Raw genomic sequence first — 60,948 nt, 5'->3', positions numbered from 1 at the left:
ACCATCATCCTACATTTATTGATCTGGAAGGAACCACGGAGGCCGTCAAGGTGAACATCCTGCTAAATTCAGGACTCCAAATGAAGACATTCTCCAAAGATGTTTATTCAACCTTTTCATGAACATATAACACCAGAGCCCACTGCTTCTGATCAATTGGTTCCACTGTTAAACTGCCTTTATCATTTAGATGTCTTCTTCTTCTAAAAATAAGAGATTTGTTCCAGCTACATCACAAGGCCAGTTGATTCCTACACAGTAGAAATGTGCCTCATTCCAAGATTTTTTTTGCATCCTGATTTGATGATTTGGAAGACTGCCAAATTCAAGTTTAATTTTGCTCCTGAGATAGAAATTAATGGCAATAATTTTCCCATGAAACAAAATTACTTGGTCTTTGATCGGTTAATCTTCAGATCCATGTTGCATTAAATTATCCAAGAACTGATGCAAATCATTCTGGTTTTCAGCCAAAACCCTAAGTTTTGTCTACATAGAAAACTGCACATCACCATAAGCCTTCTTGAGTTTTGCCATTCAGAACCCAATTAAGAGTGGTTGCTGATTGACCTAATTTTCCTACCAGTGCAATGCAAGGACCTTATTTGGTACATGGTGTTCTCTATGTACCAAGCTTAACAAAGGCGAAGGTCAGAGGAACATTTTGGACTACTTGAGTGGAATTGCTGCATAAGTCACTTAGGAGTACTCTTCTCAAATGATCAAAGTCCCATGACTCGCTGTAACAGCATTGCCAAAGAGGCATTAAGAGTTGCTATTCTAATTTTGGGAAGCTTCTTCACCAGCAACATTGTATGGCAAACTAGGGCATAGAAATCTTCTGGCAGACCAATTCTCGAGTATAGCTCATCTGCCTGGAATCCACACTGTATATTGGACATTAAAAAAATAGAGTGAGTCCAGAGGTATTTCATGAAAAGAATCCTCTGCTCATAATACAATACCTTATATAAGCAGGATTGAAATTTTTGGCTTGGACAACCTAGAATTAAACCGACTAATGTCTTACTTAAGCGAAGTACACAAAATTCTCTGTTACAATGTCCTACTTGTCACTGACTACTTCAGCTTCTCACCGCAATAATACATGGGCAAGCAATAGATACAAAGTCAAGGTAAACCGTTCCAAACTTGATTGCAAAAAATATGACTTCAAGCAACAGAGTGGTCAATGCCTGGAATGCACTACCCGACTCTGTTGTTACATCCTCAAAACCCCATAACTTTAACCTTAAACTGTCTAGCGTGGACCTCACCCCTTTCCTAAGAGGTCTGTAAGGGGGTGTACATAAGCCCACCAGCATGCCTACCGTCCCTGTCCTATTGTCCCCATTTATTCGTACCCATTTCCTGTGTTCATATCCACTTTTGTACTTATACCTGTTAACTTGTACATGTTTGAAAAACTAAATCAATCAATCAATAAAATTAGAAGAATTTCTAGCAATGCTTGTTAAACTGCTCCATTTAAACAATTAAAATGGATTTTGCTACAAAAAGAACTTTGAAATAAACAATGACATAGAAAGAGCATTTGAAGATTTTAGAATAATTTAGAAAAACAGAGTTGGAAGGGACCTTGAAGGTCTTCTAGTCCAACTCCCTGCTTAGGCAGGAAACCCTACACCACTTCAGAAAAATGGATAACCAATATCCTCTTAAAAACGTCCAGTGTTTTTATGATGAGAAGTAGACGATGATGTGAATCCAAAAAGCAAGAAACTGAAATGAAGATTACATCTTAAGTTGAAGCTATTTGTGGTAATAGAGAACATTTCTCTATGTTGTTCCAAACAGTAGTTGGCAATGTAATATGGATAGCTATTTATACAGGTAGTCCTCAATTTACAGCATGGTTTACTGTTTGAATTTACAGTGGCAGTGAAAAAAGTGACTGGATCATTTTTAACACTTATGACCATTGCAGTATCACCAAGATCAAATTTCACACAGAATCAGAGAGTTGGAAGAGACCTTAAGAAGTCTTCTAATTCAATCTATTCTTAAAAACCTCCAGTACCTTCCTATATGTCTGCTTCCCAATATAGGTGTCTGCCTGCTTTAGTGGGACAGTTGGGATGACCTTCACACTTTGGGTGACCCTATTGGGAATATACACTCCCAGCATCTTTCACTCATCCCACTCAAGACACACATAGGATTCACTGGTTGCCATCGTCTCCATACAGAGTAAACTCCCAGGCAATGGTGATGTCATCAACTAATCTTTTTAACTTGGAAACACCTTCATGCTTCTGACACAAGTGCAATGTGATCTCTCCCTATTATTATTCTATCCCTATTTGTGATCTTGACTGTCCTAGAAAAAGGCAGAAAAGAAGCCACAATAGAAACTATAGTAGATCCATCATAAAATTCAATTATTTTCTGGGAGCTATTTTACAGTGGGTCAGCATTCTACCATTGTTTTGTGAATATTCCACACATTGCTAAATAAAGCTTCCATAAGGATAAGGATCATTAGTTTTCCCCAATACAATGATTTCAGTTTGGTAATATCCGCAGCTCCCAGCTGAAATCTTTGATTTTGCAATACTCACAGATTGGGAGATACTAGATTGGGAAAGGCTAATCTGATATTCAACTGTGAGGTTGGGAGATACTAGATTGGGAAAGGTTAATCTGACATTCCTAGCTTTTAATATATCAACTGTGAGGTTGGGAGATACTAGATTGGGAAAAGTTAATCTGACATTCCTAGCTTTTAATTTATCGACTGACTTCTGAAAGAAGCAAAATTGTATCTTGGTAACATGTTCTTCAGACTGGCCAGAGGTGAGATTTCCTCCAACAGATTTTGAGGATGGGACATTGGGGAAAATCTAGTTTAGAGGTTTAACCAACTAAATGGCATCAAAGTGGCCATAATTTAATTAAGGCAGATCACCCACTTGTAAAAAGCTAATTCAAATTAAAATCTGACAAAAGGAGAATATCTCAATACCATTATGTCTTTAAGAATAATCATTTTTAAAAAGTCTTTTAAGAATAAACATTATTTTCTGTAGCTGGCATAATTTTTGAAAGTTAAACCTATTTTACTGGAAGGACAGAAAAGCAAGCACTCTCCCCAGTGTCAATTAGGGAATACAAAAACATGTTTATGAAAAGTTGCTAGGAAGCCAGGAATAAAGTGACAGCTTAAAGGACGATATCAGTATCCTTCCTTTATATAGATCTCAGATACCTGAGATTGTCATGAGATTGTCATGAGTAATAGTTAAAAACTCTACAAATAAAAAGGCTTTGTACCAGTGGTGAGTTCCAGATCCCATCACAACCGATACGCTGTGATGGGGCTGGGCGTCCATCTCGGGCACACACGCTGCGCAGGCATATGCACCCATCACACTGCGATGCTCCAGTTGCTCGGAGGGGGGCACGCAGAACACCGTTCCGGTATGGTGGCTGCCACTGGTAAGCCTGTACCAGAGCGTACTTGCTGAAACCCACCACTGCATTGTACCATTTTCCCCTATAACAGTGATGGCGAACCTATGTCATGCGTGCCACAGGTGGCACGCGGAGCCATTTGTCAGGGCACGCGAGGCGCTGCCCTGTTAGCTGGCCAGCGCACCTGCGCACGCTGGCCAGCTGAGTTCACCTTTTTAAAAGCCATTTTTCGCCCTCCCCAGGCTCCAGAGGCTTTATTGGAGCCTGGGGAGGGTGAAAAGAGCCTCCCCCCCGAGGCTTCAAATGACCACCTTGCCACACAACGCTTAAAACCACCCTCCGAGCAAACCGGAAGTGACTTCCGGTTTGCTCAGAGGGTCATTTTTTTTTGTAAATTTTTTTAATTGGTTTTACAGAAAATTTCAGGAAAGGGGATGGTGGATGAAGTTACAAATTTTGATAGCTACATTATGCAGGAAATGGCACTCCCCCTAATTCTCATAACTTTCACTTATTAATACATTAAGTATTCACTACTTAGCAATATTTTGACAGCATATTTTTACCTTATATCTTCAAATAATTTCAATCTATTTTATATCAAATAGAAAAAAATCTCTGTATTAGCAATTGCATTATTTTTCTAATTCACTTTTGTGATCTAAGTTTTCTCAGTGTTGCCTCTTCTCCCCTCTCCAGCAAGGCTCCAGCACCTCCCGTGTCTTGTGTATCCCGTGTGGTGTCATCGGTTTTATCTAGGAGCACTTTGTTTTTTTCCATGAAGATCTCCGCCTCCATGGTTGTGTTAATTCTAACTCTAATGTCCTCCCAGAATATCAACATACTTTCTGGGAGAAGCCATCTGAACCCAATCCCTTTCTGGTATAATTTCTTCGCTAACAACGAATATTTTTTTTCTTTTATCTCTAACTTTCTTTGGGATTTGTTTCAGGATGGCTCTCTCTCTATCCTTGTATTTTAACACTTGCCCCTTTTGTGCACTCAGAATCTCATCTCTTGTAGTCTTTCTAAGGAATTTAATATGAACCTCCCTTGGAACATTGTGTGTTCTAGCGTAGGAGGAATTGACTCTATAGACCAGATCAATATCCCATCCCAGCTGTTGTCTGTCTTTTTTAATATATTCAGCCAACCACTTTGTCATAATTTCCCTCAAATCTTCATCATCAGCCTCAATTACATTTTGAAATCTAAGGAAAAAAGACATTCTTTCAAACTCCATTTTTAGCTGATGGTTCTCAAGTTCTTGATTTCCTCTCTGGACTCCCCTCACCTCCCCCCTCATCTTGGCTGTCCCCAACTCGGAGGGTCATTTTAAGCGTTCCGAAGGCTTCAGGGACCGTCCGGAGGCTTCCCTAACGTCTTCAGTGCGCTTAAAACCAACCTCCAAGCAAACCAGAAGTCACTTCCGGTTTGCTCGGAGGGTGGTTTTAAGTGTTCCGAAGGCTTCAGGGAAGCCTCCGGACAGTCCCTGAAGCCTCCAGAGGGCCTCCGGGGGGGGCGGGGGAGGCTCTTTTCGCCCTCCCCAGGCTCCTATAAAGTCCCTGGAGCCTGGGTAGGGCAAAAAAAGCATGTAAAAATGGGGGGGGGTTCGCGCGTTGCATTATGGGTGCAGCACGCCCGCACACGACCCCCCCACGCTCCCCCCACTTGTGGCACGCGAGCCAAAAAAGGTTCGCCATCGCTGCCCTATAATGACACAGCTTTCCTTAATATCTATGATACATACTTGATCTTTTGCAAACTAGGGTTGTGCAATATAATCTCTGAAGTTTCAACTCAATGCAATTAAACATCTGCAAAAGGATATAAATTATAATCCACAGCTTATTGATTCAGATAATTACAAGGTGTTTTAAGTGTCCCGCATTTTTGCAGCAGCCACTCAAAGCTGGAAAAGGGGAAGGCAGGAGAATGTTGATGCTTGTTCTGCCTGGAGCATTGTAGGCTTGTTTGGGCTCGGCTCGAAGTTAACTCCATGCTTAGGAATCTCATTCAGATCAAGTTTATTAGCAGGCATTCTTAATAGCAAAACGCAGAGTTCAGTGTTAAGATTCTTCTGACTTTCCATAAACTGTCCCATCACGTGGTGTCAAAAGATGATGATTTTACTCCCATTCTTGAGAGAGGGGGAGGAACACAGCTTCAGGCAGAATACCCCAGTGGCCAATCAGAAACACAGATGTGATCACATGTCATGGAATTACATTTGGCCTATATTTCCACGGACAAGTATTCTTCTTTAGTTTCCTAAAGGAGACAGGTCTTCATCCCTACACTCGCTAGATATTGCTGGGGCAGCACAATGCTAGCATTATTCTTTATCACTGTGATTCTGTGCGCAATACTTTTCTTTCTGAAACAGTTCCAAAAAAACAAAGACTGTCCCCCGGGTCCTTCTCCAATTTCCTTATTAGCAGGAAGACTGTTGGAAGGGTCTCTCTGGACAGAGAAGACATTAATGAAGGTATGTCTTTTAAAATGCTTAATCAAATAACAATTGAAATAGGAGGAGCTTGACAGACTTAAACACTAATCAACAAAATTTGCTCAATGGTGAGAAACATAAACTATGTTTATTTAGGCAAATACACGGGAACAATATAGATAGTACCTGGTTAAACAGTGATACTGTTGAGATGGACGAAGGCAATAAGTGTTAGCCAGCAGTATGTAACAGCTGGCAAAAGATCCAATACAGTTTTGGGCTGCCTCAACACAGCTATATCAAAATCACAGAAATTGATAGCAATTGCACCTATGGACTTACATTCCATAGATAATAGTTTTACAGCAGTCTCTGAGTTAATTTCATAGAGCTTCATAGTACTCTCGGAGTTGTTTACAAAGTCAGCATATTGTTCTCAGCCATCTGGGTCCTCCTATTACTGACCTCGGAAGGATTTGAAGTGTGAGTCAAACTTGAGCTGGATAAAGATCAAAAAAAGAAATTTATAGATTAAAAGCATATGTTGATGATGTGATGTTATTTTTGGAGAAAGGAACAAAAATATTAATGGGGAAACTAAAAGAATTTGATATGCTAACAGATATTAGATTTATAATCAGAAGATAATGATGTTAACAAATATATGTAAAAAGAGAATCAAAGAAAATTAATTAAATTAAAGGAGTTAAACCAGTTTGTGTCCAGGATATGAGAGGTCTGTAGACACTTTCTCAGCCCTCCTTCTGACTTGTGCAATATACAAGTCCTCAAGGGAAGGGCAATTCTGGTGCCAATTGTTTTTCCTGCAATCCTAACTATCCATCGAAGTCTGTACCTGTCCTGTTTGTTTGCTGTACCAAACCAGACAGTTACACAAGTACAAACGACAGACTCAATATTTCCTCTGTACTTCTGACTTGATGCAGGAAGATCCTTAGAGTCATTGGTACATATGATACAGATACAGTACTGGGAGTCACATGTAATGGAAATTCACTGAGTTCTGGAGGAAGAAAAAGGCAGGTAGTTGAGAAGGCAAGAGGCAGGAACCTGGAACAGAAGGTCACATATTAATCTGAATTATGCATTGTTGGATCATGTGAGCAGATGAGACAAACTCAGTGAGAAACAACAGCTCTTTATTTGACAACTATTTACAAATCCAGCACTGGCCTTTTTGACAGCTAGCCCTTTAAGAGGGAGCTGTCAAATGGCTCAGCCAATCGGCTTTCAGTATTTTCCCACCATATCAGAGGACCTTGGTGGAACCAACCATTTGGCTGTCAGTATGTAACATGCATAATAACACAGAAGATTGATCTTTTCCACTTTGTACAAACTGCAGCTGGCAAAGCAATATGGGAACATTTATTCTCTGTGGGGAGGAAATTATTATATTATAGTCTTCTCTGGATACCAAACTGTGAAAGAAGCATTAACTAAACATGCAGAAGCCTTTGTTGATCGTCCGGTTACACCATTCATTTTAACTGTAACCGAAGAAAGGGGTAAGTTTTGTCCAATTTTGTGGATTTACTATGCTCTTCAGAATTAAAATCTGCATATCCATGGCTAAGACTCAGGTTTTAGATAAAGATGTTGAATATTAGAGAAGTCTGTTGAAGAGAAGCATGAAATGAAAGGAAACATAGATCTCCAGTGACCGATATGAAATGAGGCATTGCACTGTATTTGATAAACATGTCATAAAACAAGGTGATTGCTCCATATTAGGTTTTACAGTTCTTTTTGTAATTTCACATAGATAGAATTCATTCTTTAAAATGAAATTATTTGGTAGCTCACGTGAGGAGCAGGATCATGAAATAGGCAGTGTTTCAGAAGTGGTATTCAGCAGGTTCTTACCAGTTCTGGAGAACCGGTAGAGGAAAATTTGAGTAGTTTGGAGAACCGGTAAATACCACCTCTGGCTGGCCCCGCCCCATATATTCTCTGCATCCCGAGTCCCAGCTGATGGGGAGGAAGTAGGAAATTAGCAGTAACCTTCCCCTGGAGTGGGGTAGGAATGGAGATTTTACAGTATCCTTCCCCTGCCACGCCCCCCAAGCCACACACCCCAAGCCATGCCAATGCCACACCCACCAAGCCACGCCCACAGAACCAGTAGTAAAAAAAGTTTGAATCCCACCACGGCAGTGTTTAATTGACCAAATCAAGAAAAAGCAGAATTTTTAGCAAATTGGTAAAGAATATACGGCCAAAATTTGGTTCCATTTAGGTTAGGATGGTTATTTCGAGTGTTTCTTTAGATTATAAGACGTACTTTAAGAAGTTTATTTTACTGGCTCTATGGAATCCCAAAGATTTAAATCCTCAAACTTGAAAAACATTAGGATAGGGGCTTACCCTACCCATCTATGAAGACAAAAGGGCATGGAAATATTTTGCATAATCAGAAGGAATTGTTAAGTGTTTTCCTCTCTGTATAAATCAAGATTTTCTGTTATTAAGAATCCAAATTTTCCATTTTTTAGCAGTGAGATATTATTTTCCCACATTTCCTTTTTCTGAAGTATATGTTGCAGTTGAGTGTTAAAACTGTGCAGGCAGGGATTGGATTCTTATTTGTTTACGTATTAAAGTTATATGTTGTCAATCTCACTTATGCATACTTAGGTAAAGGAGCAGAAATTAGAGCTCCTTTCTTAGCCACAAGTGATTTTAATATTATTATTGGTGTGAGCTATTCTTTCCTTTTAATCTTTGATTATTCAGGTATTGTATTTTCAAATGGCCACACCTGGTTGCAGCAAAGGCAGTTGAGTGTTGTTACCATGAGGAAGTTAGGCCTGGGGAAAAAAGGCCTGGAATCCCAAATACAAACCGAAGTTGAGAGATTTTTGGAAGATCTTAGAAGTAAAAAAGGTATCTGTTAACCTCAAGTGATATTGTCTCGAGTCTAAATTTGCAGAATGTTTTTAGTATCTGAGTAGTTTTAGTAATAGAGCCAGGTACCACCTATTCTATACTTGTGCATTTGGTTTCTCTTGCTTAAATGTATTCCTTTTCTCTACATTGAAATTCATTTTGTTCTTTTGAAATCTTTTATTTTTCTGCTTCATTGGAATTGTGCTAGACTGGGCTTTTATAATCTCACTTTTCACTTTCCCAAGATTCTTAGGTTGTTTTCCCCCTGGGGATTCTTATCTATGCTGACACCCTTCTCAAGCTCTATCTTCTAAAGATCTATTTATTGAAATCAGTTCTTTTGAAGTCCATGACTTGATATTTATCTATTGCTTGAGCTTGCATAATGTAGAATTCCAATAATGCATGATCATTCCACCAACAAGGTTCCTATAATTTCAACTCCTTTTACCATTTCATCTCTGTTAGTGAGAACAAAGTCCAATATGACTGAACCTCCAGTTTCCTTCTCTACCTTTTGTGAGACAAAGTTGTCCATTAGGTTTTCAAGAATCTGTTTGATCTTCTATTTGGTGCAATCCATTTGATTAACTCCTGGAACTATTTATTTATTTTTAATAAGCTTTATTAGACCAAATTGCTTTTATTACTAACATGAAAGCCAGAACTAATGTGAATATTAATAAACGTTTTCTGTCATCAGGGCAGCCATTTGACCCATCAACGTACATGACACATTTTGTTGGCAATGTGATCTCTGCTATAGTTTTTGGACATGGTTTTTCCACTGAAGATAAGGAGTTTCTGGAATTGCTTGAATCCATGGACGTTATTTCAAGATTTTTAATGACTTTATCCCATGTTGTGAGTATTGTGGTCATTGTCCTTCTTCTTCCCTGAGTGGTGCAGAATTATCCCGAACAATGGACCCATGGGAATTACCAGAATTGTATTTCACTAAATTATTTTTTCTTTTTCATTCTCAACTTGCAACTTGTATACTGTTATTTTTAAACTAACTGATCACTAAGCTTAAAGTTGAATAATTTGAAATGTACATGAGGACCATTGGGAGCAGATAATATTGCAGGATGGCAGGCACTTTACTTCCTCAAATGTTTTGGGAATATAAAATGGAGTGTTGGGTGGCAATATGTATTTAGAGAACTAACCTAGGACAGAAATTCTATACATTTATGTACTCATTTCAAAGAAATGTGTTCAGTGTCAGATATGGGACAGAACATGAGGCTGAACTGGTAATTTATAGGAATTGATTTATGATTCATATGACCTGCTGTCTTGTAACAGGACTTATTTTCTCTTTCTGGTAGATTTATGAAATATTTCCATTTATCATGAAATATCTCCCAGGGCCTCAGCAGAAAGCCTTGTCTGTTCTGGAGAGTATACGTGCTATTTTAAAGAAGGAGATCAAGCACCATAAGGAGTACCAGAACCTGCATGAACCACAGGATTTCATTGATTATTATTTGCTTCAAATGGAGAAAGTAAGTACAGGTAGCCCTCAACTTATCACCACATCTGAGCCCAAAATTTATGTTGCGAAGTGAGAAATATATTAAGTGAGTGTTGCTCCGTTGTATGGCTTTTCTTGCCACATTTCTCGAGTGAATCACTGCAGTGGTTAAATTAGTAACAAGGTTAAGTGAATCTGGTTTGGAATTGCTTGGCAGAAGGTTGCCAAGAGTGATCACATGACTATGGGACACTCCAACCATTCTAAATGCCAAGCAACTGATTGTAAACCACGTGATCAGGGGATGCTGCAGTGGTCATAAGTATGTCCCAAAGGTGATTTTCTCTCTCTCTCTCTCAAGAGGCAACTGGACTTTCTGGTTTTTCTTTAAAGGCATTTTGCTTCTCATTCAAGAAGCTTCTTCGGCTCTGACTGGGTGGTGGGGAATGGAAGGATTTATACTATTCCAAGGATTTAATTTTGAAAATTAATTTTTACTACTATATTAGTATAGTATAAAGACAAAAGTATGATTAATAAAGGCCAGCATCAGATGAAACACTACATCCTTTCATGTCAGTGCAAGCTCAACAATGTGTCTGAATTATTCCTAATGTTTAGTTCTACTGAAAGGTATCTATATTGGGTCTGTATTTCACAAATATGTCCCACTTTTATAAACAGTCTCTCACCTTGTTTCATCCTGATGGTTTGATTACAGCTTCACTCTCTACAGAGAAAATGGACCATGAACTAGAAAGGGGAAACACTAGTTTGGGGAAGAAGTGGTAATAATATGGAAAATATCTAGAAATGACATTTCATCTTTTTCACTGTTAACTTTAGAGCAAGAATGATCCAGATTCTACTTATGATGAAGACAACTTGATTCATTGTACTGCTGACCTCTTTATTGCTGGGACAGAAACAACTACTAGTACTCTGCAATGGGCATTACTACTCATGGCAACTCATCTGGATATCCAAGGTGACAATAAAATATAATTTTTAGTAGGGAACTGCAGTTCTTCCTTGACAATGGTTCTCAACCTTCCCAATGCCGCGACTCATTAATATAGTTTCTCATGTTGTGGTGACCCCCAACCATAAAATTATTTTTGTTGCTACATCATAACTGTAATTTTGCAATTTTCCAATGGTCTTAGGTGACTCCTGTGAAAGGGTTGTTCAACCCCCAAAGGGGTCGTGACCCACAGGTTGAGAACTGCTGCTCTATGATGTCATGCTACATAGAATATGTATGTATGTACCAGTGACGTGTGGTGAGGTTTACGGCTGGTGAGGCACTGACCCAGTGGTGGGTTTCAATTTTCTTTAGACTTGTGGACTTCATCTCCCAGAATTCCACAGCCAGGCATGCTCAGTTACGATTTAAAGCGACAGCATTTGTTTTTCTCCTTTGCGAAAGAAGATTCTTTCTTTTTCTTCTCCCTTCCCCTCCTTCCTCCCTCTCTCCCCGCTCTCTCAAACAAACAAACAAACAAACAAACACACACACACACACACACACACACACACACACACACATTGGATTGGACTACACACACTTTCCCCCAGCCCCGGAAGGATCCATCCCAGCTTCACTGATTAGAGGTTTGAAAAGGCAACGTGTCTCTGCCTGCAATTAAACTACACTTTGAAGTTTGAAGTTTGAATTCTTCCCCCTCCCTCCGACCCACACGTACCTTTTCCAGCTGTTTCAGAGAGGATTTCAACTCTTCTCTTGCCTCTGGTCCTCTGAAGAAGCCCCGCCCATACGAGGACCCTCTACTATGAGGCAGGAGAACTGTGTGCCTCACCTATGTCAGGAATTTTTAGGTTTCTAACGCTTGCTTAACTCTGCTCGAGTGATCATAAAACGCCTAAAGTCAGACTAGATGCGGCATGAAGTTCTCCTGCCTCATAGTAGAGGATGCTTTTTTAGAGGCTCTTTTAAACAGTTAAGCAGAGTCATCCACGGTGAGTCAGTAACTAGCTCAGCCTGACCTCAGCTCTCATCTTTTTCCTTTTACTTTTTTTTTCTTTTCATGATGACAGTGGTGAGGCTGTGCCTTCCCTACCTCCCCTGACTGCATGTCACTGGTATGTACTGTATGTATTGGAAGGGACCTTGGAGGTTTTCTAGTCCACCCACTGCTGTGGCAGGAAACCCTATATCAGTGATGGTGAACAGTTTTCTGCTCGGGTGCCAAAAGGGCGTGCCCGTGTGCAAAAGTATGTGCCTGTGTGCCCACACCCATAATACGCATGCATACACAAGTCCCCCATGCTCCCCCCACACATGTGTGCAGGCCTCCCTCAAGCCTCCAGAGTTTTGGTAGGCCTGTGGGGCCATTTTTTACCCTCCCCAAGCTTCAGGAAAGTCTCCTAAAGCCTGGGGAGGGAGAAAAATGGCCCCACAGGCCTACTGGAGGTTTGGACTTCCGTTGGACTCAATTTTCACCATCCACAGGTTCTGGAAGTTTTCCTGAATCCTGGGGAGGGTGAAAACGACATCCCACGTCATTTTGAAGGCCGAATGGTAGCTGACGAGTGCACACATGCCTGCTGGAGGTAACATAGGGCAATGCCTCCTATGCCCTCAGATGTGGTTCCATGTGCCAACTGTGGCACATGTGCCATAGGTTCACCATCACGGCCCTGTACCCTTTCAGACAAATTGTTGTCCAATCCTTTTTTTAAAACTTCCAGTGTTGGAGCATTCACAACGTCTGCAGACAAGTCATTCCACTGATTAACTGTTTTAACTTTCAGGAAATTTCTACTTACAGTAGTTCCAGGTTTATTTATTTATTTATTTCTTGGATTTCTAGACTGCCCCCTCTCCCAAGAAGGGACTCGGGGCGGTGTACAGTCAATGCAGATAAAAATACAATCATAAAACAATTAAATACATTTGGATGGAGGAGATAGGCTGTACAAGAAATAAATATATTCTAAAACCCTAAAAACATCCCAAATTAAAAACCCAAACCCAATTAAAATAAATCCCCGGGAGGTAAAACTAAGAAAGTGCCAGGCCAGCTGATTGAAATAGGTGAGTCTTTAACTTTTGACGGAAGGAGCGGAGGTCGGTGGTGGTTCGAATGTCGGGGGGGAGGTCATTCCAGAGGGTTGGGCCCATCACAGAGAAGGACCTACTCCTAGGTGTCGCCCGCTGACACTGCCTAGCGGACGGCACCAGGAGGAGTCCCTCCCTGTGTGAGCGAATAGGTCGCAGGGACGTGTGTGGTAGGATGCGATCCTGCAGATATCTAGGTCCTATGCCATGGAGCGCTTTAAAGATGGTGATCAATACCTTGAAACGCACCCGAAAGGCCACAGGTAGCCAGTGCAGCTCGCGCAGGAGCGGTGTTACGTGGGAGTAATGTGTACTCCCCATGATAACCCGCGCGGCTGCGTTCTGAACTAGCTGCAGTCTCCGGATGCGTCCCAAGGGAAGCCCCATGTAGAGGGCATTGCAGTAGTCCAGGCGAGACGTCACCAGCGCATGAGTGACCATGCGCAGGGCACTCCGGTCCAGTAGGGGGCGCAATTGGCGCACCAGGCGAACCTGGTGGAACGCCCCCCTTGCCACAGCTGCCACATGGTCCTCCAGTGACAGCTGGGCATCAAGGAGGATGCCCAAATTGCGTGCCCGCTCCACAGGGGACAGTTGTTCGCCCCCTATGGCCAGCGATGGTGTCAGCTGGCTGAACCGAGGTGCCGGTACCCATAGCCACTCGGTCTTGGAGGGGTTGAGTTTGAGTCTGTTGTCCCCCATCCAGACCCCGACGGCTTCCAAACACCGGGACATCACTTCGACAGCCTCGTTGGGGTGGTTTGGGGTTGAAATGTACAGCTGAGTGTCATCAGCGTACAGGTGGTACTCAACCCCAAAGCCACGGATGATCTCACCCAGCGGCTTCACATATGCGTTGAACAGGAGAGGCGAGAGGACCGACCCCTGCGGCACCCCACAAGTGAGTGGCCTCAGGGACGACCTCTGCCCCCCTGTCAACACACATTGCTTCCGGTCGGAGAGGTAGGAGCCAAACCACCGCAGAACGGTGCCTCCGACTCCCATCCCCTCCAACCGGCGCAATAGGATACCATGGTCGATGGTATCAAAAGCCGCCGAGAGGTCTAATAGGACCAGGATAGAGGAACAACCCCTATCTCTGGCCCTCCAGAGATCATCAACCAACGCGACCAAGGCTGTCTCAGTGCTGTGCCCGGGTCAGAAGCCGGACTGGCGTGGGTCTAGATAGTCGGATTCGTCCAGGTGTCGTGGAAACTGCTGCGCCACCACATTCTCAACAACCTTCGCCAAAAAGGGGAGGTTGGAGACTGGACGATAATTAGCTAGCTCCCTTGGGTCGAGCGAAGGTCTCTTGAGCAAGGGTCTCACCACCGCCTCTTTCAAGGCGGTTGGTAAGTAACCCTCACCCAATGAGGCGTTCACCAGGCCCAGAAGCCAGCCTCGTGTCACCTCCCAGGCTGCCAGTACCAGCCAGGAGGGGCACGGGTCCATTGAACATGTGGTGGGTCGTAGCTGTCCACGCAACCTGTCCAAATCCTCGGGGGCAACAGAGTCAAACTCCTCCCAGAATGGTCTCTCAAGACTCGCTGTTGACGGCTCGTCTGGTCCACTGACGGAGGTCCATCCGCTCCGGATCTGATCGATTTTGTCCTGAAGATATTCCCCAAACTCCTCTGCTCTTCCCTGTAAGGGTGTCTCTCGCGTCCCCTGCGATAAAAGGGAGCGGGTCACCCGAAACAGGGCGGCAGGGCGGTTATCCGCAGACGCAATAAGGGCAGCACAATGTCTACGCTTGGCCGCTCTTATTGCCACAAGGTAAGTCCGCAAATAGGCTCTTACCTGTGTTCGGTCAGATTCGGAGCGTGAGGACCTCCACCTGCTCTCTAGACGTCTCCTGTGGCGCTTCATCATCCTTAGCTCCTCAGTAAACCAAGGAGCCCGGGTGGGTCGATGCCGCAGGAGAGGTCGCAAAGGCGCAACCCGGTCCAAGGCCCCAGTCGTCGCCCTATTCCAGGCAGTCACTAGGTCCTCGGAGCGGGAGCGGGACAAGGCTACAGGTATTGGCCCAAGCTCCGTCTGGAATCTATCCGATTCCATCAGGTGCCTGGGGCGGTACCAGCTTGTAGAGTCTGGTTCCGCCTCCTCGCGGTGGGGGATAGCGCCAGGGAAGTCCAGCCGGAGGGATGAGTGGTCTGACCATGACAGGGGCGTGATGACTAAGTCCCCTATTCCCAGATCACTGGTCCACTGTTCAGATACAAAAATGAGATCCAGTGTGTGGCCCCCTTCGTGAGTGGGGCCCTGCACTAATTGGGTCAGGTCCATGGCCGTCATGGAAGCCATGAACTCCCGAGCCACCTCAGAAGCCGCTCCCGTTGACGGCAAGTTGAAGTCCCCCATGACCAAAAGTCTGGGAGTCTCAACTGCCGTCGCTGAGATTAGCTCGAGGAGCTCGGGCAGGGCTGCTGATGCATAGCGAGGAGCCAAGTATACAATCAGCAAGCCCCACTGCCTCCCTGGGCCCCAGTTCACACCAAGGGACTCACACCCGGGTATCTGAGGAACAGTGAACTCCCTCGGCTCTAAACATTCCCGCATAACCACCGCCACCCCACCACCCTTACCCAGGGCCCGAGGCTGATGGAATGCACGGAAACCCGGTGGGCACATTTCCACGAGGGGTAAACCACCCTCGTGGCCCAACCAGGTCTCCGTTATCCCTGCAAGGTCTAGCTCCCCCTCTGAGATCAACTCATTAATGAGGGGGGCCTTGTTGGTGACAGACCTTGCATTGCAGAGCATCAGCCGCAGGCCCTGGCTCTGTAGCACCTGTCCACCTAGACTGCAGGGGTTGGTACAAGCGACCGGGCGTAACCAGCAGCCACGGTCTCCCAACCGACCTTGGGATCTTATCCTGTCCTCGCATCCCCTCCTCCCCGCGACCGTTGTAATAGGACAACCCTCTGCTCTAGTGACCTTTATATTCCCCCCCTCCACCGCATCCCCGTCCTTCCTGGACTCACCTGTCTGTCCGGCACTGGCTCTCCTCCCGGTCTGATTGGCCCTCCCCCCCACCCTGGAACCCCCTAAAAAAGATAAAAAACATTTTACAAAAAATCCCCTTAGCTTCCGGTTCCTGCACCTCTCGGGGTCCACGAACCCGTCCTCGAGGCGGGCCCTTGAAAGAGCCAAGGGCCAAACCTGCGAGAGAGGGGCCTCCCGCAGGCGGAGCAAGTCTAACCTCGAATAAGTTATTATTGACAAAATTCCAGTAGGGGTTAAGGTGCTGTAGATGGTAAAAAGTCAGTATGGGGGGGAGGTAGAAGGCATTAGTCCCATAAGTCAATGTCAATGTGTGGGGTAAGAGGCATTGTCTTCAGTAATGAATGGGGGGGGGGAGCAGATGTCTAGATGATAAGATTGGACGGATGTGGCGATGATGGTAAAAATGGTAGAAAAATGGGTGATAGCCCCAGCTGTAAAGTTGGTGATAACCCTCCATGGTCTTAGATCGTCCTAGGTGGGGATAAGCTCAGGAACAGAGATTCAGGGTCCTTGGTGGGTGGGTGGGGGGCAGTCTTGGCTCCAAATAACCATACTCCCAGGCAGCCTTCCAGCCTCTCCATGGTCATAGGCCCGGTCCATGGCCCTAGGCCAGATCTTCCAGAGGCCTCAGATGATCCAGGCCCCCTCAACCACCATAACCACCATCCTCTCCCACCCTGTCCTGGCTCCCACCTAAAGGGTCCAGTAGTCCAGGCTCTCACCCAGTGCTCACCCAGCGTTCCTATGTTCCAGGCGTTGGTCTTCCGGCGTCTTCCCAACAGCGCCGGCCTCCAGGAGTCACCGGGAGCCGCCAGAGGATGATAAAAAGCCTCAGCAAAAAGCCCTGGCAAGGCAAGGCCCTTGGCAGAGGCAAGGCAAGGCATTTTGCGAGCAGATCTTCTTTCAGCCTTTCCCAATCGGCTGCCTCACCTCTCTGCCGGCCGCTCTGTCGCTCCGCTTGTCTCCTCCGCCCGCGCGCACGCACGCCAAACGCTGAACGCTGTCACGCCGCCACCATTCCTCTCCTGCTCACACTCCCCAGCCTCTTCCTGCCTTACGTCGATCTTCTGTGACCTCCCCTCAGTCACTGCGACCACCCTGGCGGACCAAAATACGTCCGAAACCAGCCTGGGTGGTCGATGAGTCCGACTCTCGGCCCTCCGGTGGCATGAGGGCCGGGAACAGCACCCCTTGCCCCGTTGGAGCTCTATGGCATCTCCCGGAGCTCAAGAGGCGACCGCCATTGCCGGAAGCTCCTCCTCCAAGGAGAGGTTGTTTCTCTCCTTGATTAATTTCCATCGGTTGCTTGAAGGCTTCCGAGAACAGGTTGACTCCCTCTTCTTTGTGCCAAACCCTTCAATCAGACCTGTCTAACTGGCAGCCTGCAAGTCGGATACGGCCTATGCAGGCCACACCTACCCCGGCTCTGCAAAGGCAAAAAACATTGTGATACATTACGATCCAGCCTGTGATCCAGCATGTGTTAAGTTGTGAAAATCTGTTTGCATGGGTGTCTTTGTTGTGCTAGCATCTTTCATGTTGCAATGATGTAGAATGTGGTCAATTTTCTCTTCTTGTGAAAGACTAAACCCCTTCTGTGTCTTTTCAATTTGAACACCTAAATAAGTGCTAATGTGTCCTAAAGATTTCAGTGTAAAGTATCTCTGCAAACTTTTGGCAAAAATCTCACTCATTTTCTTATTTGGACCAATATAAACAATATCATCAACATAAACAAGAATTATCTCATATGCATTGTTAGATCTTTTTGTGAACACGCATTCATCAGTTTCGGACTTAATAAAGCCCATTGAATTTAGTTTGTCAGTAAGACATAAATACCACATTAAACCTGACTGTTTCAGACCATAAAGACTTTTGTTCAGGAACCAGGTATCCCCTTCTTGCTTTCGGAATCCTGGAGGGCTTCTCACGTAGATCTCTTCATCTAGGTCTGCATGTAGATAAGCTGTGTCCACATCAAATTGAAAAACTTCTAAACCAAGAATAGTTGCAGTGGTTAAGGCAATTTTTACACTTTCAGTTCTGACTGTTGGTGAGTAAGTGTTTGTGTAGTCCTCAGGATAACGTTGAGCGAAACCCTGAGCTACAAGTCTGGCTTTGTATAAAGACTCACCATTCGGTTTCTTCTTGATTCTGTAGACCCATCGGGTGCCAATGACTTTCTTGTTTGCTGGAGGTTTTGCAGGTGTGAATACATTAAGTTTCTTTAAACTGTCCATTTCATCCTGCATTGCATCATACCATTTGTCTTGTTCTGAATCAGGAAGCTGTTTGATTTGTGTGAATGTCTCTGGAGGAAGAGTAACGTTGCAAATCAAAGGTAATGGTGACTTTGTCAGTTGCCATGAATAACGTTGTGGAGGGATTCCTTTTGTGGCCCTCTTGGAGCGTCTAGGAACATCAGTCCAGTCTTCTTCTTCTTCATCATCATCCTCGTCCTCACGTTCGTCGCTAGCATCAGCATCCGCGGGTTGCGAAGACGGAACATCAGGTTGTGAAGAACTGGTAGAAGGAATATCTGCCTGCGAATTGTCATCAGGCTGCGTGGCATCTGGAACACCATCTCTAGGAAAATAAACTTCAGGATCATTGGAATGAATCCTGGACCAGTCAATGTCTTCCTCAAAATTAGCAGATTGTGAAATGACAATCACATGTTTAGTATCAATGAATTTGAACCATTCTGAATTATCATCAATACCCATAAATCTCAGTCTCTTTGGTCCTTGAGTTATAGGAGTGTTCACCATAGCATATGAACCAAAAATGTGGAGGTTCTTGAGATCAGGCTTGTAGCCATACAGCATGTAGAAAGGAGTTTGATTGATTACACTGCTCCAAGTACGGTTGACAATGTAATTTGCATATTTGATTGCTTCACCCCAGTATGCGTTACTGAGATTGGCATCTTCTAGAAGACAACGCATCATGGTTTGTAGAACCCCTTGTCTTCTTTCTACGACTACGTTATGAGCCGGTGTATATGGAGCAGATGTCTGATGAAGAATTCCATTCTTACGCATCCAGTCCTGGAAACGCTGAGACATGAATTCTGCACCACGGTCACTCTGGATTCTGGCGATGCGAACTTGGTATTGTGTAGAAACAAACGCTGCAAAGTCTTTAAAGATCTGAAAGGTCTCAGATTTCTCTCTCATAGGATATACAAATCCATATCTAGAATGATTATCTACAATTGTTAAAAAATACTTTCTGCCACCAAGTGTTGGTGGGAAAGGACCCACTATGTCAGTGTGTACCAAATCAAAAATGCGTGTTGACCGGCGTGTAGCGTGTTTGGGAATTGCAGCCGCCTTGGATTTAGCCTTTTTGCAAACCGCACAATCCAAAAACACCTTACACCCCTTTAGATCCAAACCTTTTGCGAACTCCGGCATCTTTCTAAGAACACGGAAACTGGCATGTCCCAATCTTCTGTGCCACTTGTGAATACACCTGGAATGCAAAGGTTTACCAGTTAGTGAATTCTCAACATTAACAGTTTCATGAGGACCCTCAGGCTTGCTTTGAGCAATCTGTTTCTGTTTTCTTTGTTTTTTGGCTTTAGGAGCCTTTGGCACAGTAACGCTTTCTCTCTCTGGGACAACTCTCTCTGGGTTTGCGTTGTGCCTTTTTGGAGTTTGCATACTTGCCTGTGCTTGCCCTTTAGGCTTTGGCTTTAAGTAATAAACACCACCAATCAGCATAGTTTCAGCAACAATATCACCATCTTTAACTAAGTAACTTGCTTTTTCGAGGTGGTGAACCTGGAACTTTAACTCTCTAGACAAGTGACTTTGACTAAGCAAATTACTGGTTGCTGAAGGTATGTAATAAACATCAGGGATGTGTGTATCGAGCTCTTCAATGTAAACAGTTCCTTTTCCCATAACCTTGCAAGTGTGGTTGGTGAAGGAATACAGTTCTCGATACTCAGGCTCTGGTTCGCCCATCTCTGTGAAAAGTTCCCTTCTGTGGGTAACGTGCACAGCTGCTCCACTATCTAAAGTCCACAAAAGACGTCTGTCGAACTTTGGATCAGGTTGTGGAACGTTGGTTATGGCCAGTGTTGCAAGTGGAGCTTGTGGATCACGCCTTGGACCACGACGACCTTGTCTTCCGCCTCTACCTCTGCCTCTGGAATCTGTTCCTCTGGGCTGGTACGTGACGGGAGCTGGAACTCGTTGGGGACAATCCCGGGTGTCATGTCCCACACGGTTGCAGGTGTAGCATTTTGGCATCCTTGGAGCGTAGCCTCTTCCTCAGAAGGGACGACTGGCTGGAGCCTTTGACGCTGGAGGCCTTTGCAGATGTGGGGTAGCTAACCTGATAGCTTCGTCTTCCACTAAAAGTCTGCAAACGTGGTTAACTGTGCGTTGAGCAATAGGCACGTAGTTAATCTTTGCAACAGCATCTTTCCATTCATAATTCAATGAGTTAATGATGATGCTAATCATTTGGATATCATCGATTACATGGCCATTTTGTCTCAATTCACTTCTCATTCTTTTCAGTTTGGTCAAATGTCCACCAATTCGTTCACCAGGTTTCAACTTCGAACCATGGAACTCAGACATGAGCAAACATGAGGATTCAATTGAAACGGGCCTGTAGCAATCTTCCAAAATAGCCCATATATCTTGGGCAGTTGCATCAGGTGGAAAGATACCTTGGATCTCAATTTCCATTGACATGAGTAAAGTCGTGATTGCTCTGTTTTCGAGGTCTCTTATCGCAGGTGTCCAGGGTTGACGGGGAGGATTAAAAACCATGGAATATGTGCCTTCTCTTCGAAGCAAGAGCGCAATTTCACTGACCCAGGCTTTATAATTCTCTCCTGACTCCTTTAATTTGGACTCACCAGTCAAGGGGGTGACTGTGAATACCTGCTGAGGAACAATTTGTTGCTGTGGTTGCAAATCTGGTTGTTGAACCAGGGGATGCTGAGGTTGCATCATTGGCCTTTGCGTGGCAACATCAAATTGGCTTCCTCGAATTCGCCTTTGGCTTTGCCCTTTTCCATCTAGGGAGGATTCAACGCCGCCAGGGGGTGTTGAAGACTTAACCTTTGGGGGCAAAGTTTGGGCTTCTGTAAAACTCATAGACAGATCTCTAAAAATCTGGTCCAATTGCTTCATCTTTTGTTGTAATAATTTTTCTCCGCCAGCAGATGGCAGTGCAGCTTCACTTCTTGGCTGCAGCCCTCTATACATGGCCGGAAGTTCAATGGGCTCAAAGGGACCACGTGACCTCGGTGACGTGTACATGTCTCTTTGTTCTAATTGACCAATGAACTCTGTGGGGTGTGTCTTAGGCTGTTGTTTTGAAGACAAGATGGCGTCCTCAGACATTTTGGGAATGGGGGAGCTTCTCCTACTTCGCCTTATCTCTTCAAAACACACTCTCGCCTCCCTAGCATATTTTTCAAACAGCTTTAATCGATATAGATAGCTTTGCATTTCTTGCTCATCATCTGGGGGGATTTCATAAAATCTGCTTTCTGCGTGGGCGGATTTTTTTTTGTGCCGGCAGTTGCCATTCATCAATTGTTTGATAATCTGCGAGGGTCTGGGAATGGAGTGGCTCTGGCAGAGTGGGAAGTTTTGGCTTGGCCCCCAAAAATTCATAATCTCCTGGAGATATTTTAGAAGGAGGAACCACTGACCTCGTTTCGTGGATGTCGCGTCCTGTAGCTCCTTCCCCCACATTTGGCTCGGCACTTTGTTGCTCCTGAAGCACGTTTTGATCTTGCTTCTCTGTGTCCGAGGGGGCCTCCTTGTCAGAAAAAGCTCTTTCCATTTTTCTTCTTTTTTCTTTTTCTCCGACATTGCTAATTAGGCTTAGTCGGTTATCTTTAGATAGCATGAAGGGAAAATACAGCCATAAATTGTAACCATCTCAGCTGGTATCATCAAAACCATCCTCTGCTACCAAGTTGTCAGGGGAAAAAAAATGCCCTGGGAAATCTGAGATCAATGGACCGTGGCTGTTTCCCTTCCGCATATCTTTTGAGATATTGAGAAAAATAAAAATCTTCAAAAGTATTCTAATTAATAAACAAACTTTTAATAATAAAATAAAAAGTAAATGAAACAGAAAATAACTAATTGGTTACATTTTGATAATGAAAGCTACGTTTGCCAAAGTTGGCTGCCGAACAAAGAAGAGAGGAATTTTGGAATGTGTAACGAGTGCGCAATAAATCACTTTTAGATAACATTTTGTTTTATGACCTGCGCAATAAAGCTTTCTTAGTTTAACTCTTGAATGTCAGTTTAGGCAGTTCAGGCCTAGCAAACTTTTTAACATCGTGACAGTGATTGAGTTTGAAACCCCTGCCTTAGATAGTGGAAGACTGCTATCATATCACCTCTAGTCGATCTTTTCATTACACTAGACATATCCAATTTCACCAAATGTTCTTTGTATGTTTTAGCCTCCAGTCCCCTAATCATCTTTGTTGCTCTACTCTGTACTCTTTCTAGAGTCTCCACATCTTTTCTACATTGTGGCAACCAAAACTGGATGCACTATTTCAAGTGTGGTTTACCAAGGCATTATAAATTTTGTGTTAACATTTCATATGATCTTGATTCTGTTAATGCAGCTAGGACTGCATTGGCCTTTTTGGCGGCTGCAGCACACTGCTGACTCAAATTTATCCACTAGGATTTCAAGATCCTTCTCAATTACTACTATTGACTCAGGTACCACCTACACCATAACTCTGCATTTTGTTTTTCTTGCCTAAATGTAGATTCTTAATTTTTTCACCATTGAATTTCATTTTGTTAGATGGGGCCCAGTGTTCAAGCCTGTCAAGATCCTTCTGTACCTTAAGTTTTTCTTCTGGAGTGTTGGCTATTCCTGCCAGCTTGGTGTCGTCTGCAAATTTGATGAGTCTAATCCCTCATCTAAATCACTGATGTCTTGGGAGGGTAATAAGTTCCAACTCATTCCTCAAACTGGATATAATTTGGAGGAGGGGAAAAGGAATGCCACTCTTGTTAGAAGACTTGTTATTTTTTTCATCCTCCTCTAAAATAAATGAATCAATCAATCAGTCAAAGGTTTGACTTTGATGGTAAAAAAAAATAAAGAATGCAAATTTAGCAATTCTGTCTGGATTATCCTTAAAGGCGGGGGATCATATTTCCGCCTGAAGATACACATGTTCTACTGGCTAAATCAGTGACGTGCGGTGAGGTTTATGACTGGTGAGGCACTGACACAGTGCTGGGTTTCAAATATTTTTAGACTTGTGGACTTCAACTCCCAGAATTCCACAGCCAGGCATGTTCAGTTCCAATTTAAAGCGACAGCATTTGTTTTTCTCCTTTGCTCCTTTCTTTTTCTTTTTCTTCTCCTTCCCCTCCTTCCTCCCTCTCTCCCTTCCTCCCCCTCTCTCAAACACACACACACACACACACACACACACACACAGAAGTTGGATTGGACTATCTCTCCTACCCCTTCCCTCTCTCACCCACTCTCAAACAACCCCACACACACACAAAAGTTGGATTGGATATCTTTTCCAGTGGCTTGAAAGCAGCTCCTCTGCCATCCCCCCCATTCCCCTGCTGCCTTTCCCAAACACCTCCACCATTGCAAATGCAGCCTGCTGTCTGGGTGGGAAATGCCTGGAACACAATAAAGCTCACCTACCACCTCCTGCTGGCAGGCTGGGGTGAGAGGAGAGGCAGAGAAGCCGGAGGGGAGCCTTCCAAAAGAAAGAGGCTGGGGAGAAGTGTGTGTACTACAGCATGGCTCTTTGCCTGGCTTCCTCCCTCCTCCTGTGGTCTCCTCAGTGCTCGCTTGTGCTCTCCCTCCCCAAGTGTAGTTTGATTGCAGGTGGAGCCACGTTGCCTTTTCAAACTTGTAATCAGTGAAGCTGGGCTAGATTTTTATATAGTTTTATCCAGCTGTGTGTGTGAGAGAGAGAAATGAATGGGGGCCTGGGGAGGAAGTCACTACACTTGGGGAGGGAGAGCACCAGTGAGGTTAAGCAGAGTCATCCACGGTGAGGCAGCAACTAGCTCAGCTTTTTCCTTTTACTTTTTTTTTTCATGATGAGAGTGGTGAGGCTGTGCCTCACTTGCCTCACCTGACTGCACGTCACTGGGCTAAATAGAGCTTGTTCATTTGTCTGTTCCTTACAGCCTCGATTATTAGTCTCCTTACCATTGAAACTCACTCCCATCAGCCCTCTTTAGGTTGCTGCACACAGAAGGGAACACAATGTTCTAGGTGGGGAATCATGTGCCCTGCTTGAATGATTTGGACCACTGATGTGATCCTCCAGGGCTCGTGTTCAATTACTTTCCCAACAGATGTAGGGGATAATAGGAGATCTCTAGAAATAGCGGCTTCCCAGTGTTCTTTGGCTTGTCTTCTCAGCTTTAACGCTTCCTGAAGTCACAGTTGTTATGGAGTGAAAGCCACTTTGAGCACTGGGTGCAGTTAACCTCTTGCATCTGCTTCCTGGACTTATCACGTATTGGGAAGTGCTGTTGTGGCTGCAAGGAAGAATAGTACTCTCATTTCTGCAATTTTTTTCCTTTCTCCAATTTACCTACAAAGTCCAAGAAACATCCATGAGAAATAATCCCTGATGCAGATGACTGAATTTGAATAGATTAGTTATGGTGGATGCAGTGATCTAATACAAGCAGTTCTTTCAATACCTTGTTTTTAAAGGGACAGTAAGAATAATGTACTCTCCTGAACAAGGAAAAAAAATCTGAAAGACAAGCAACCCAGAACTTCAAGACATCCTTGTATTACTGTTTGCATGAAGGACTGAATATTTTGCTTTGGATTCCAGGAACGACAGCAGGTAAAGTCTGCAAAAACAAAACAGACTTCTTTAGAAGCAAAAGATCTATATGATGTGAGGTCTGCCTCTTTCTAATGCTAAGAAAGAAAAACCCCGGACTCCGTGGATTTAATTCCAGACTTGAGCTAGGAAGAATCTCAGGGATTTGGGGATCCCCACCACCGAACCTCACCAATTTACTTATTTTCTGAGATAATTTATAAGCTCTTCAATAAAAGATACTTTTTTACCCTTTTTCTCAGACAAGGTCTACAAGGAGATCGAAAACGTTTTGGATCCATCTCACTCCATCTGTTATGGAGATCGGAAGAATCTGCCTTACACCAATGCTGTGGTTCATGAGATTATGCGAAGCAAATTCGTCTCATTCTTTGGAGTACCAAGAAAATGTGTGAAGGATGTTTACTTCAATGGTTTTCTCATTCCCAAGGTATGAATCTTTCTGAATTCCAAGTATAACAGAAGAGAATAACAGAGTTGGAGGGGACTTTAGAGGTCTTATGTTCCAATCCCCTCCTCAAGCAAAAGACTGTACCAATCCAGACAAATGACTATCCAATCTCTTCTTTAAAATCTCCAGTGATGGATCACCCACAACTCCCAGAGGCAAACCATTCCACTGATTGATTGTTCTCGCTATCAGGAGATTTCTCCATAGTTCTAGGTTGAATCTCCCTTTCGTAATTTTCCATCCATTGCTTCTTGTCCTGCCCTCAGGTGATTTGAAGAAGAGGTTGACCCCCTTTTCTTCGTGACAGTCCCTCAAATTTCGGAAGATTGCTACCATGTTATCCCAGCCATTCTCTTTGTTAGACTAGACCAGGGGTGTCAAACTTACAACAACACTTTATCATCACATGACGTATCACAACTTTTCCCCCTTCACTAATATGGGGGTGGGGGTGGCCAGCGCGTGACACATCTGGCTCACAGTCCACGAGTTTGACACCCCTGGACTAGACATACCCAGTTCTGCAACTGTTCTTCATATATTTTAGCCCCCAGCCCCCTAATAATCTTTTAAGAGTTCTGTTGAACTTCCACTGTTTGCTAATATTTTGTTGGAATGCAGTCTTTCGATCAAAGTGATCCACTTGCTGTTATACTAAGGGTGTCTTTTAAGGAATAATGTACGAATGCTGATTTTGTCACACTTCTCATGTATCACACAAGGCCAACTTCCAACCCAAAGCTTTCTTCCAGTAGCTCACCTGAGAAGTTTCAATGCGTTATTGTCATACTTCTTTTAAGTATACCCCATTCAGTGGGCTCCACAACACAAGAGAGTCAACCCAACAACACAAAACCTTAGGCAACACACACATAAGCACTTACATGACTGCACTCACTGCTCACTACTTCACTCTTATCCATTACACCTCCTCCTACTGCTCCTCCACCTTACTCCTTGTGAGTCCTACTGCTGGAGAATAATATATTTCTGCCTGTTTTAGGCTACTTCATGCCGTTTCAGTTCCACAGACTAACATACCACCCCAACCTGCCTCTCTGCTCAACTTTTATAGCCAACAGTTGCTATTAGCCTAGGGAAAGACCTTAAAGGAACAGCAGCAGCACAGGTGCTGGCCCTTTTAAAAAATATATTATTTAATAACTGCACTGCTTGAGCATTTCCTGCATAGGGAGACATTATAAACAATCTTGTTTAAAATTAAATCCTGTTTATCTGTTTAACTACAACCTAAAGTCATTTTTGAAATTTTACATTTAATATGAAATTAAACATTGAACTATGTTTTAAGCACATGTCCAGCTAATTCAAATAAAATATTCCAAGAAAAATTCCCTATTACCATTGCTGGTGGCTTAAATGGCATTTGCTCATTCATTTGCTGTAAACATGATGTTCGTCCATCGTGTTCGAAGAGGACCTTGTCATCTAACAGGTTGTGGGTTGTCCATGATGTGTCCGGTAAGGCCTATCCGAGCACAAAATGTTCTGCCACATGTCGGACAGACATCTGCGGGCACCATTGTTGGAGCATTTGCAGCTCTGGCCGTAAACATATATAAGCATGGGTTACACCTTTTTAATGTCATACATATCAAATTACCAGTTCCCTAATCACTGTGACATTAATTCCCCGTGCTTGAACAATCTATTTTTTATACTCTCATGTTATCGTATGCTGCCTTATGTTTGAAATAAAGATGTGCTTTTGATTGCGTAAGATGATCAAACAAAGGCAGTTTAATAACCAAAATCGTGTCTAGATATTTTTCATTCATATGTATGTATGTATGTATGTATGTATGTATGTATGTATGTATGTGTATATATTGTGACACAGACTGAACAGATGAAGACAAATATCAGTAATTAACATTAAGGTGCATTAAGGGAATTAACTGTTTTGATAAAAAATATCTAGGTGCTGGCCATTTTGTATGCAGCCTGTCCTCTCAGACTTACTTTTGTTAAATGCTTAAGTCTTCTCCTTTACAGGTTTTTTTTTTTTTCATTTACATGATTCAGTGTCTGACATTCATCCATTCACATCCAAGGTTGCTCCCTCTTGGTAATATAAAACAGCATTCATGGTGGAAGCCATTGGCTGGGCCTCGGTTTACCCTTCTGGTTATTATTTCTATCTGATGTCTAGGTGTGAATGAGGATTCCTTTTTAAACTTCATTGTCTGTTCACTTCTTTCACTATTGTATCAAACCATCAAGGCTTCTTTCTTCTTCAACTGAGTTGGCTCTCTCTTGTTTTGACACATATACATACACTGCAGAAATGACCATTTTTATATGCTGTAAACTGGGCTAATTTCCAGGCTGTAACACTAAGTAGACCTTATGTTAGGTCTTTCATTGGGAAAATTAGCACTACCCACCCAAGACTTTGAGGAGACAAATTCTCTCAATGGAGGACCTCCCCATTTGCCTCTCAGCTGCTTCTATGAAGAGATGGGAGTCAAAGCGAAAAGGCAGATTAGTTATTTCTAAAAATAATAAATTCAGGGTACAAATTAAGAAATAAAAAGGGAGGTGGCAGATGTAGCCTGCAGATTAAGCAAGGGAGTGCTTGAAGAATTTATTTTATTAACATCAGATTAATTGTTCATTATTTTTATTATTTTATTGACTTTATTATAAGTAACTCAAGGCACCAAACATACCTAATATTCCTTCCTCCTATTTTTCCCCACAACCTCCACCCTGTGGGATGGTTTGGGTTGAGAGTGCTTGGCCCAAGGTCATCCAGCCAGCTTTCTTGCCTAAACTGGGACTAGAACTCATAGTCTCCTGGTTTTCCAGGGTAGAACCTTAGCCACTAAAGAAATCTGACTACCGGAATATACTAAATATATACCTGAAACATGCAAGGAACAGAAATAGGATATACAGAAACACATGAGATTGTCTAGATTTTTCCATTTGTTTCTTTCTTCATTTTAGGGAGCTATGATTTTACCAGACCTGCGCTCTGTTCTTTTTGATCCTGAACAATGGGAGACACCTGAAAAATTCAACCCCAACCATTTTCTGGACAAAGAAGGACATTTTGTCACAAAGGAAGCATTTATGGCCTTTGGAATAGGTAATATGTAGGTTTCTGTAGAACCAAGGTGGCACAGTGGTTAGAATGCAGTACTGCAGGCTACTTCAGCTGACTGCTAGTTACAGTTTGGCAGTTCAAATCTCACCAGGCTCAAGGCTGACTCAGCTTTCCATCCTTCTGAGATGGGTAAAATGAGGACCCAGAGTGTTGACGGCAATATGCTGACTCTGTAAACCACTTAGAGAGGGCGGTATCTTATGGATCCTCCACCCTCATCCCCAGAGCATCTGGCAGGGTTAAAAAAGAACAGAAATACAGTATATCCATGGTGGGTCCAAATGATGATTCTGCAGTGGCCCTGGACTGTATGTTTCCTCTCTATGCTTGTCTTAAGAAATGGCCCCAGCTTGAAGAAAAGGGAGGAAAAGGTAAGTGTATCAGGAAATGAGGGCTTCCATGTATATTTACTACAGCTGGGGTAGGAGCCTCTAAGGTACTGCAGACACCAGTATCAGAGCTCACCATCCTGAATCAAGGGCTGACAGTGCCTGATATCCAAGGACAGTGACTAAGAAGAAGACAGCTGGTTGAGTCAAAGAAAAGTTCAAGAAAGAATTAGGGGAAGCTGCTCAAATCGCACATATAAGATGGGATCCTTCTATCCCTAAAGCCTGTATGCTGAGGTGAGGGAGATCAGAGAGAGGTCATGAGAGAGGGAGAAAGAGCTGAGAAAGGGAGAAAGAGATAGGGAGAAAGAAAGAGAGAGAAATGAGAGTGATAGGGAGATAGAAAAAGAGAGGAGATGAGAGAGAGAAAGATATGAGAGAGAGAGAGAGAAAGAGATGAGAGATAGAAAGAAAGGGAGAACGAAAGAGAGAGATGAAAAAGAGAGATAGGGAGAAAAAGATAGGGAGAAAGAAAAAGAGAGAGGAGAGAGAGAAGATGAGATAGAGAGAAAGAGAGTTGAGAGAGAGAGGGATAAATAAATAGACAAAGACCAGAAGAGCTCTGGAGGCCAGGCAAGCAGGGCGAGGCAAGGCGCCCCTTGATATGAGTGATATTGAGTTGGCCACGCCCATCCACTCACATGACTACCCAGCCACGCCCACTCAATCACATGACCGCCCATCCATGCCCATCCACTCACATGACTACCTAGCCACATCCACCCAGTCACATGACCACCAAGCCACACCCACAGAACTGGTAGTAAGGAAACTGAATCCCACCACTGGGCAAACGTGCTAGTCTTGATTGAGGATTTCTCCTGATAGGGTTTGGAAGAGGAGTCAGATCCTGGAAAAGTCTCAGCCTAAGATAGTTGTGTCGGGTGGACTATTCTAATGAATGTTAATGAGTAAATGAGTAAAAAAAGAGAACAGTGCTACAAAAGTGGTTACTAATAATAGAATTGCACTAATTAGTTCCTGCTTGTGTCTTCCCATCAACATCTAGTTTCCACAATAGAAACAGAAGCTTGGACTAGATAAGCCTTTGGTTTGAAATCTTTGTTTTATGAAATTTATTATAACTATCCCGTCAGGCAGAGTCCATTCCTGTTAATTGGTATGGGATTAGTAAGTAAAGTAGGAGATACCTTTTGTAGATTGTTGCTAAATGTGGTAAAGGCTGCTACTATTCATTTTGTATTTTTATTTTATTTTCACTCTAGGTATTCGGAACTGCTTGGGAGAACTCTTTGCAAGGATTCAGTTCTTCATTCTGTTCACCAGCATACTGAGGACATTTCGATTGCAACCCCCAGAAGGAGTGGAGAAACTCAGTGAAAAAGCAGTAATAACAGCGACTCTGCATCCCTCTCCTTTTAAGATCTGCGCTGTTCCTCGCTCTGGAACACCATAGAAGGGAAAAATGACTAAATGTTTATTTTATTCTAAAGATCTTACTGTCTTTTTCTATTTCAAGTATCTGTCACACCAGTATTGAAAAGTCAAGGATCTGTCACACCAGTAATGAAAAGGTTAATTTTTGAATTGGCATTGGAAATAAACTCTTATCCTGATAAATTGCCAGAAAAATAAAATAAAAAAAACAGTTAAAATTGGGTATTGGGTTGGTATACTGTTTAATACCTGTATATAAATTTGCATGTTGTGTTATTTTTGTTGTGTCTACTGATTGGACAATTCGTCCATGCAGGCTCGAGGAAACCGTCAAGCAACTCTATTGGTTGACTGTCTGACAACTCGGCTATAAAAGAGCTGTCAGACGGGAGAGTTTGGTAAGTTCGTTTCTTGTATCTAGCGTTACAATAAACCGTTACAGTAACCTCGTCTCTTCAGTTAGTGTTTCCTTCAAGGAGAAACATAAAACTGGCGACGAAGGTGTTTTAACTAACCTATATACATTACCAACGCCTGCGATAACAACAATGGCAACCGCAAACGTTTTTGCTGAATACAGACCTGACAAGGAGTCGTGGGAGGCATTCCTTGAATGATTTGAATGTTTCATTCAAGCCAACGATTTAACTGGCCTGTCCCTCGAAAGGAAGAGAGGGGTATTTCTGAATTGCTGTGGGCCAGACATGTTCGCAATGGCCTGTGCTGGCAGCTCCAACTCCTGTACATACCATTGCCTGAGATTCCCTGCTGTCCAAGTTAAAAGCACATTACGGTCCTACGCCATCCCGTCTTGCTCGTAAGCATATATTTCGCAAGCGTTTGCAAGTGGAAGGTGAGACTATGAGTCAATACATTGCCTCACTGAGAGCCACAGCTATCCACTGCGAGTTTGGCGATTTAGATGAGGCATTACTAGAACAATTTATATATGGACTTAATGACTTGCGTTTGCAATGCTGCCTCCTTGCAAGGGCTGAATTGTCTCTTAAAATTGCTGTAGATGAGGCAAGAGCGACTGAAATGGCTGAAAAATCTACATCAGAGTTTCAGCAATACCAGTTGGCTGCCAGCATCGCTTCTTCAGCAGCTTCAGTCCACAATCAGAGTGACAGTTTAGACAATGAATCTGAGGCAGACATCAATGTCAGTCACCTTAAAATTGCCAACAACAGGGGAGACACTCCTACAGGAAATTGGAGAGGGTGTTTAAGCTGCGGTGGCAAACACCTGAGATTCCAGTGTAAATTCAAATCTGTAGTGTGCTGGTGTTGCAGGAAAAAGGGCCACCTGGCTAGTGTCTGCTGGGCCTGGATACCTGGGAATAGGGATGCTATTCCACAATCTGCCAATCGCCCAAACTCTGCATGACCCAGTATTCGCCAAACTAACAGCTGTGTGAGCGTGGTGAATGAGGATAACGTAGCAGAATGGACTATTGATTCTGCATCCACTGAAGGTAACAAGACAGGAAAAATCCACATAACTATTGAACTGGAGGGCAAGCCCTGCCCCATGGAGCTGGATACTGGATCAGCGAAGTCCATAATGTCATGGAACACACTGCGCTCCCTGCTACTGTCAATGCGCCAAGAGCAATTGATGCCACCTCGCTGCCATTTGGGAGACTACCAGGTGAACATCATTCATATCATCGGCTGCGGAAAATTCAAAGTCCACTATGGGCGTTTTAAGGGTCAACTGCCCCTAATAGTAGTGTCCAAGCCACTAGCATCTCTGTTGGGCATGGATTGGTTTAGGGCACTGGGTCTTTCAATCTCTGGAGTTAATTACACTGCCCAAGGGGACGAAATTGACTGGTTGATATGTGAATTCGCAGATGTTTTTTCTCCATCATTAGGTAAACATAAGGGCACACCTATATCACTAAATCTTGATCCACCGGTGGCACCCATTTGACTTAAAGCTCGCCGCGTTCCATTAGCTTCAAAACATAAAGTGGACGCGGAACTAGACAAATTACTGGAACAAGGGTTGAAAGAACCAGTAGATCACGCAAAATGGGAAACCCCCATAGTAATTCCTTTAAAGGCAGATGGCTCCATAAGAATATGTGCCGACTATAAGTCAACATTAAATAAGGCCTTACAGGAACACCCTTACCCTGTCCCAGTGGTGCAACATGTGTTGCACTCACTGGGTCAGGGTAACATATTCACAAAGCTGGATTTGGCACAAGCCTACCAGCAATTACCAATAGATGCAGAAACTGCAGCAGCACAAACAATTGTGACACACCGCTGGGCATTCAAGTGTAACCAGCTTCAGTTTGGGGTATGCATTCCAAAGCCTTATGGAGCTCTTACTCCATGGAATACCCAAGGTTATTCCATATTTCGACGACATTGTGATTGCTGATAACAGTCGGTCACAACTCGTTGAAACACTGAGACAAGTATTTAAACGATTCAGAGAGGCTGGGCTCAGATTAAAGAAAGCAAAATGCAAGATAGGAGTACTTGCTGTAGAATTTTTATGATATCTAATTGATAGCCAAGGCTTTACCCCACACCAGCGAAGGTGGAGGCTATCAATGCAGCCCCAACACCAACCAATAGGACAGAATTACAAGCATTTTTAGGACTCTTGAATTTTTATTCAAGTTTCATCCCACATAAGGCTTCGGTGGTGGAACTTCTGCACCATTCGTTAGACACTTCTGCCAATTGGAATTGGACTAACCACGAAGGGAAGGCCTTCGCAGAGGTTAAGAAGTTGCTAGCAACAGCACCGGTATTAGTTCAATACAACTAACACTTGCCGTTAATACTGGCATGCGATGCTTCTCCCTTCGGGGTCAGTGCTGTATTAAGTCATGTATTTCCAAATAGGCTGGAGGCTCCTATAGCTTTCTACTCATGAACATTGTCAAAGGCTGAACGTAACTATAGTCAGCTGGATAAAGAGGCGTTAGCAGCCGTTGCAGGAGTTTAAAAATTTCATCATTATTTATATGGACGTCCATTTCAGTTAGTAATGGATCATAAACTTTTGTTAGGAATTTTAGCAGGGGATCATCCTACGCCGCAAATTATATCACCCCAGATGTCACGTTGGGCAGAGTTTATGCCAGTTTATAACTACAAATTACAACATAGGCCAGGTAAGCAAATGGGTAATGCAGACGGACTGAGCCGTTACCCATTGCCCACTTTAGTGTCTGACCCGGCTCTCATACACAATGTGTATGTGCTAGAGGAATTTAGATTACCTCTATCAGCAACTGATATTGCCCAGCATTCACGAAAGGATTCCATTGTAATGCAAGTATTGGATTTGGTACACCGCGGGTGGCCACCGGACCCAGTGGGGGTAGAATTTCTTCCATTTTATCATCGCAGGGAAGAATTACCTGTGCTCCAAGATTGTCTGTTTTTTATTGTCCAAATTTTATTGATTTAAAAAGTTTTACAGGGAAAAAGGGTTAAAAGGTTATAGAACATTTTGACAGCTACATCGTGTGGGGCGGAGGGGAGAAGCTCCCCCAGGTCTCGCAACTTTTACAAAAAAAATAGAAAATTATCAACATTTACATAGGTATTAGCAGTTTCAAGTTTAACACAAAATCATCAGTATGTTTCAATCATTTTGTTTTTTATCACTTCCATAAAGGTACATTGTAACAACATTTGCAATAATGTTTCAAATCACTTTTGTGATCTGAGTCTTCTAGTTGTCGTATCCTCCCCCCCGTCCACTGGCAGAGCCTCAGCCCCTCCCTCCTTTGTTTCTTGTGTAACATCCCCCATGTCACCTAAGAGAGCACTATGTTTTTTAGTGAAAGCCTCTGCTTCCACAACTGTGTTGATTCCAATTCTACTGCCCTCCCCAAAAATCAACATGCCTTCTGGTAACAGCCACCTAAACCAAACCCCATTATTGTACTCCAAGGTTGTCTGTTGTGCGGGTCTCGGGTGATAATTCCAAAAGCACTGAGACAGATTGTGCTGGCCAGACTCCATGAAGGTCATCCAGGAATAGTTAGAATGAAGGGGCTGAGTAGAAGTTTTTGTGGTGGCCATCCATTGACAATAATATCACAGAGTGGGTACAGCACTGCCAACCATGTCAACTGGTCTGCCTGGCAACTGCTGCCACTCCAGTAAGAGAATGGGACAAGCACTCCGCACCATGGAGTAGAATCCACGTAGATTTCCTGGGCCCATGGTTAGGGCAAACTATTTTTATAGTGGTTGACACACTGTCAAAGGGGGCGGAGTTATTTCCCATGCGCAGCACAACTGCAGAAACAACCATAGCAGTCCTAACTAAATTGTTCTCCACACATGGGTTGCCAGATACATTAGTGTCCGACAATGGACCACAATTCACGGCAGCTAGTTTCCAAGCTTACCTAGCATCGTTGGGAATAAGACACTCTCAAATAGCACCATATCACCCTGCGGGAAATGGATTGGCAGAACGTGCTGTTCGTTCAGCAAAAGAGGCATTAAGCCGAATTGGAAGTCTTCCATGGCCAGAGAAAATAGCCTCATATTTATTAGCACAACACACCACACCAAACCCCATAACGGGTAAAAGCCCTGCCGAGATCTTAATGGGACGAAGGTTGTGCACCATGTTAGATAGACTTCACCCAACATACTCACCTCGAAGTCCATTTGAGGAAGACCCTCCTAGAGTATTTAATAGGGGGGAGGGGGTATTTGCACAAAATTTTATGGGAGAGCCTAAGTGGTTACCAGGCTGGATATCTGAGATAACAGGGCCCTGTTCTTACAGGGTCCAGCTGTGTGATGGTCAGGAATGGTGAAGACATATTAATCAATTGCGCCACCGAGAAACGCAGTCCGTGGCTGACATAAGAGCACAGGAAACAAGGAATAACCCATAAGACAGAGTTACAGGAGAAGTTCAAGTTCTGTTACCCGTTGATGGTTTACCAGTTGAAGAAGAACCGGAGTTGCATGGACCAGTGTCCCTATTAATAGTACCCCCAGCAAGGGTGCCCGAGAGGGCCAATGTTCTTCTTCCTGGGGTTCAGGAGGCTGGTTTGTGCCGCTCTCAGCGAAGGCAGAGAAGACCAGCATATTTGTAAGATTATGCATGTGCAGTCCAGGGGGAAGGAGTGTTGTGTCCGCTGATTGGACAATGCATCCATGCACGCTCGAGGAAACAGTCAAGCAACTTTATTGGTTGACCATCTGACAGCTCGGCTATAAAAGAGCTGTCAGACGGGAGAGTTCGTTAAGTTTGTTACTTGTATCTAGCGTTACAATAAACCGTTACAGTAACCTCATCTCTTCAGTTAGTGTTTCCTTCAAGGAGAAACATAAAAATTTTATACATATGTAGCCACCCCCAAAGGGCCACTAGAGTCCCAATTCTCCTACTCCCATTCCACAGGTACCCAGGCTCTTCCCCACTACACAGTCATTGTCCGGGTGTCCAATGTCCATTATTCTGGATGTCAGTCTGAGCTAGGCTAAAACTTTGGTTCAGGCTAGCTTCATAACTTTGATATTAAAGGCCCCGAACCTTGGTCAAGGCTATAGTTCCTCCTTCTGCCGGGAAGGGGTTTGCTGAGATGACAAATGGTATTTTTATCTATAGCAGAGCAGACCCAGACGGATGTATCCTGTTGTTCACTTCTGCTTTCCTCCCCAAATGCATTAGTTAGAATGTGATAAGGTCGGCACAATTCTTGAGATGCGTGTAACTCTCTTTTCTGTCATTAACTGTAACCAAATATCTGTATGAAGCATTTTCCAGTTCCTCTTAGGACCATATATGTCAAATGTAACACCCAGTTAATGTACACATAATTTGGGGTATACAACCCTGCTTTTGTCAACCCTTCGGGGTTCAAACACATTGTCCTATTTTGTGACGTTTGAACCTATGCATAATAAACTCCTTCCTACACTGAAGTGCTTGGCCTGTGTCCTTCCCTTTTCCTACTTCAAGTCTGCTGATTCTCGTCCAGCTCAGGTCACACCTCCGCTGTCCACTGGGGTGTCTGGTCACTAGCTTGGCCACTCGTCTGGGTCAGTTCACCTCTGTTGCATCTGGCACCCACTCTGTCTGGTCACAGGCTCACTCACTCACCTGATTGTCTGCCATCTTCCCTCCCCTTTCAGGATTCCAGCCAACTTCCTCCTCCAATGTCTTCATGCCAAAAACTGACAGAATCCCCTTCTCTTCTTTCCCCTTCTCTTTCTCCCCCAGCCAAAGCTCCAGGGCTCAAGCCTTCCCCACTACACATATTTTTAAAAGAAAAAAAATTAGAAGGTCAGAATCTTTTTCTAGCTTCATTAAGGTGTTTCACTTTTCACAGTCGTATGAAGCAAAATGAACATAGTATTCCTCGACCTGGTCTCAATTATGGGAATTAAGGCCAAGATTGGGATCACAGATTGACACTGTTGTGAAATGTGATTTCCCATGACCACATCATTTAAATATTGGACTGTGATTTCCGGGCAGCTTCATCATTCATTTGCTTGTGGGAAATTCTAGCAGGGAACGTTGGAAATCATAATCTTTTGAAAACAGGGACATTGCAAGAGCTGGAACGTCAATGACTTATAATAAGTACATTTCATTCGACACTGTCGTAACTTCATACAATCACTGGATGAAAGGGCCAAACCTGAGAACAACCTGTCGGATCATAATGTAATTTGCAGGGCACCAATATGACATTTAAATACCAACACGGATTCCTCCTTCAGTGGATCCATTTGCAAATATGCTAATCTTGGATACATAAGTCTAGTTGCATTGCAAACTTACCTGTTCAGTTAGCTTATAATTCAGGTAGTATATTCAGATAGTATAATGCAGGTAATAAATTTGTATAATAAAATCAATAAATGGCCTGAGCAAGCCCACAGGGGCACAAAATGCCTAACTGAGCTCATTACTGATATTACTCATTTTCTGGCTTTCCAAAATACACCGAACCATAAAATAATGAATCTGCTGGAGTGGGGAACCCACCCTCAGCCACAGAAGCTCCCTGGAGAAATGTGGGGCAGTTCCTCTCTCTGAGCTGGGAGTGGGGAAACCCTGGATCTGGGCATCAACTGCCAGGGGGACTTTCAGCCAAGGAAGCTCTTGCAAAAAAGTCAGGTATAAATCTGACAAAGGCAAATAAAGGGAAATTTAGCTAATTCATTCTGAGGCTGAGGCTTCTTCCTGTGGCTGAGGTATTTTTATAAGCTGGGTCTCCTTGAAACCAAGCTGACTGAAGAGAAAAAAATGGGCGCTTATGTTTGTGGTGTTTTTCTTTCAATGGGGAGTGTCAATATCACCTCCTTTCTTTGGGTTCTTTCATGAGGGGAATAGCAACACATTAATAAACAGAATTAATGCTGAGTATCTGTGTTTGTGCTTCACGGAGAAATGCAGCTATGCCAGTGCTAATCCTCCATCTGTGGCCCGAGGCCAAAGTGGGAGGAACATCATAGCCATGAAAACCTCCCTCTTCTTGGATTTCTGGCAGATGGAGGTGTTATGTCCGAACCATGGCAACCGCAATGTGTCAATCATCACCGGCGGTTGACAGGATTGCCTGGATCATGCAGGTGTCATCAGCAGGAGCTGGCGTCCTTCTAATTGGTTGCCGGTTTGACAGCTGCATATAAATAGCTGTCAAACTGGAGTTCGTAGTCTTTGTTCTCACATAGCTAGTTGTTGTCATCTAATAAAGTTGTTGTTCCTGAAAGATCGCCTCAGTAGATCTTATTGAAGCTGAATACATAATACTGGCGACGAGGAGTGGAGAAAGTCTCCATGCACTGTTATTCAATCTAAAGATTAGCCTTCTGATACAAAATGTCTGCTATTCCCAGTTTTATTCCTTTCTCTGCTCACAAGGAGTCATGGGAAGCCTTTTTAGAGAAGTTCAAATGTTTTTTGCTTGCCCACGATTTCGCTGAGGGGACAGAGGATAGGAAGAGAGGATTTTTCCTCAGTGCCTGTGGACCTGAAATGTTCAGTATGGCCAAAGCACTATCGGGCACTATTGGCTCCAATGCCTGTGAATACCATCCCTTTGGACGTCCTGATGACTAAATTAAGGTTCTAGACTGGGTACGCAGGAGATGGCCTGTTGAGGGTTTGGATGGAGGTTTTGTTTCTTATGAGAGGTGGCATTTGGAATTGTCAATACTCCAGGGGTGTTTGCTACGGGGCAACCAAGTTGTAATTCCTACTGCCCTTCGCACTCAGGTGTTACAGCGGCTGCATGAGTGTCACCCAGGGATCATTTACATGAAGGCCCTCAGTCGCAGTTATGTGTGGTGGCCGGGAATGGATGATGCCATTAAAGTGTGGGTGGGGCAGTGTCCAGAATGTCAAGCTGGCCGACCAGCCCCGGCGAGTGCGGAACCCAGGGAATGGGAGGAGCCTAAGGGACCTTGGTTGAGGTTACACCTTGATTTTGCTGGCCCTATCCAAGGCACCCACATTATGGTGATAGTTGATTCCTACTCAAAGTGGGTGGAGGTGGTACCTATGACCACTACCACCACTGAGGCATCTATCAGGGTTTTAAAATGGCTGGTTGCGTGCCATTGGTTGCCAGACGTAGTTGTTTGTGATAATGGCCCGCAATGGACCACAGCCACCTTTCAGGCATTCTTAGCCACTCTAGGTGTCCGGCAGGTGCTAACGGCTCCTTTCCATCCGGCTAGCAATGGCCGAGCAGAACGGGCAGTCCATTTGGCTAAAGAGGCTCTGGGTAGAATGACTTCTGGCAACATACAAGACAAAATCTCCCGTTACTTACTGTATCAACATTCAACCCTGTGCCCAGTAACTACTCAGAGTCCTGCCGAGCTTTTGATGGGCAAAAAACTCCGGATCACCCTTGACAGGCTTCACCCACAATACAATAGTGTCTCAGCTTCACCTGGGGCTTACCAGTCTAGGGAATTCATAAGGGGCGACAGGGTTTTTGCACATAATTTCGGTGGGCAGCCGAAGTGGTTACCAGCCTTACTAGTCACCCAAATGAGTCTGAAGGAGGGAAAGGCCACCCTGTGTCCTCTTGGCCTGCTCTGTCCCTTACAAAAGGGGAACAAAGAAAAAGTGATGGAGGAAAAATAATGTGGGAATAAAAATCAGCTGTAGGGGAATGAAATAGAAAGCATCCATCTGGGATGAAAGATCTATTTGCTCCCATATTAATATTTCTCTGAAAGCAATGTTATCTGTTTTCCCAGCATTCCTAGAGGTGATCCAGGAGATCCATGGACAATGATACCTAAGACCCACATGGGTTAGGAGTCTGTGGTCATCTGCCATGCTAACAAACACCTACCTCAGAGGTTTAAAAAAAAACATTCGTGTATGTGGGTATGTATGTATGTGCGCGTATAGTTGTCTCCTACTCCACAAACATATTTGCAAGATTGGAGTGTTTGGTATAGCAGAAGAATAAGTAAGCTGGGCAGGCATGGATGAAGAATGAGAATGGAATGCTTTCAGTTGAGGGACACAAAATATTTTTTCCTTATTTTCAGAGGACATCCTTTGATTGTAGCCAATCACACACACCCACCCCAACATAATAAGAACATGTGAAAAATCAGCCACACAGAGTGGCAAGAATTCAGTGTGGTCTTTTATTGTGAAGGACAAAGGTTTGGTGAACAGACCAGGTCGTACCATCTTCCCATTAATTATTTCTATCAATATTGGTAAACTTTATGAGTGGCAAATTAAAGCTTTGCACTGTGGTCCCATCTGTGAAATTGGGTGTAGCCCCAGAGTTTATAAGGCTTAAGAGTTGTATCTCCAAGTCTAAGCAAAATCTAACTCTGAATCTAAATGAAGAACTATCAGGAGTAATAGAATGCATTTTCTGTTATCAGTTGTCTGAACTACCCTTCATAGTCTGAGGGACTCCTTTGCAGTGACGTGCGGTGAGGTTTATGGCTGGTGAGGCACTGACACAGTGGTGAGTTTTAAATTTTTTTAGATTTGTGGACTTCAACTCCCAGAATTCCACAGCCAGGCATGCTCAGTTCTGATTTAAAGCGACAGCATTTGTTTTTCTCCTTTGCAAAAGAAGTTTCCTTCTTTCTTTTTCTTTTTCTTCTCCCTTCCCCTCCTTCCTCCCTCTCTCCCTCCCTCCCTCCCCTCTCAAACACACACACACACACACACACAAAGTTGGATTGGAGGGAAGAGCACCAGTGAGGAGACCACAGGAGGAGGCAGGAAGCCAGTCAAAGAGCCATACTGGAGCACACACACTTTCCCCCAGCCCTGGAAGGATCCAGCCCCACTTCACTGATTACAGGTTTGAAAAGGCAACGTGGCTCTGCCTGCAATCAACTACACTTGGCCCTGGGGAGGGAGAGCACAAGCGAGCCAGAGTCCTTCCCTCCAGCCTTTGCTCAAAGCCCCACACCAGGTGGATGAAGTTTGAATTCCTCCCCCTCCCTCTGACCCACACGTACCTTTTCCAGCTGTTTCAGAGAGGATTTCAACTCTGCTCTTGCCTCGGGTCCTCTGAAGAAGCCCCGCCCAAACGAGCACCCTGTGCTATGAGGCAGGAGAACTGCGTGCCTCACGTACGTCAGGAATTTTTAGGCTTTTAACCCTTCCTTAAATCTGCTCGAGTGATCGTAAAACTCCTAAAGTCAGACTAGATGAGGCATGCAGTTCTCCTGCCTCATAGTAGAGGGCAATTTTTAGAGGCTTTTTTAAACAGTTAAGCAGAGTCATCCACCGTGAGACAGCAACTAGCTCAGCCTGACCTCAGCTCTCGCCTTTTTCCTTTTACATATTTTTTCTTTTCATGATGAAATTGGTGAGGCTGCGCCTCCCCTGCCTCCCCTGACTGCACGTCGCTGCTCCTTTGTAAACTCTTGGGATGAGAGCCAGGCAAGTTTCCCAAATCCATGGCCTCAAGGTAGGTTGGGCATTTTCTTGCTACATAGTTGCTGCCCTCATTCAAAGGCATAAAGTTTAATGGTGCAAGATCTGTAAGTAGATAAAGATCTCTCTCCTCTCCCTCTCCCTCTCCATTGTCTGTTCCATTCTCCATATGACTTCTCCAGTACTTAATTCTGAGGAGGCTTTAACTAGTGATAAAAACAGGCTGTACACCCCCTCATCTTGCCATTTCCTCTCTGCTTCAGTTTCCAACCAGCCATCTATTGGACACAGCATTGGAACAGCTCCTCCACATTATCTAGGATGCCGTGCCTCACCAATACACTCCTCAATAATTCTTCTTGGTCATCACTTCCGGTTCTGGCGGCTACGGTGACGGGCAAGTCTTTGCCCGCTCCCGCTCTCCCGGTGGGCTTCCCCCGCTTCTGGGGGGCCACAGGACGCCCCGAAGAGGCGTCCTGCCGAGGGAGCGGCTCGCGGAGGGCCCTGGCATTGGCGGCGGCTGGTGGGGGCTTCTCCGCTTTGCTCTAGGCACCGGGGAGCAGTTTTGGAGGGCGCGCCTGCGTCTCGCCCCATGCCGATCGGGCAGCGTAAAATTGAAGGAAGCAGCGGCGGTATGGTGAGATGCTTCCTTTCTCCATTCCTTTTTTGTTGAATTGATGGACTTTTCAGCAAGACTATAAGTTAAACTCTCGGAGCTTCGCTGGAGGTGCAGTTAGAGGGGGGGGGATTTTACCCCCCCTTGGACAAGCGGCTTGAAAAAATTCTGCTTTTGCCCCTAGGAGGATGGAGGAGGGGGGAGAGCCAACTACTGATGCCTCACCCCTGTAAAAGTGATTTTCACTGGACTTAGTTTTATAACTTGTTGATGACCTGAGAACTTTGTGAACTTTTGAAACTTTACTATGCCTCTGAGCCCAAAGCTGGCAGGGCAAGATGGCACACTTCCGTTGTCTTCATGAACTGTGAAACCTGACTCCACCTTTAAAACTCAGGCTTCCGGTCTTTGTCTCCGTACTACCCAGAGGAATCTCTTGTGGATTGCTATTTCCTGAACCTTCTGGAGAGGAAACCTTTTCTTAACGCTAGATTGACCAAAGAAACTCTCACTTGTTTGGATTTTCTGCCTCCTGGACTCATCTGCCTGCTCTACTTCTCCAGCTGTCCAGTCTCTACACTGACTGATTTCTCTGTTTTATAAACTATGTCTCCAAAAAGACCACCACCTGGAAAACCTGGCTTTGCTACTTCTGCACCGACATCTGCAACATCCAGCCCTGCCACACAGTCAAAGATTACAGAAATGATGCAACCTAAGAGCACAGAAGTGGATTTGCTGCAAATGCTTCAACAACTCATACAGGGCCAGGAAGAAATTAAGAAACAACTAAAGGAAATGAAGGAAGAAATTAAAGAGAATCAAGTCCAAATTTATAAGAACTCGCAGAGACTGGACCTTGTGGAGGGTGGGGTGGCGGAGGCGAGGGGGGGGGTGGAAGTTTTACAGAAGAGTAACAAAGAACTTGATATTCAACAAATGAAAACAGAGTTTGAGAGAATGTCCTTTTATCTTAGATTTCAAAATGTTATAGAAACAGATGGGGAAAATATAAGGGACATTATGACCAACATCTTAGCTGAATACATACACAAAGACAAACAACAGATGGAGTGGGAGATAGACTTGGCCTATAGAGTGAATTCAGCATATGCTAGGACACACAATGTACCCAGGGAGGTTCATATTAAATTCCTTAGGAAAAGCACAAGAGACGCAATTCTGGGTGTACAAAGGGGGCAAACATTGACATACCACGATAGGGAGATAACCATCTTGAAGCAGATCCCAAAAAAAATTAGGGAGAAAAGGAAAAGTTATTCGCAATTGGCGAATAAATTATACCAGAAAGGGGTGTGGTTTAGATGGTTGATGCCTGAAGGGATGTTGATATTCTGGGAGGAGACAAGAATTAGAATTAATACACCCATAGAGGCTCAGGCCTTTATGGAAAAAAATAAAGCAAACCTAGAAAAAGCAGAAGATTCTACAACGGTTATACAGGACACGGGAGGGGCCGGAGCTCTGCCAGCGGGGGGGGGGGGAGGAGCAATACCAAGAAAGCTCAGATCACAAAAATGAATAAGAAAACCACATTGCTATAAACATACCGAAAGTAATAGTGAAATTATATTTAGAAAATATGTTATAATATATAAGTTGACTGAAAACTTTTATTCCTATATGCTGATTTTACATGATTATGTATTAATGTTTTATACCTAGATGTATACTATGAGTTTGGAGGGAGGGGGCGTCTGCCATACTTGCAACTGCCAAAATTTGTATACTATTCCACATACCCTTTTCCTAGTAAATGTTTTTAAAAAACCAATAAAAAATTTTGAAAAAAAAATAATTCTTCTTGAAATTCATTAATTAAAGCCAAATAATTCTTCCCCAGATCTCCAGGGAAATTCTTCAAAATAAGATGTGTTGCTATTCACTATAGAATGACCTTGTTTTAGCTTGTGACCATGATCTCCTCTAAACCTCTTTGGCAAACTCCCATGTGAGCACAGAAATACCTAAGGGCAGCTAGCTGGGGTGCTGCTGCTGGATGGGTAAACCTTGCCTTCCTTCTGAAGTAGTTTCATCATGGCATTTTGCAAGTTAATTATTTGCAAATCCATATATTGTTGATATTGCAATAAAGCAGCAGGAAGATATTCTGCAGAGTGGGCTGCTCCAAAGTCATCCTAGTGGCTTTGAAATATCTTCCATGCTGGGATATAATCATTTGTGGTTTTTATTATAAAATTATTAACCTTCCTTAAGTTTTTTTTATGATGGCTGTTTAATATTTTATGGATTTATATGCTATTCAAATTCTAAACGTCTAAACACTTCCATTTGAATTTTAGGAGGAATATTAGCCAATTGTTTCACTGTGCCTGGCATGCAAAGCTAACTAAACAAGAAATTGCTCTTTAAACAACACCCCAGTTGTTTTTGTTAGGTATAGTTTCAGACTGTACTGTTATAGAGACTAATCTGATTTTGAACCTAACGATGGCAGCAAAATTGTTTCACTGTGCCTGGCATGCAAAGCTAACTAAACAAGAAATTGCTCTTTAATTGCTTTATTCTGTACAGAAAATGAGCACTTGGGTAATCTGATTCCAAATCAAGAACTAGGACTCATTTTAAGACAGTGGATTTTAAACAACCAAAACCATGGAAACTTTCATTGGCAGGTCCTATTAAATATACACTTAAAAACTCACCCCAAAGGTAGGCACTATTGTTACTGAGGGAAATATGAGCCAGTTGATAGATACTAAATTTATTCCGGTTGCTAGCATAGCTATTCTATTCTATTCTATTCTATTCTATTCTATTCTATTCTATTCTACAGGGCAATTTCTAATGTCTTCCATAGTTTTTAACTTTCACTGAAAAGGTATATTGCTTTCAAGAGAAAGAAATTTGAACAAGCTTGGCAACTCAATTATCTGCTTTTGTTCTGTGTCAGGTTACTGATATACACATGCAGGCACGCTTGCTATGGAGCTGAGTTATTTACTACAGGTAAGCTACAGGCCCGAGTAATTGCATCCAGCTTCCTGAACTCAGATTTATATATCTGCTTTGCCTTCAACCCTTGTTGGAATCAACTGTTTGGAATTCTGGTTTGTGACTCATGCTCCTATGTTTGCTGCTCTTGAGCCCTTGATCATTGGATCAGCTTATTCGTTGTCTCTTGACTCCTGCAATGAATTTGGACTGCTCTGAACTGGCAGCCGTGCAGCTTGTGGAAAAGCATGGGCCACCCTAGGGGCCCCAGGAACTGGAGCTTCCGGATACTTTTCAAGAGTAGCCCCATGTAGAGTGCATTGCAGTAGTCAAAGCATGATATGGACTGAGGTGGTCAATTATTTTTATTATTTGACCAATAAACTGGGTTTATAAGTGTGTCTCCCAGCATACTTCTCAAAGAACCAAGACTGTCCTTGGAGTGGAAAGAAGTGCATATCCCTGGCTTCATCTGGCACAAACTGTGAAGCTACATATCCCTCTCAAGGTTTTCTGTCCAAATTCTTCCCTCGTGAATAAACTTGGAGAAGTAGGTTTGTGAAATATTCTTGGGTCAATCATTTGCTATCAAAATTCCTGAAAATACAATAATGGTTTCACATCTGCAAGGATTTTCATTATGCTTTTTACCGTATTCTATCATTTTCTGGAGGTCTCTTATCAAAGAGACATGTTATGAGTTTTGACTACCTTCATTTTCTAGCTATGACTTTTCTGATGAAATACTATTAGATTTTGGAACTGAGTCAAATTGTGCCTCTGAGCCTCAGGGGGGAAAAATACAAGTTCCTTCTGAAACTACAACTGTTCTTGTCTCTTCCTGTCCCAAAGAAAAACAAAGCAGATATGACACTTAATGTCCAAATGTGAAACTCTCGGTATTTGAAAGGGAGTGATTGCTGGAACTCCATACATTTGGAGGTGGAGGAATATTAATTGTAGAAATAATGTTAAACCAAAAAAAGGTGTCACTGGTTGCAATATATGCACCTAATGAAGATCAGGAAAATTTTTTACTATAGATTACGTAGCATTATTTGAATGATGGGAAATGAAAATGTCTGTTTAATGGGTGATTTCAGTGCTATAGTTGATCAGAAATGGGACTATAAAAGTGGAAAAAAAGAAGAGAAAAAGAGCTAGGAGAATTTTGCCCAGATCATTTTTCCAAAAGCTAATTTTGGAAGTGAAGGAGATAGAGATAGAACCCAATTTATGGGCCGATCACAATCCCATGAGGATTATATGGAAAAAAAACAAAAGGGCAGTTATCGTTGGTTATTCAATAGAAGAATCCTAAAGGATCAGGAATATATTAAAAGAGTTAATCAGAAATTGAGATTTTTTTTCAAAGAAAACTGGCCAGGAGACACATCCATACAAAACCTATGGGATACAACTAAGACATTTATAAGAAGGGTCACGATATTGGCTACAGCTAGGAAGAAAAAAATTGAGAATAAAAAAATAAGAGAGTTGAAAGAAAGGTATAGAAATTTAGAGAATGAACTTCAAAAGAAACCACAAAATAGAAGTATAAAAGGAAGCATGGAACTGATTGAACATGAATTGGCTATATTTGAAAAAGCAAAATTGGCACAGTCTATAAAAAGCAAAACAAAATTTCTTTGAGAATGCAAATAAACCAGGGCGGTGGCTATCCTATAAACTAAGGAAGCAGAAGCAAGATCAGGATCAATAAAATACAAGATGAAAAAGGCGAGATCTGCTATCAACTAGAGGAAAAGAAAAGGATTACCCAAAACTTCTATGAATAATTATATAGAGAAAACCGAGACTATACAAAGGAAGGACTACTACAATATCTGGAAAAGTCAGATCTGCCAAAGATACCAGAGGAAATAAAAGATATGCTCAATGAAGAAATTAAAACATCAGAGATAATTGAGGCCATACAAAGACAAAAGAATAATAAAGCTGCAGGGCTGGATGGACTGTCAGCGGAAATATATAAAGAATTCCAGGATATGCTTGTTCCAATGCTGTTGGAAGTTTTTAATGCTGTGTTGAAAGAGGCAAAGATACCATTATCATGGATGGAGGCTAACATTGTATTATTACCTAAGGTGGACACAGATCAGATGTTTATACAAAATTACAGACCAATCTCACTGCTAAATGCAGATTACAAGATTTTTGCTCTGATAATAGCAGAATGGTTGAAAAAATTTCTTACATCGTTCATCCACATAGATCAAAATGTATTCCTCCCCAGAAGACAAATTAAAAACAATATGAGAATTATGCTGGGCATTCTCAAATATTATGAAGTGCATAATGAAAAACAGGTTGCACTATTTTTTCTCGATGTCCAAAAGGCATTCGATAATGTGAACTGGGAATTTTTGCATCAACAATTGGAACACATTGAATTTGGGGATAAATTTTTAAACACAATTAGAACAATATATACAAAGCAAAAAGCCAAAGTAATAATTAATGGTGAATTAACGCAAAGTATAGCAATTCAGAAAGGTACAAGACAAGGTTGTCCTCTGTCCCTGCTGCTGTTTATATTAACCTTAGACATTCTAGCTAGGAATGTAAGTAAAGAGGAACAGATAAAGGGACTAGAAATAAAAAAGGAACAATTTATGCTACAGGCTTTTGCGGACGATCTAGTTTTCGTGTTATAAAATCATATAAAGTCTGGTATGAAACTCATTGAGGAATTGACAGAGTATGGGAAAGTAGCAGGTTTAAAGATAAATATGACAAAGGCTAAAATGCTGGTTAAAAATATGACATCCAAATTGAAAGAGGAGTTAATGAAAAAATGAGGGAATAAATGGGGAACTCATCAAATTTGCAGATGACACCAAGCTGGCAGGAATAGCCAACACTTCAGAAGATAGGCTAAAGATACAGAAGGATCTTGACAAATTTGAACATTGGGCACTATCTAATAAAATGAAATTCAATGGTGAAAAAAGTAAGGTTCTATATTTAAGCAACAAAAACGAAATGCACAGGTACAGTATAGGTGGTACCTTGCGCAACAGTAGTAACTGTGAAAGGGATCATCGAGTCCTAGTGGACAACCATTTAAATATGAGCCAGCCGTGTGCAGCAGCTGCCAAAAAAGCCAACACAGTTCTAGGCTGCATCAACAGAGGGATAGAATCAAGATTACTTGAAGGGTTAATACCACTTTATAATGCCTTGGTAAGGCCACACTTGGAATACTGCATTCAGTTTTGGTCGCCACGATGTAGAAAAGATGTGGAGACTCTAGAAAGAGTGCAGAGAAGAGCAACAAAGATGATTAGGGGACTGAAGACTAAAACATATGAAGAACGGTTGCAGGAACTGAGTATGTCTAGTTCAATAGAAAGAAGGACTAGGGGAGACATGATAGCAGTGTTCCAATATCTCAGGGGTTGCCACAAAGAAGAGGGAGTCAAACTATTTTCCAAGGCACCTGAGGGTAGAACAAAAAGCAATGGGTGGAAACTAATCAAGGAGTAAAGCAACTTAGAACTGAGGAGAAGCTTCCTGACAGTTAGAACTAATCAATTAAATAATTGGTTATTTAAAACTGGTTTTATTTCTTATTTTAATTTTTTTCTTAATTTTTAATAAGTGAAATAATCCCACGTATCTGAAAGAACCCATGCCTTGGTTGTGTTGTTATCAACAGATTATCATTATAAGATCTCTTGGCTGCTACTTGTATTTTGCTTTTTTTTAAGTATAGTATTTTAACAGTTTTAATCATTTTTATGATTGTATACACCACACCGTATTACTGGTTTGCAGTGGGTGACTTTACAAATGGAATAAATAAACACATAGATTTTCTTTAAAGCTACTTATTTGTTTATTTATTTTATTTGATTTCTAGACCGACCTCTCTCCCCGAAGGGACTCGGGGCGGTGTACAGGTACCAAATTAAAAACCATACAAATAATCATAAATATAGTTAAAATGAAATTAAACTTTAAACCCCTGTACAAATTTATAAAAATTAAAAACTTAGCCTAAGACCAACCCGTGAAATTTAAAAATACAGACTGAGGTGGGAGAGCTGGAATTAGGCCAAGCCGGCTAGATTAAACAGATGGGTTTTGAGCTTCTTACGGAAGGAGCAGAGGTCCGTGGTTGTTCTAATATCAGGGGGAAGGTCATTCCAGAGGGTCGGGCCCATCACAGAGAAGGCCCTTCCCCTGGGCGCCGCCCGTTGGCACAGCCTAGTGGACGGCACCCGGAGGAGTCCCTCTCTCTGTGAGCGAATGGGCCAAAGGGATGTGTGGGGCAGGATACGATCCCGCAAATAACTAGGCCCTGTGCCATGGAGCGCTTTGAAGATGATAATCAGCACCTTGAAACGCACCCGAAAAGCTACAGGTAGCCAGTGCAGCCCACGCAGGAGAGGTGTTACGTGGGAGTATCTAGCGACTCCCGAGACTGCCCGCGCGGCTGCATTCTGAATCAACTGCTGTCTTCCGGTGCATCTCAAGGGGAGCCCCATGTAGAGAGCGTTACAGTAGTCCAGCTGGGACGTCACAAGCGCATGGGTGACTGTGCGAAGGGCGTTCCGGTCCAATAGGGGACGCAATTGATGCACCAGGCGAACCTGGTGAAACGCCCCACTTGCCACGGCTGTCACATGGTCGTCCATTGACAGCCGGGCATCTAGGAGGATGCCCAAATTGCGTACCCAATCCACGGGGGCCAGATGTTCGCCCCCAATGGCCAGTGATGGAATCAGCTGGTTGAACCGGGGTGCCGGTAGCCACAGCCACTCCGTCTTGGACGGGTTGAGCTTGAGTCTGTTACTTCCCATCCAGAGCCGTACGGCTTCCAGACACCGGGACATCACATTGACGGCATTGTTGGGGTGGTTCGGGGTAGAGATGTACAGCTGGGTATCATCCGCGTACAGGTGGTAATCTACCCAGAACCCACGAATGATCTCGCCCAGCGGCTTCATATATGCATTGAACAGGAGAGGCGAGAGGACCGACCCCTGTGGCACCCCACAAGTGAGCGGCCTCAAGGTCGACCTCTGCCCCCCTGCCAATACAAATTGCACTCGGCCAGAGAGGTAGGAGGAGAACCACTGCAGAACGGTGCCCCTCACCCCCAGCCCCTCCAGTCGATGCAATAGGATACCATGGTCGATGGTATCAAAAGCCGCCGAGAGGTCTAGTAGGACCACGATGGAGGAGCAACCCCCATCTCTGGCCCTCCAGAAATCATCCACCAACGTGACCAATGTCGTCTCCGTGCTGTGGCCAGGCCGGAAACCGGACTGGCGTGGGTCCAGATAATCAGTTTCCTCCAGGTGGCGTGGAAACTGTTGTGCCACCACGCTCTCTACAACCTTCGCCAGAAAGCAAAGGTTGGAGACGGGACGGTAGTTGGCTAACACAGCTGGGTCCAGGGAAGGCTTCTTGAATAGGGGCCTCACCACCACCTCTTTCAGGACGGCCGGCAAGAACCCCTCACTCAAAGAAGCGTTAACTAACTCCTGGAGCCAGCCTCGTGTGACCTCCCAGGGTGCCAGTACAAGCCAGGAGGGACATGGGTCCAGTAAACATGTGGTGGCTCGCAGTCGCCTACGCAGCCTGTCCATATCGTCGGAAGTAATAGAGTCAAACTCCTCCCAGAGTGGAGCCTCAAGACCCACCTCCGACGTCCCCTCTAGACCACTAGTAGAGACCAACTCGCTCCGAATCTGAGCGATTTTGTCCTGCAGATACTCCCCAAATTCCTCTGCTCTACCCTGCAAAGGGGCTTCTCGTGGCCTCTGTTGAAGGAGGGAGCGGGTTACCCCAAACAGGGCGGCAGGGCGGTTATCTGCGGACGCAATAAGGGTGGCACAATACTGACGCTTGGCCACTCTTAACGCCACAAGGTAAGTCCATAAATGGGCTCTCACCTGTGATCGGTCAGATTCAGAGCGTGACGAACTCCATCTGCTCTCTAGGCGTCTCTTGCGGCACTTCATCACCCTCAGCTCCTCGGTAAAGCAAGGGGCCTGGGTGGTTTGCTGCCGCAAGAGAGGCCGCAAAGGCGCAACCCGGTCCAAGGCCCCGGTGGCTGCACTGTTCCATGCAGCCACTAGGTCCTCCATCCGGGTGCGGGTCAGGGCTACAGGAAATGGCCCAAGCTCTGTCTGGAACCTATCAGGTTCCATTAGGCGTCTGGCGCGGAACCATCTTGGACATTCCGGTTCCGCCTCCCCGCGATGGGGAGTAGCGGCTGGGAAGTCGAGCCGGAGAAGTGAGTGGTCTGACCATGACAGGGGTGTAATAACTAAATCCCCTACTCCCAGATCACTCCTCCACCGGCCAGAGACAAAGATAAGATCCAGTGTGTGACCTCCCTCGTGTGTGGGGCCCTGAATTACCTGGGTCAGGTCCATGGCTGTCATGGAAGCCATGAACTCCCGAGCTACCTCGAATGTCTCCCCTACCGATGGCAAGTTAAAGTCCCCCATGACCAACAGCCTGGGGGTCTCAACTGCCATCTCGGCGATCACCTCGAGGAGCTCGGGCAGGGCTGCTGATGCATAGCGAGGAGCCAGGTATACAATCAGCAAGCCCAACTGTCTCCTTGGTCCCCATTTCATGCATAGGGACTCACAACTGGTTATCTGTGGCACAGTGGTCTCTCTCGGCTCGAGACCTTCCCTCACAATGACCGCTACCCCACCACCCCTGCCTAGTGTCCGTGACTGATGAAATGCGCGGTAACCTGGCAGGCACATTTCCACGAGAGGGAGACCTCCCTCGTAGCCCAGCCAGGTCTCCGTGATTCCTGCCAGGTCCGGCTCCCCCTCCAACACCAAGTCGTTAATGAGGGGGGCTTTGTTGACAACGGACCTGGCATTGCATAGCATCAGTCTCAGGCCCTGGCTCTGTAGGGCCTGACCACTTAGATTGCGGGGGTTGGGACATATGACCGGCCGTACCGAACGACCACGGCCCCGGTCTCCCAACCGGCGATAAGATCTCTGGCTACCCTCGCACCTGCCCCTCTCCACAACCGTTGGAATAAAAAGACCCTCTTCTGGAATATCACTACTCCCCCCCCTTAATGGCTCCGCTCACTTCCTTATTCACTCCACCCTCCGGCTTGGCATTGGTCCCTCCCTCAGTCTGACTAGCCCCTCCCCCCACCCTGGAACCCCCTAAAAAACGAATCAGACATTTAACTAAAAAACCCCTAAGAGTGCGCCTCGCCCAACTTCCTGACCTTATAGCATAAAGACACAGAATTAGAGATACTGCTATCTCTAATTCTCTATACAATATCTCAGGGGTTGCCACAAAGAAGAGGGAGTCAAACTATTCTCCAAGGCACCTGAGGGTAGAACAAGAAGCAATGGATGGAAAATAATCAAGGGGAGAAGCAACTTAGAACTGAGGAGAAATTTCCTGACAGTTAGAACAATTAATCAGTGGAACAGCTTGCCTCCAGAAGTTGTGAATGCCCCAACACTGGAAGTCTTTAAGAAGATGTTGGATAGCCATTTGTCTGAAATGGTATAGGGTTTCCTGCCTAGGCAGGGGGTTGGACTAGAAGACCTCCAAGGTCCCTTCCAACTCTGCTATTTTATTGTATTGTATAAATTGGATATCCAAACTGTCAAAAAAGTCAAATATCTAGGTATACATTTATCTGCAAAAGGTATGTGACCATCAAAGAAGATAACTATACTAATTTGATCAATAAAACTAAGAAAGACTTAGAAAGGTGGAAAAACCTACAATTGTCCCTGATGGGTAGCATTGCAGTCATAAAAATGAATGTATTACCAAAATTTCTTTTCCTATTTCAGAATATTCCCATTAAATTAGAAAAATGTTTTTTAAGGATTTGAATCAATTGGTTTCGAGATTTATTTGACAGGGAAGAAATCCAAGAATAAAACTCAAAGCTATGCAAGATACTAAAGAAAAAGGAGGATTTGGCATACCAGATTGGGAACTTTATTATACTGCGGCCACCCTAACATGGTTAAAAGAATGGATAATGTTGAGAAATAAAAGATTACTCAAATTGGAAGGTCATGAACTCCAAGTAGGATGGCATGCCTTCCTTTGGTATGAAAAAGGATGTGCACACAAATATTTCAATAGACACTACATCAGACAGTCCCTGTTATTGATATGGAACAAAATTAAACACGACCACTATACCAAAAATACCCATTTGGCTATCTACAATGGAAGTATACATACACCCAAATTTAATTAATATGGAAAATATAGTTACATATAAAGAGTTATTGAACAGACAGGGAGAGATTAAAACTAGATTAGAATTGGCATCACAAGGGGTACAAGTAGAATGGTGGTCCTACTTACAGATACAATCAAGGTTTGCGCAGGATAGGAAGAAGGAAGGGATTGCCAAATATTACACAATATTAGATAAACTTTTGATACAGACAGAAAACAGATTGATCAAAGTGTTGTATAGATTTTTGTTGGAATATAAGCTAGAGGAGGAACATGTCAAAGAAACTATGGTCGCTTGGGCGAAAAAATTCGGTTATAATGTGGAATTGGCTAAGTGGGAAAAACTTTGGATACTTAATCAGAAACTTACAATGGATACGGCATATAAAGAAAATGTTTATAAGATGTTCTATAGATGGCATCTCCCGCCAGCACGGCTCTCCAGATGTTTAAAAATCTGGCCCCAAATTGTTGGAAGTGTAAAAAAAAACACCAGGCACTTTTTATCTTATGTGGTGGACATGCAATGAGCCAAAAAAGTATTGGAAAAAGATTCAATCATGGTTAGAACAAATGGTGGGAGACCAAATTTTGTTTAAACCAGAAATTTTTCTCCTAGGTATAATACCGGAGGGGTTTAAAAAAGCTACACTTTATCTAATTATACTTGTACTAACTGCGGCGCACATAACCTATGCACAATATTGGAAAAAAGAAAATACACCATCAGAGCTAGATATAATCAGAAAAGTGTTGGCCTGTGCGGAAGCAGATAGGCTCACTCTTGAACTTAAAGGGGAATCAGAATATTTTGAAGTCTGGAACAGATTTTATGATTGGTATAAGACAAGGTGACAAGACTGGAACAAACTGTTTATATTGTGATTGGACAGAAGGATAGACAATGTATTAAGTAGGCTAATAGTTAATGGTTGATACTCCACCATAGAAAGTGTCTTCACATATTGTATTACAGTATGGTATGTTGGTTTAATAGCTGCGGACAGGAAGGCTCTACAGAGAGTGATCAATTCGGCACAAGAAACCATTGGTTGCCCTCTGACACCACTGGATGACATTGCCAGATCTCACTGCTTTAGCAGAGTAAGGAAGGTACTCAGAGATGATTCACACCCTGGTCAGTGTCTCTTTGCACTTCTACAATCAGACATCAAAGTACAGCCAGCCGAACAAACAGGTTTAAAGATAGTTTCAATACTTGGGCTATGAGACTTTTAAATACAACCACAATCACTCCACACACGAGCTAGTTTTTCTTTCTTTCTTTCTTTCTTTCTTTCTTTCTTTCTTTCTTTCTTTCTTTCTTTCTTTCTTTCTTTCTTTCTTTCTTTCTTTCTTTCTGAAATAATTTTGTACCAGTGAGGTTTAAACCAATTTTATTGTATTTAAGTACAATGACAATAAAGATTATACTTATACCTATATCCTTTTTCAATTCTTTGTGATTTTTAGCTATTGTCTCTTGCATAACCTGTAATATCATATGAAGCTCCTTGGTTGAATTAGATCTTTCTCTCTGGAGCATATCCTCAGAGGAAATTTGGTTCAAAGGGCTAGTGGCCACTAGAGACAGTTGGGATGCTGGCTTCCTCCCCATGCCAATTTTCGTTAGATTTGTAACGCTTGCCATTTTTTTAAAGAATTGGATCCCTAATTTAGTTATTTTCCAGAATTCCCACTTTCTTCTCTCACTCGTAACTTTCTCCAGTCTTTCCTTCCTTCCTTCCTTCCTTCCTTCCTTCCTTCCTTCCTTCCTTCCTTCCTTCCTTCCTTGTTTCTTTCTCTCCTTCCTTCCTTCTTTTTTCTTTCTTTCTGCCTTCTTCCCACTCCCTCTCTTCCCTTTCCCTCTCCTTTTCCTTCTTCTTCTACTCATTAATCAATTTTAAGGAGTATTGGGATAGTATAATCTATATATCGATTAGTATATTAAATGAAAACAGCTATCATAGGATAAAAAGAGAATGAGAGAGACTTGTCAATCTATCTATCTATCTATCTATCTATCTATCTATCTATCTATCATCTATCTATCTATCTATCTATCATCTATCTATCATCTATCATCTATCTATCTATCTATCTATCTATCTATCTATCTATCTATCTATCTATCTAATCTATTCATAGATTTTCACGGGTGTAGGTATGCTGGTCTTGTTGTATTTGGGTCATTTCCCATGTAAGATTGTCTTACACAGGAAAAGACCCAAATACAACAAGACATATATATATATATATATATATATATATATATATATATATATATATGTGTGTGTGTGTGTGTGTGTGTGTGTGTGTGTGTGTGTGTGTGTGTGTGTGTGTACTGATAAATAAATAAAGGGAGACTAGTATAGATCTATTTCGAGCTAATTAGCTCTCATCAGCTAGCCATACCCTTACTGGGACTTGAACCCGGGCTGTAAATATCTTAGGCAGGAGTGTTAGCCACTAAGCCACGGGCTCACTTCCTTATCAGTTGAGCCAGGGAAATAGGTATGTATTAGTGTTACAACCCCTGGTATGCCTAAATATGGGAGGAAGGTCACTACTCCCTCTTTCTGTCCTTCGGCTTCATCACAGAAGACCATGCAGGCAGAAAACCATATTTTTATTTTTAATGTTGCCTTTTATATTTGTGTTATATTTGTACTGATAAATAAATAAAGGGAGACTAGTATAGATCTATTTCGAGCTAATTAGCTCTCATCAGCTAGCCATACCCTTACTGGGACTTGAACCCGGGCTGTAAATATCTTAGGCAGGAGTGTTAGCCACTAAGCCACGGGCTCACTTCCTTATCAGTTGAGCCAGGGAAATAGGTATGTATTAGTGTTACAACCCCTGGTATGCCTAAATATGGGAGGAAGGTCACTACTCCCTCTTTCTGTCCTTCGGCTTCATCACAGAAGACCATGCAGGCAGAAAACCATATTTTTATTTTTAATGTTGCCTTTTATATTTGTGTTATATTTGTACTGATAAATAAATAAAGGGAGACTAGTATAGATCTATTTCGAGCTAATTAGCTCTCATCAGCTAGCCATACCCTTACTGGGACTTGAACCCGGGCTGTAAATATCTTAGGCAGGAGTGTTAGCCACTAAGCCACGGCCTCACTTCCTTATCAGTTGAGCCAGGGAAATAGGTATGTATTAAGGTATGTATCACAATCTTCATATGAAACTTAAGGTATCTGCCAAAGGCTCTGGTTATTTGAAATTCAAAGTTTGGAAGACTAATTTCAATATCAATTTACATAGTAATTTGGAGCTTCTATAAAGGAGGCAAGTCCTAAAAGAAACGCTACAAAATACTGAAGAAATGTTAGTCATCATACCTAAGAGATACCTCCACAAACCTAATGAAATAATTGAGCCAGGTAAGTTTCATTTGTACATATTTATAGCTGAGCTTATGTACACAATACGCATACATATAGCTTTTAATACCAATCAATTCTTGATCATCATTAGATATGTAAGCCCTTGGCCAACAAGAGCTTGGTACAGATTTGAAGAGTGCCCTACACTTGCTCCATTTAGTAAACATGCAGCTTCAGTCTTCAGAAAGCAATACTTTCCGTTCAGTTTAATTATCATAGCACACATTCTTTTTCTGTAGTTAAGTAGTGTTCATCCTGTTTTATAGCAGAGTGTAAATGAAGTTTACAATTCGCTTCATATTTAGCTTTACTCTTATTATTGCAATATAGGTGGCTTGCTGCTGGGAAATATTTCAGCCAAAATCAAGATATAAACACCATCACTGCACTACCATCATCCTACATTTATTGATCTGGAAGGAACCACGGAGGCCATCAAGGTGAATATCCTGCTAAATTCAGGACTCCAAATGAAGACATTCTCCAAAGATGTTTATTCAACCTCTTCATGAACATATAACCCCAGAGCCCACTGCTTCTGATCAATTGGTTCAACTGTTAAACTGCCTTTATCATTTAGATTTCTTCTTCTTCTAAAAATAAGAGATTTGTTCCAGCTACATCACAGCGCCAGTTGATTCCTACACAGTAGAAATGTCCCTCATTCCAAGATGTTTTTTTCCATCCTGATTTGGTGATTTGGAAGACTGCCAAATTCAAGTTTAATTTTGCTTCTGAGATAGAAATTAATGGCAATAATTTTCCCATGAAACAAAATTACATGGTCTTTGATCGGTTAATCTTCAGATCCATGTTGCATTAAATTATCCAGGAACTGATTAAATCATTCTGGTTTTCAGCCAAAACCCTGTTTTGTCTACATAGAAAACTGCACATCACTATAAGCCTTCTTAAGTTTTGCCATTCAGAACCCAATGAAGGGTGGTTGCTGATTGACCTAAATTATTTGCATTTTCCTACCAATGCAGTGCAAGGACCTTAATTGGTACATGGTGTTCTCTTTGTACCAAGCTTAACAAAAGCAAAGATCGGAGGAACATTTTAGACTACTTGAGTGGAACTGCCGCATAAGTGACTTAGGAGTACTCTTCTGAAATGATCTAAGTCCCAGGACTCACTGTAACAGCATTGCCAAAGAGGCATTAAGAGATTTTAACCTAATTTTGCGAAGCTTCTTCACCGGTAACATTGTACGGCAAACTAGGGGATACCAATCTTTTGCCAGACCAATTCTCGTGTATAGCTCATCTGCCTGGAATCCACACTGTATATTGGACATTAAGAAAATAGAGGTATTTCATGAAAAGAATCCTCTGCTCACAATACAATACCTTATATCACCAGGATTGAAATTTTTGGCTTGGACAACCTAGAATTACACCGACTAATGTCTTACTTAAGCGAAGAACACAAAATTGTCTGCTACAACGTCCTACTTGTCAATGACTACTTCAGCTTCTCACCGCAATAATACATGGGCAAGCAATAGATACAAAGTCAAGGTAAACCGCTCCAAACTCGATTGCAAAAAATATGACTTCAAGCAACAGAGTGGTCAATGCCTGGAATGCACTACCCAACTCTGTTGTTACATCCTCAAAACCCCATAACTTTAACCTTAAACTGTCTAGCGTGGACCTCACCCCTTTCCTAAGAGGTCTGTAAGGGGGTGTACATAAGCCCACCAGCATGCCTACCGTCCCTGTCCTATTGTCCCCATTTATTCGTACCCATTTTCCTGTGTTCATATCCACTTTTGTACTTATACCTGTCAACTTGTGCATGTTTGACAAACTAAATCAATCAATCAAAAAAGTTAGAAGAATTTCTAGCAATGCTTGCTAAACTGCTCCATTTAAACAATTAAAATGGAAGTTGCTACAAAAAGAACTTTGAAATAAACAATGACCTAGAAAGAGCATTTGAAAATTTTAGAATAATGTAGAAAAACAGAGTTTGAAGGGACCTTGAAGGTCTTCTAGTCCAACTCCCTGCTTAGGCAGGAAACCCTACACCACTTCAGAAAAATGGATATCCAATATCCTCTTAAAAACGTCCAGTGTTTTTATGACGAGAAGTAGACGATGATGTGAATCCAAAAAGCAAGAAACTGAAATGAAGATTACATCTTAAGTTGAAGCTATTTGTGGTAATAGAGAACATTTCTCTATGTTCTCTAAGGTAGGAGAATGTTGATGCTTGTTCTGCCTGGAGTATTGTAGGCTTGCTCGGGGCATGCAGTTAACTCCACGCTTAGGAATCTCATTCAGATCAAGTTTCCACTCATAACAGGGGACACACACTCGATCTGATTTTTGTCTCTGCGCAGTGGATGAATTATCTAGATTTAGGGGATATTTTTATCCAACCCTTGTCATGGTCTGATCATGCTACCATATTGCTACCCCTCGCCACAGGGAGGCGGAACCGACTACATGGTTCGCCCCAGGTGCCTGATGGACCCTGAAAGGTTCCTGATGGAGCTTGGGACTTTTCCTGAATCCCTTGCTCACAGCTCAACCAAAGCCCTAGTGGAAGCCTGGGATAGGGCAGCCACTGGGGCCTTAGATCATGTTGTGCCTTTGCAGCCTCTGACCCGGTGTCGATCCCGGGTAGCTCCCTGGTTTACCGAGGAGCTCCAGGAGATGAAATGCTGGAAAAGATGCCTAGAGAGTGGTTGGAGGGCCAGCCGGTCTGAATCTGATCAAACACTAGTAAGAATTCATATTAAATCCTACTTAGTGGCGATAAAAGCGGCAAAATGGCAACAAAATGGCAGCAGATAACTGCCCAGCTGCGCTGTTTAGGGTGATCCACTCCTTACTTAACCAAGGAACTGGGAAAGACCCCTTGCAGGGTAGGGCTGAAGAATTTATTCATTATCTGTAGGATAAAATCGCTCAGATCCGGACAGGCTTGGACTCTGACTGGGTAGATTCGGACGAGTCGACAGGGATCAACCTTGTGGAGACTATCTGGGATGAGTTTGACCCTGTGACCCCCGCGGGCATGGACAGGATTATGAGGAGACTCAGTGCTGCCACTTGTGTGCTGGACTCGAATCCCTCTTGGTTAGTTTCGGCTTCCCGGGAAGTGACATGAGGCTGGCTCCAGGCGATTACCACGCTTCATTGAGAGAGGGGTTCTTTCCCACCACCTTGAAGGTGGCGGTGGTGAGGCCCCTCCTTAAGAAGCTTTCCATGGACCCAGGTTCTTTAGACAACTATTGTCTGGTCTCAAATCTTCGCTTTGTAGCGAAGGTTGTCAAGAGTGTGGTAGCACGTCAGCTTCCCCAGTACCTGGATGAAGCTGCCTACCTGGATCCATTTCAGTTGGGTTTCAGGCCTGCGTACAGCACGGAGACAGCATTGGTCGCGTTGGTTGATGATCTCTGGCGGGCCCGGGACAGGGGCTGCTCCTCTGTTCTGGTCCTAATAGACCTCTTGGCGGCTTTCGACACCATCGACCATGGTATCCTACTGCGATGACTTGGGGAGTTGGGAGTGGGGGGCACCTTTTTATGGTGGTTCTCCTCCTACCTGTCAGATCAGTCACAGTTCATGTTGACTGGAGGACAAGGATCAACCCCGAGGCACGTCACTTGTGCTATGCCCCAAGGGTCGGTTCTCTCACCCCTCCTGTTCAACATATATATGAAACCGTTGGGTGAGATCATCCGTGGTTTTGGGGTATGGTATCATCAATATGCTGATGATACCCAACTTTTCATCTCTACCCCAAACCACCCAAATGATGCCCTTGACGTGATGTCCTGATGCCTGGAAGCTGTGCAGATCTGGATAGGGAGGAACAGGCTCAAGCTGAATCCCTCCAAGACTGAGTGGCTGTGGGTTCCGTCATCCCAATTTGTACATCTTGTTCCATCTTTGATAGGGGGAGAAATTTTAACCCCCTCAGAGTGGGCCCGCAATCTGGGAGTCCTCCTAGATACACGCCTTAGTTTAGAAGAACACCTGATGGCTGTGACCAGGGGGGCCTTTTACCAGGTTCGCTTGGTAGGTCAGTTTTACCCCTTCCTGGATCGGGATGCTCTATGCACAGTCACTCATGCCCTCGTCCTTTCTCGCCTGGACTACTGCAACGCTCTGTACATGAGGCTGCCCTTGAAGAGCACCCAGAGGCTTCAGCTGGTCCAGAATGTGGCCGCGTGGGTTATCATGGGGGTACCTAGGTGCTCCCTTTTTACA

General features: G+C 43.4%; 1 protein-coding gene and 1 long non-coding RNA gene across 2 annotated transcripts in view; both read left to right on the top strand.

Moving 5' to 3' along the window:
• The first annotated feature begins 5,809 nt into the window (after positions 1-5,809).
• On the top strand, positions 5,810-31,014 carry LOC309393656 (cytochrome P450 2J5-like). Its single transcript, XM_081956109.1, has 9 exons — positions 5,810-5,923; positions 7,251-7,413; positions 8,642-8,791; positions 9,498-9,658; positions 10,129-10,305; positions 11,121-11,262; positions 25,468-25,655; positions 28,650-28,791; positions 30,425-31,014. Exons 1-9 carry the CDS (start codon positions 5,918-5,920, stop codon positions 30,613-30,615), a joined length of 1,320 nt encoding a protein of 439 aa, XP_081812235.1. The 5' UTR covers positions 5,810-5,917; the 3' UTR covers positions 30,616-31,014.
• Positions 31,015-58,211: 27,197 nt separating this feature from the next.
• The window catches only part of LOC309393678, a 4,947-nt gene continuing 2,210 nt past the window's right edge, over positions 58,212-60,948 (top strand). The window contains exon 1 of the long non-coding RNA XR_014175631.1: positions 58,212-58,242. This is a non-coding gene — a long non-coding RNA (uncharacterized lncRNA). The remainder of the gene's footprint in view (positions 58,243-60,948) is intronic.

This window comes from Natrix helvetica (assembly GCF_964273705.1).
Source record: "Natrix helvetica genome assembly, chromosome: 5".
In the NCBI taxonomy this organism is placed as follows: Eukaryota; Metazoa; Chordata; class Lepidosauria; order Squamata; family Natricidae; genus Natrix; species Natrix helvetica.
This window is presented reverse-complemented; position numbering and strand designations above follow the sequence as displayed.

Bases quoted from the DNA above. Each gene is read 5' to 3' on its own strand.
- LOC309393656 (XM_081956109.1), top strand. The intron at 25,656-28,649 runs GTATGAATCTTT...TCTTCATTTTAG, and splicing joins ATGGTTTTCTCATTCCCAAG to GGAGCTATGATTTTACCAGA. The intron at 28,792-30,424 runs GTAATATGTAGG...TTTTCACTCTAG, and splicing joins ATTTATGGCCTTTGGAATAG to GTATTCGGAACTGCTTGGGA.